Genomic DNA, 72,089 nt, shown 5'->3' with positions numbered 1-72,089 from the left:
TCTGTGGGTCCTACACTAATTCCAACGTGGAGACAGATTAAATAGTGCTAGTGCTAAATAAGCTAAAGTGTATTTTAATAATCTGCTGTAAGAGCATTGTGAATATATAATGCAATATCAATGTGATAAACACAATTCAATTCAGTGTCTAGACTAAATAATTAAAGTGATAGTGCTCTGGTGTATATACTCACAATGCATATAATAGATCTGCTCTATGAAAATTATAATAAAAGTGACATTACTATCCAAAAACCTCCTCAAATAAATACCTTCTTGTAGTCACCTCCAAAGGGGCCTCTGAAGTATTCCTGCTCGGCTAGTACTCTGATTGACGTATGTTGACATCAGCATTTCACATCCTCCCTGGTTGCTATGGTGACGGGATGCCTAGCACGGTTGCCATGGTTTCCCAGACGCTGCTGATTGAAATTCCACTGCAAGGAAGGTGGCGCTGTGTGGAGAGAGGCAGAGATAGGAAGTGACATCACCTCCCCCTCTCTCTACTCTCTGATTCCGCAGGGGAGCAGCTCTGAACTCTATCAGGCAGCAAGTTCAGCTCCAGCCTTTAATCAGCCAACAGATCAGGTAAGTGAGGGATGGAGGGGACACAAGTAGGAGAGCAAGGAGAGACATAGATAGGGGTTAATATACTGAGACAGAGACAGATAGGGGTTAATATACTGAGACAGAGACAGATAGGGGTTAATATACTGAGACAGATAGGGGTTAATATACTGAGACAGAGAGACAGATAGGGGTTAATATACTGAGACAGAGAGACAGATAGGGGTTAATATACTGAGACAGAGAGACAGGGGTTAATATACTGAGACAGAGAGACGGATGGGGTTAATATACTGAGACAGAGAGACGGATGGGGTTAATATACTGAGACAGAGAGACAGATAGGGGTTAATATACTGAGACAGAGAGACAGGGGTTAATATACTGAGACAGAGAGACAGATAGGGGTTAATATACTGAGACAGAGAGACAGATAGAGGTTAATATACTGAGACAGAGAGACAGATAGGGGTTAATATACTGAGACAGAGAGACAGATAGGGGTTAATATACTGAGACAGAGAGACAGATAGGGGTTAATATACTGAGACAGAGAGACAGATAGGGGTTAATATACTGAGACAGAGAGACAGATAGGGGTTAATATACTGAGACAGAGAGACAGATAGGGGTTAATATACTGAGACAGAGAGACAGATAGGGGTTAATATACTGAGACAGAGAGACAGATAGGGGTTAATATACTGAGACAGAGAGACAGATAGGGGTTAATATACTGAGACAGAGAGACAGATAGGGGTTAATATACTGAGACAGAGAGACAGATAGGGGTTAATATACTGAGACAGAGAGACAGATAGGGGTTAATATACTGAGACAGAGAGACAGATAGGGGTTAATATACTGAGACAGAGAGACAGATAGGGGTTAATATACTGAGACAGAGAGACAGATAGGGGTTAATATACTGAGACAGAGAGACAGATAGGGGTTAATATACTGAGACAGAGAGACAGATAGGGGTTAATATACTGAGACAGAGAGACAGATAGGGGTTAATATACTGAGACAGAGAGACAGATAGGGGTTAATATACTGAGACAGAGAGACAGATAGGGGTTAATATACTGAGACAGAGCGACAGATAGGGGTTAATATACTGAGACAGAGAGACAGATATGGGTTAATATACTGAGACAGAGAGACAGATAGGGGTTAATATACTAAGACAGATGTGGGTAGGGTGCCCCTGTGTCCCGGATCGTCCGGGACAGTCCCGCATTTTATGGGTCTGTCCCGTGTCCCGGGCACTTTCATTCTGGGACAATTTAATGTCCCAGAATGAGCTGGGACCCGTGTTAGTAAAGAGGGGGCCTGTTGGCTTCCCCACTATGCCAACGCCGTAGGCCCCCATTTGCTGCCTCTCGGTGGAGATGTCCCTCCCTCCCTCTCTCGCTCCCCTCCCAGCGCTTCGAGGAAGTGAGGTCACACGCGATGATGTCACTTCCTCCCCGCGCTCTTTGAAGACAGCAGCGCAGGAGAAAAGAGAGAGAAGCTCCCAGGACCAGGTAAGTGCATACAGACAATCATTCTTCTGGCCTTATCCCCAGTGCTACTGTATTGTTTACCAAAATTCCAAATAAGTCGTTCCTCTTCTGTTACCATAAGTTAATGACCTGTATACCTACAACCCACTCATTTGTCTGATCCTCCAGTTTTCTAATTCATTTCTCATCTGATTAACTCAACTTTTGGTCGCCTGACACTGGACATGCTCACTCTATGCATGGAGACATCCAATGTCACCCAAAACCCCATAGGGTTTGAACCTCTTCAGCCCAGCGGGAGGGGGGCCGTGAGGGTGCCTAATGACCATATTGTGCCAGGTAAACAAGTTTGTTTTCTTGGCACTATAGTACTCCTTTAATTTCTAGGAAATTCTTAAGTTATCTTTTTGATAGTTATCCAGGATTCTAATATTTCACTTAATACTACTTTGTTGTTTTAGATAAGAAATTAACATTTTTTTCTTTTTGCATTCCATATAATTGAAGATAAATGATTATGATCCAACATAATTCATTCTTTTATTTATGTTTTTGGATTTGTAGTTGGTATATATGGGTCATTATACTGGCTTGATATATCTTTTTTTTTTTCATATTTGGAAATTCTATAGCTCTTTTGTTCTTATTCATTGATAGAATCTTTGTGCTAATCCTATGTTGCTTTGCTTTCCATATGAAATTTGTTAGGCTAGATTGTAACATAAGCCAATAATTTGGAAGATATATAACCATCTAAGGAGAATGATACTGATAACAAGGTTGATGCGACCCGACCATGATAGTTCCACCTTCCTCCATTCTTTAAGTGAAGGGTTTGTTGATTTTAGCATCTCTAGAAAGTTTATTTCAATTACCGTACCGTAGTCTATTTAGATTTTTGGGGGTGATTTTAACACCTAAATATGAAAAGCTATGTTTAATCCAATCAAAATTATAGAGACTTTTGAGCAGATTGTGTTGATCTTTTTTTTTATATTTGTAGGAAGAATCATATATTTTTCTATATTAATTTTGTAGTTAGAGACTTTACTGTATTCACGAAATTTTTCAATAAGATTTGGTAATGATTCCTCTGGATTCCTCTAAGCTAAAGATGTTTTGGTGACTATAGTGCCCCTTTAAGATCAAAATACCCACACTGGAAAATTCAGCTGGAAAGAAATGTATGCTTCCAGTTCAGCTTCTCTGGCCTTATATTTGAAATTTACTTTAATTCCCTCTTTAGTAAATAACTCTGTTAGTGTCTCTGAATTGAGAGATAGTAGCCTAATTAGTGTCAACAGCAATTTGCCAAATTCTGCTAACTCCCACACATTTTACACATACATAATGTTTTATGTGTTGTTGTACCTGTTTGTCACTGTTTATCTGTCTCTGTTATAACAACTATGTTCACATCTGTTTGCAGCAAACATCACACTGGATAGGACACAACTGACTGAAGGTAAGGACTATTATTAACCATTATTCATATTAATAAAGGTGAAATCCCTCTAAAATAGTTTTGTTTGCTCCATTTTATAACCAGCCTCTAATTGTGCTGCCATTATAAGATTTTAAAAAATGTGACAATTTTCAAGGAAAGTCAATGTATTTAAAGCGGCACTGTCATGCCGAACTTACCTTTCCTCAATCTCTTCCTCTTCTCCCCCTCTCTCGGGATCTGTTATTCTTTTCTTCCTGTCAAAGTTCCTTGCAGTGATATTTACTTTCAGGGGACACATGACGTTTGGCTGTGATATCCGGGGAATGCATGGCAAGGTTTACAACACCTGGTACGGTAAAGAGAAACTCATAAACTCTAACATTGTCAAACCTTATTTAACTTTTTTGTGTCACAGGGTGGAAGATTGGAAGTAGAATGATTGGTGTTCTTGCTAAGTGTCTGCCTGCACTCACCAATCTGTAAGCTGTCACGTGAAGAATACCCCCAATCAGGGCCGGACTGGCCTACCGGGATACCGGGAAATTTCCCGGTGGGCCTCGGCACCTGGGGCTGGGCTGACAGCCCCATTCAAAACTGAACAGGCTCCTGTAATCCCGGCCGGCTACGTGTGAGCTGTGCGGACAGGACCCCATGAAAGCAGGGGGAGCCAGGCGGCCGGCACAGCTCACACATGGCCGGACGGAATAATAATAATAATCGGGGCGGGGCTTAGCGTGCGGCGGGGGGGGGGGCTGGTTAATGCAGCATGGGAAGCAGGAAGGAGTCCCTGCTTCTCCAACAACCAGTCTCCAGGAGCTCCAAGGGATGTGGAGGTAAGAAGCAGGTCAGTGTGTCTGTAAGTGACTGTCTGTGTGTGTATGTATGACTGTCTGCCTGTGTGTGTGTGTGACTGTCTGCCTCTATGTGTATGTATGACTGTGTGTGACTGTCTGCCTCTGTGTGTATGTATGAATGTCTGCCTGTGTGTGTGTATGACTATCTGCCTGTGTGAGTGTGTGGCTATCTGCCTGTGTGTGTGAGGCTTTTGGGGTGTGTGTGGCTGTCTGCTTGTCCCTGTGTGTGTGTGGGTGCCTGCCTCTGTGTGTGTGGATGTCTTTGTGTGTGTGCGCATCTGCTAGTGAGTGAGCTTCTGTGTATGTGTGTGCGCATCTGCTAGTGAGTGAGTGAGCTTCTGTGTATGTGTGTGCGCATCTGCTAGGGAGTGAGCTTCTGTGTGTATGCACCTGCTAGTGAGTTTTTGTGTGTGCCGGCTAGTGAGTGAGCTTGTATGTGTGTCAGTGAGCTTGTCTGTTGGGATTGTGTGTGTGTTAGTGAGCTTGTCTGTAGGGAGCATGGGTATGTCTGCTCCTATCTGTGGTGAGCATGTGTATGCAGTGAGCTTGTCTGTAGTAAGCTTGTGTGTGTACCAGTAACCTTGTCTGTGTGTGTCATTTAGATTGTCTGTCAATGAGCTTATTTGTGTGCATCAGTAAGATTGGCTGTGTCTGCATGTGAGTATGCCTTACTGTATAATTTACAGTTGCAAGAAAAAGTATGTGAACCCTTTGGAATGATATGGATTTCTGCACAAATTGGTCATAAAATGTGATCTGATCATCATCTAAGTCACAACAAGAGACAATCACAGTCTGCTTAAACTAATAACACACAAGGAATTACATGTTGCCATGTTTTTATTGAACACACCATGTAAACATTCACAGTGCATGTAGAAAAAGTATGTGAACCCTTGGCTTTAATAACTGGTTGACTTTGGCAGCAATAACTTAAACCAAACGTTTTCTGTAGTTGCAGATCAGACGTGCACAACGGTCAGGAGTAAGTCTTGACCATTCTTCTTTACAGAACTGTTTCAGTTCAGCAATATTCTTGGGATGTCTGGTGTGAATCGCTTTCTTGAGGTCATGTCACAGCATCTCAATCGGGTTGAGGTCAGGACTCTGACTGGACCACTTCAGAAGGCGTATTTTCTTCTGTTTAAGCCATTCGGTTGTTGATTTACTTCTATGATTTGGGTCATTGTACTTTTGCAACACCCATCTTCTGTTGAGCTTCAGCTGGTAGACAGATGGCCTTAAGTTCTCCTGCAAAATGTCTTGATAAACTTGGGAATTAATTTTTCCTTCGATGATAGCAATCCGTCCAGGCCCTGACGCAGCAAAGGAGCCCCAAACCATGATACCCCCACCACCATACTTCACAGTTAGGATGAGGTTTTGATGTTGGTGTCTTTTTCGCCACACATAGTGTTGTGTGTTTCTTCCAAACAACTGAATTTTGGTTTCATCTGTCCACAGAATATTTTGCCAGTACTGCTGTGGAACATCCAGGTGCTCTTGTGCAAACTGTAAATGTGCAGCAATGTTTTGTTTGGACATCAGTGACTTCCTCTGTGGTATCCTCCCATGAAATCCATTCTTGTTTAGTGTTTTACGTATTGTAGATTCGCTAACAGGGATGTTGGCATTTGCTAGTGACTTTTGTAAGTCTTTAGCTGACACTCTAGGATTCTACTTCACCTCATTGAGCAGTCTGCGCTGTGCTCTTGCAGTCATCTTTACAGGACGGCCACTCCTAGGGAGAGTAGCAGCAGTGCTGAACTTTCTCCATTTATAGACAATTTGTCTTACCGTGGACTGATGAACAGCAAGGCATTTGGAGATACTTTTATAACCCTTTCCAGCTTTTTCAAGTCAACAATTCTTAATCGTAGGTCTTCTGAGAGCTCTTTTGCGCAGGGCATCATTCACATCAGGCAATGCTTCTAGTGAAAAGCAAACCCAGAACTGGTGTGTGTTTTTTATAGGGCAGGGCAGCTGTGACCAATCCCATCTCATTGATTGGACTCCAGTTGGCTGACATCTCACTCCAATTAGCTCTTGGAGATGTAATTTGTCTAGGGGATCACATACTTTTTCCACCTGCACTGTGAATGTTTACATGGTGTGTTCAATAAAAACATGGCAACATTTCATTCTTTGTGTGTTATTAGTTTAAGCAGACTGTGATTGTCTATTGTTGTGACTTAGATGATGATCAGATCACATTTTATGACCAATTTGTGCAGAAATCCATATCATTCCAAAGGGTTCACATACTTTTTCTTGCAACTGTAATTACCCTAAAAGGACTAATATTTTGAATTGAAAAATAAATATTCCAATAATATATATATATATACCGGTGTGTGTATATAGATATGTGTGTGCACAATGACTTATGGGGCTGCCATAGATTTTTTTTTTTCCAGGGCTGCTTCGTGTCCCCAGTCCGGCCCTGCCCCCAATCCCTTCTTTCTCCAGTCACTTCTAAACAGCGAACGTAGGAAACGTATCCCCTGTGTGCAGATTACTTTATACTGTTATGTGTTGTCCTCCTTTTTTTTTTTTTATTGAAATAAAGGTGAAGATGATATGGCTTGATATCATTTTCAATAATAAAACAATTCTCCTAGGTCTGTATTTCTCTTTGCTAGTTTTTGTTTTTGTTTTTTGTAATGTTTCTGATTTGCACACAGTTTGAAATATTCCACGTTAACCCCTTAAGGACAGATGACGGATATATTCCGTCATGATTCCCTTTTATTTCAGAAGTTGTGTCCTTAAGGGGTTAAAGGCATGGCTGAACGTGACTGATGGTTAAAATCAAGTTATGCAGGTATTGGTTATATTTAAAAAGGTTAATGGGAAATGGAAAATGAATTCATATCCTGCTTGTGTCTTTAGACAGATTTCAGGATAGTAAGCTCATTCATTTAACCCCTTAAGGACGGCTGGCGTACTATGCCGTCCTTGGGGACCCGGCTCTAATCGCCGACGGGCGGCGTAGTACGTCCCCACTATACAAGGGACTTGCCTGTTCGGTGGGTATCCCCCGCCGGCGATCCACTGATGACAAGCCCATGCTTTGAATATACTCTATTGACTACAACCCTCTGTTGCCTGTCACTCAGCCACTGCCTTACCCATTCAACAATATTGGAATCCAAAGATTGCAGTTTATTGATAAGCCTTCTATGTGCAAGTGTCAAAAGCCTTACTGAAATCTAGGTAAGCAATGTCTACTGCAAGACCCTGATCTATTATTTTAGTTACCCAATCAAATAAATCAATAAGATTAGTTTGGCATGGTCTCCTTGAAGTAAACCCATGTTGTCTCTAATCTTGAAATCCATGTGTTTTTAGATGTTCAACAATCTGATCCTTTAACATGGTTTCCATAACTTTCCCCACTACTGAAGTAAGGCTTACTGGCCTATAGTTGCCCGACTCCTCCCTACTACCTTTCTTGTGAATGGGCACAACATTCGCAAACTTCCAATCTTCTAGGACTACTTCTGTTAACAATGATTGGTTAAATAAATCTGTTAATGGTTTTGCTAGTACACCACTAAGCTTTTTTAATAACTTTGGGTGTATTCCATCAGGTCCCATTGACTTATTTGTCTTTACTTTTGGCAGTTGAAATAGAACCTCTTCCTCTGTAAACTCACATGTAACATATGACTCATTTGTCCTTTCCCTAAATGAGGCCCATTTCCTTCATTTTCATCTGTAAATACTGAACAAAAATATTCATTGAGGCAGTCAGCTAGACCTTTATCCTCTTCTACATACCTTCCTTCTTTTGTTTTAAATCTAACTAAACCTTGTTTTACTTTCCTTTTATCATGTATGTATCTAAAAAAAGTTTTGTCCCTTTTTTTTTTTTTAATTAATTTTTTTTACTGACTCTGCTATTTTCTCTTCTGTGTGTGATTTGGAAGCTCTTATAACTATGTTTAATTATGTTTTAAAGGGACACTATAGTCACCTGAACAACTTTAGCTTAATGAAGCAGTTTTGGTGTATAGAACATGCCCCTGCAGCCTCACTGCTCAATCCTCTGCCATTTAGGAGTTAAATCCCTTTGTTTATGAACCCTAGTCACACCTCCCTGCATGTGACTTGCACAGCCTTCCATAAACACTTCCTGTAAAGAGAGCCCTATTTAGGCTTTCTTTATTGCAAGTTCTGTTTAATTAAGATTTTCTTAGCCCCTGCTATGTTAATAGCTTGCTAGACCCTGCAAGATCCTCCTGTATGTGATTTAAAGTTCACTTTAGAGATTGAGATACAATTATTTAAGGTAAATTACATCTGTTTGAAAGTGAAACCAGTTTTCTTTTCATGCAGGCTCTGTCAATCATAGCCAGGGGAGGTGTGGCTAGGGCTGCATAAACAGAAACAAAGTGATTTAACTCCTAAATGACAGTGAATTGAGCAGTGAAATTGCAGGGGAATGAACTATACACTAAAACTGCTTTATTTAGCTAAAGTAATTTAGGTGACTATAGTGTTCCTTTAAAGAAAACTAGATCAGTTTGGGAAAAAAGAACAGATCCTGAGCGAGGAAGAGAAGAGGAGCGATTGGGGAATGGCATGACAGTGCAGCTTTAAGAGTTATTATAGTCCCAACCAATGTGTTGTTACGTCTCGGTTGTTTTTATAATTCAGTATGGACTTGCAGACTCCAGCAGTGTAAATCCTTGTGCCAAGATTTCCTCCTTTGTGTGTAAGCTACTGATTATAATAAATAGAATGTGAAGACTTCAGTATGAAAGTGATACACGGGTGCAACCGTTTTTGTGGTGATTAATGAAACTATTTATTTAGTAAAACCTTTTTAAATCATTAAAAACCTTCATTGACATGTCTTGCTCTTTACACTAGGAAAGTTATCTTGGAAGGAACTCCACTGCCTCAACAATCCTTTCATAAGCTGATCAAGGACGATTTGCCGTAAGTAACTCATTAATCTGAACTCCCAGCGGAAATGGAAAGGACATTGTATTAGTAAGTTTGCCTTATATATTGTAAATATTCATGGGTTAATTCGCTATACAGGAATATTAGAGAAATGATAAGAAAATTGCAAATGTTAACTAGAATATCAAAAAGAGCTGAATAGTTGGAGAATTTTCCAGTTTTCCCTTGTGCCCCTCTCCCCACTACTCTTCTATGGGAACCACTGGATTGGACAACAGTCATCTTTTCTAGGGCGGAGTGTCTGGTCCCAAGAGACTGACCAGGCATTGGATTAAAGGTAAGTTTTAGAGCCTACATGCAGGGCCGGTGCAATGATTTCTGACATCCTAGACAAAGATCCATTTTGCCGCCCTCTCATGTCACTTACTCGTTGACACACACACACACACTCGCTGGCTGACAGACACACACACACACTCGCTGGCTGACAGACACACACACACACTCGCTGGCTGACAGACACACACACACTCGCTGGCTGACAGACACACACACACTCGCTGGCTGACAGACACACACACACACTCGCTGGCTGACAGACACACACACACACTCGCTGGCTGACAGACACACACACACTCGCTGGCTGACACACACACACACACTCGCTGGCTGACAGACACACACACACACACTCGCTGGCTGACTGACTGAGACACACACTCGCTCACTGACTGACTGAGACACACACTCTCTGACATACATACTCTCACTCACTGCCTCTCTGTGAGAGGCGGCCGGAGAGTCTGGTGAGTAACCGTCTGTTCCACCCTCTGCCAGCCCAGCCACCCCATCACCCTCTGCCATCCACCCTCTGCCAGTCCTATCACCCTCTGCTATCCACCCTCTGCCACCCCATCACCCTCTGCCATCCACTTTCTGCCATCCCTATCACCATCTGTATTAACAAAAGAAAGATAGGCACACCCGATTAATAGCCATTAACGGTGGACTAAGAAAACTAATACACAAAAAGGGTGCTCACTCCAAAAGCTCCATTTCCAAAGAGCTACTAATATAATCATTTAATAATGAAAGGAGGAGCACAACCAATAAAAATTCAAAAAGCTTAATGAGAAGAGGGCGAAGCATGCTCCCTTGATAAAGGCTGATAGTGCCGAAACATTGCGGGCTATTTCACCCTCTTCTCATGTTCCTTGATAGGGTCTGTGTTTGTTATGTATTTTTTGGTTCACTATCTTATACAGGTATCATAACCTTGCTCTGTTGCATCAGTGGTTACACCACGTATTGTTGATTTATTTAGATCAGAATTTTCTTCTTTTTGATCTTTTTTTCTTTGGTCCTAGTCATTGCTTACATATTGGGTAGATATGTTTAAGTATATTGACACTCTATGATGTCCTTGTTGATACTTGTTATATGTGTGCCTGTACAATAAAGTTTTTTGCATTTTTATTGGTTGTGCTCCTCTTTTCATTATTATATCCCTATCACCCTCTGCCAGTCCAGCCACCTCCATCACTCTCTGCCAGTCCAGCCACCTCCATCACTCTCTTCCAGTCCTATCACCCTCTGTCAGCCAAGCCAAGCAGCAATTGCCTAGAACACCTGCCTTGCAAAGACTTCTCATCGAGCTGCATTGGGAAGTCTGTGATTGGACAGACACAGAAAGTCTGGCGGGGTTAGAAGGGGGGGGGAGGGGGATGGAGCTTGCAAAGGATGCTGACAAGAGGTCTGCAGGTTTAGCAAACTGTTTTCATTTTTTTTTTCAACTTGTATTTTATTTATATATTTTTTTTTTGGCGTGAGAACAACATAGAGAACGACAAAGGATCTACAGCTGATTTTTGATATACCGCAAGCAAAAATGCTTAATTAAACATATGCATTTTTGCATATGGGCTATATCTACAAAACAGCGATTTTTATTTATTTTGTATTTGGGCAGGGGAGTGTCCCTTTAATTTATTTATATATCTTGTGAATCTGTTGTACAATGCAGCTGAAATTGTTGGCGCCTTTAAAATAATATTGTGGGGGGGCAAAAAGAAAATGTGATAAATGAATGTGGTTTTCATTTAACATTACATTTATTTCATTCTAATGCAGCGTTTTCCAATTGGTGTTCCGCGGAACCCTAGGGTTCTGCGAGAACAAAACTGGGGTACTGCCATGATTCGCCACATCAAAGATGGCCACCGCTCCCTGCTGTCCCAGGACAGTCAGAAACAATTTTTTATTGTTTTTTGTAAAAGTGTATGGGGTACAGAAAAGAAATGGGAAAATTGAATTTATAAAGCAGGTATTACTTTGTCGACATAATTGACCGGTTTTCGGTACATTCATAACATCGTCATTCGTTTTGTAGTACGTCAATAAGTTAAACACATAATATAGAGCGCAGTACAATAAACAAAATGGTAACCCATAGTATAATGTGCCTTTAGGGCAACATAAAATATGAAACAGGCTCTGGTACATATTAGAACTCGCCTTTTACAATTGTTATTGATACACAGGTTACAACAACTTTGATGACGTCAAAGCGTGTATTAAGTGGCATCGTAGTTGTTCAACAGCACTTTACAACTTTAGACAGTAACAAAAAATCGATATTGCATTCTATTGTTCAATTTGGGTAATTGTACACATATTCATATATTATGTAGGCATACATTACATACACATATGTTAAATAGATTTATTCCCACGTCTCAGGAGTTGGCTTCTCCCACCCCATGTACTCTTTATTATGCTATTACATCTTATGTAACATATGGGGTATGTTGTGCTGTGGATCTGTAGAATTGTGCTGTGTGTGTGTGTGAAGGTTGGTGGTGACTGTGTGGCTAAACAGTACCTGCTTGTCTGTATTGAAACCTATAACATATGATGTTGGGGAAAGAAACTATTTACAATGTGGGTAGCTCTCATGTGCGACACCGCCTCCCATCCAGGAATATCGAATTTGTAGATGTATTACTAAACCTTCAAGCCATTTACCAAACACTACCAAACACGTATATAGTACAGGAGGGACCCCGTCTGGGATTGATTGGAAATCAATGGCCATTTTTATAAAAAGAGGATATCTACTAAACTGATATAGTGCTCTGACTATTTTATTTTTTTGTTTTTAAAGGGCACTTTGTCAGGGTATTTATATCGGCAGACATTTTGTGCTATGATAGAAATTAAAAGTGTATATTCTGAAGTCACTCTGAACAGACCAGACTCCATCTTGTTATTTTCAAGTTAACAAAGAGACACGAAATTTCTATCCCTTCTGTAACTAACCACTTGCCAGAGCTAAAGGAATGTATAGTATAAACAAACCAAGTGATAAGAGACTGTCTAAAATGCTAATGGAATAGAATAATTCTAAAACCCAGACATTTGTGACAGAGAAGATTAAATAATTAAATTTTACTTTCTATATCTAACAAGATCCCATTGTATTGAAGGGGTCAGAAATAGTTTACGAACGGTCATATTAGAAATTACAGTAGGAATTGCAGACACATAGTCTGAAGAAAATTCAAGAAAACGGTTTGATCTGACAGAAAACTTAAATTATGAATAACCATAAAGATAAGGAAAATGACGTCAAAATAGCCACCAGGAAAAGTTAACTCTTTCCTGGATAGGTATGTTTAGTGGGACGAGACTGCCCTCTATAGACCAAATACTAAAATTGTTATTTAGAAGATAATCACACCTCCAATGTTTCTATTGGTCTACCACCTAGTGACGAACAGAGAATCTGTTCCTTTAAAAGTTAAGACAAAAGGAAGAGAGAGGTAATCAAGAAAGTCGGAAGCAAGCAGTAAGTAGCAAGCAGAGTCAGAGCGAGAAAGAAACATTCCTTGACACTTAACTACCTGAGAACATCTGGTGAGAATTTCTACTTAACTGGTAATTATACTGGCTTCATTTAATTAATTTAAATTAATTGAAATTTTCTAATAGCATGATATATGACTAGATAAATCACGATCAGATTTCGATATTCAGACATCTTAGTTACTAAAGAATATATATGGTTATAGCATCCCAATCTGCAGATGGGATTAATAATAATTATATATATTAATGTGATTATTATCACATGATAGCATGTCGTGATATTTATCCAGGCGTATTGATTTATTTTAAAAGAAGATAGAGTATCTGTTTAGGCAAATTAAAATTCAGCTTGTAGAATTTGATAGATTTCTTTTATTGGATGGTTCCAGGAAGTGACTAATGAACTGTGTTAAATGTTATTTTATCTAAAATTACATAAGAATAGATCTTAATTACCTAGGAGGTCTAGCCAGCATTGAAAGGGTTATTCTAACTATCAGCTAAAGTTGTTACGACCTTACGCTGCACTCTGAGGAATTCTGTTTTCTGTGTGAAACTTTTTCTCTGTGAAGCCCATCATAAATCTTCTTTACAACTAATGTTGTAGATTCTAAGCTGTGTTAACCGTTGGAAAATATATTACCATTTGTATTGCATATTCATGTTATACTGAAAATTTAATTGATTATTGTCACGCATGTTATTCATTATTATTATTTAAAATGTCACAATAAATTGTATCTATTTTAATAACAAATTGTGATTTTATTTATATGAAATACATTTCACTTACACGATAACGATCTTTGGAATCTGAGAATTGAAATAGTGGGCACTGTTTACTATTATTATCCCATAAATATCCCCGCAACTTGTTTTTAATGTTATGTGAGTGCAGAGCCTTTCTATAATGAGTTACCGTATATACTCGAGTATAAGCCGACCCGAATATAAGCCGAGACCCCTAATTTTACCCCAAAAAACTGGGAAAACTTATTGACTCGAGTATAAGACTAGGGTGGGAAATGCAGCAGCTACTGGTAAATCTCTAAATAAAATTAGATCCTAAAAAAATTATATTCATTAAATATTTATTTGCAGTGTGTGTATGAATGCAGTGTGTGTATGAATGCAGTGTGTGTGTATGAATGCAGTGTGTGTGTGTGTGTGTGTATGAGTGCAGTGTGTGTGTGTGTATGAGTGCAGTGTGTGTGTGTATGAGTGCAGTGTGTGTGTGTTTGAGTGCAGTGTGTGTGTATGAGTGCAGTGTGTGTGTGTATGAGTGCAGTGTGTGTGTGTGTATGAGTGCAGTGTGTGTGTGTGTATGAGTGCAGTGTGTGTGTATGAGTGCAGTGTGCATGAGTGCAGTGTGCTTGTGTGTGTGATGCAGTGTGTGTATGAATGCAGTGTGTGTGTATGAGTGCAGTGTGCTTGTGTGTGTGATGCTGTGTGCAGAGCCTTGGTGGGGGTGGCCATTTTTATTATTTTTTTTATTATTTTAATACTAATTGTTTTTTTTTTTTGTTATATAAATTTTTTTTAATTATTATTTTTTTTATTATTGTTTTAATATTTTTTCATTATTATTATTAATAATATTTGTATTATTATTTTCGTCCCCCCTCCCTGCTTGCTAGCTGGCCAGGGAGGGGGGCTCCTTCCCTGGTGGTCTAGTGGCATTGGCAGTTCAGTGGGGGGAGAGGGGGGCTGGCAGAGCTGTAACTTACCTTTCTTGCAGCTCCTGTCAGCTCTCTCCTCCTCCGCGCCGTCCGTGCAGCTCCCTCTGTCAGCTCACACTGTAAGTCTCGCGAGAGCCGGCTCTCGCGAGACTTACACTGGGAGCTGACAGAGGTGCTGAACGGACGGCGCGGAGGAGGAGGAAGCTGACAGGAGCTGCAAGAAAGGTAAGTTACAGCTCTGCCAGCCCCCCTCTCCCCCCAGTCTGTATTATGGCAATGCAAATTGCCATAATACAGACTATGACTCGAGTATAAGCCGAGTTCCGGTTTTTCAGCACAAAAAATGTGCTGAAAAACTCTGCTTATACTCGAGTATATACGGTATATAGTATTTTAACTATATTTTATTTTGACTGTAGCAACAGATATCTATATAATTTTATATAGCCAAAGCGGTAAAGCATATTTAGCTAGCTATATAGAAAGATGGATAAGTGGATTTTTAGGAACTTGTATCTTCAAGTACTCGAGAACTAAGACACTAAAGCATCCTATCATAGTGGATGATCCATTATATTTAGGATTTATCAGATACCGTCACAATCCAGTTCAGGTGCAGACAGGACACACATTGCATTGGTGGGGAAAACATATATCATAGTGTTCTGTTATAAAGAGTGGTCGAAAGAACTAGAATTGGGGCAATCATCATGAAACCACTGGAACCAGCAGGCATATTCTAATGGTTATTCCTCCCTTTTTACATTTTTGTACCACTGTTTAGAACAGACACTTTGATAACTCTCTCACATGTAGGGTTGCCACTTGACTGGTACTTTACTAGCACAGCCGGTATTTAGGTTGTATGTGTAACGGATCAACTGGCACCCCGACTGGGTACCTCCGTTGAAGGATGCTCCTAGCGCTTACAGAGGGCTCCAAGCGCTCCGCAGACACCGCAGCCACCGCAGACCCCACGAACCGCCACAGCTTAGTTGGGGTCTTGCCGTCTCCTACCCACCCTGGACCTACGACAAGGCTCCAGGTTCCAGTGGGTGAACCTCTCCTCCCAAGAGAGTGAAGCAGGAACAGGCTCTTTAAAAGAGCCTAGAAGTGATTATCCAAGGGAGCATGCAGAGCATAGCAATCCCTTGTAGTGATATAGCAATTCCCTTAATAAGAGACAGGACTCTAGATTGAGGGTGAAGAAGAACTCTGATGTTTAATGGCAGGTACTCTGCTTTTATGCAGTGCTCCCCTGCAAGGGAGACACCCACAGCAATTAGGCATTAACCAATCAAATATCGGTTGCATCCCACATATTCCCTCCCCTCTGCTTGGGAGATAATTGAGTTTCTTACTGTATAAACAGAAAAAAGTGGCCAGATAATAATATTTACAAGAGGACAGACAAGGGGGTAACCCTAATTGAATTAGCAGAGAAGAGGAAGGAGACGTCTGTCACTCAACAAGGTAGGTATATCTATACAAATCAAGGTAGGAGAGAAGTCGAAAAATAATAATACTTTAATAATAACACAAAAACATAGTGTAAAAACTAGAGCACAAACAGAAGGATAATCACTCCACCCTATCCATAACTACTAGTCTAGTCCAATATGACAGACCGAAGTGGTTGGAAGGGAGGAGAAGGGTATCAGGGGAAGGGGAGGGGGAGTGGGTAAGAGGAGACTAGGCTAAATAAAGTGTAGGGTGCCTAGAAAAAAGTAAAGCTAATTCCAATTCCTACAGTGTAATAATAGCAATATCGTAGATGACCAGTCAGGATCACTAATAATTGAAAATAAGATCTGTTGACTGGATCATTAGGCGTAATGTGACACTATAGTTGTTGTCCACTAGGGGTCACTAGAGAAATAAATCCTAGACCTATTGGTTTACTTCATTCACAAAATAATATCAAGTGTCAATGTGTAAACAGATAGAAACATTACAGTATCGGAAGATTGAACAAAGTGTAACATATCTGTCAGTATTGCAATTAGATAGTACTGACAGGGCACTACAACTGGTTAAAACCGTTGCGTGCTTGGTTACTCCTGTGCTGGAAGGGTGTTAAGTGCATATACGATCGTGCGGTATTAACACCTGGCAAGGACAGTTATTTATTAGGTCTACTGCGTGGTCTCTTACTCACCGTGCTTGATAAGATTATATGTATCAGATTGTACAATATAATCACAGTATCTAGTTTGCAACGGTAGTATACTCGATACGTGATGTTATCTGTTACTCCTGTGTGACATACAATTTAAGCGTACGATCTATCAGTGCGCTAACAGTGCTTAAATTAGCAAGTATAGCTCATATGACACAATAAATAGATTTAGAAAGACATAGAATAGGAATAGTGCCTTCATGGGCACTGGTTATAGTAAAGAGAGTATGCCAATAGAGCCGCACAATAGTAAATAGGTAAAAGATATTGCATATACTGTGGAATAGTTTAGATGAATCAGTACCCAGATCGGTATTATAGTTACTGACCAAGTCTCAACTGGAAGCAATTTAAGCTATATGGAACGCAAGGCCTTAATAAACTTACAACAACTAACAGAGGTTATTATCAAACCAGCCGACAAGGGGGGCAATATAGTTCTTATGAACAGGTCTGAATATGTCACCATGTGCATGGCACATCTGAGTGACTCTACTCACTATAAAACCCTTCCCTCTGACCCCACGAGTCTGTTTATAGGTGAACTAGAGACACTCCTAAATTACGCTTTGGTCAAACAGGTTATTAATCAAGACAAATTCCGGTACTTGTTAACGCACAAAAATCCTACCATCGCAACATTTTATTGTCTGCCAAAGTTACACAATGGCATTCGTCCCCCTCCTGGCAGACCCATTGTATCTGGGAATAACTGCCTTACCGAAGCCCTCAGTAAATTTATTGAGAAAATTCTTCATCCTATGGTGCTTAAACTACCATCCTACTTACAAGACACCAAATCCACACTTCGAAAACTACAGGACATGACAGTTCCACCTTATACCCAGCTGGCAAGTCTGGACGTGGTCGCATTGTACACAAACATTCCACATGAGGCAGGCCTACGAGCATGCAGATTCTTTTTGGATAACGCTGCATATAGCGAGCCCCAAATCACATTCATTCTAGCCACCCTGGAGTTTATTCTCAAACATAATTATTTTGTTTTCAATAGCCAGTATTATCTACAGATCTCCGGGACCGCCATACTTACGCCAACTTATTTTTGGGGTGGTGGGAACAGTGCATTGTTTTGACATCCCGTTTTAACCACTTTCATCAATACATTATAAGCTGGCACAGATATATAGATGATCTGTTACTCATGTGGTCAGGTTCTGTTCCTGCTTTTGAAGAATTTGTGAAGGCTCTCAATGACAACAACATCAATCTGAAACTAACTCATGTTATTGATGAGCATGAATTAGTTTTTTTAGATCTTAAGATTTTGCTACAACAAGACGGGACTATCCAAACAGAACTATTTAGGAAAGCCACCTCGACTAATAGTCTGTTACACTGGGATAGTCACCATCCATATAAATTAAAAGCTTCCATTCCTTATGGACAGTATCTACGAGCATGGCGCAACTGCTCGGTTGACCAAACCTTTTACGATGAATGCAAAATATTAAGATCGCGCTTTAAGGAACTTGGTTACCCGAACCGAGTTTTAAAAAGGGCATTCCAGCGGGTATGTGATGTGGATAGGAACTTAAGTCTTCATTCCACCAAGCCCAAAGTGGAACAAAAGGCCCCACGCTGTATCGCGACTTTCGATCAGGGCTGGGCACCTATGTCCAAGATTCTTAGAAAGAACTGGCCCATATTATTACATAACCCTGAATTATCCAACATGCTACCTGACTACCCTTCTGTAACAGCACGCAGACCTCGCAATTTACAAGATCAATTGGTTCGCAGCCATTTATCATCTCCCTCACCAGCCACGAATTGGGAACCTACAAATGCGGCCATTGCAAGGCCTGCCAATTCATATTACCTTCAAAATCAACTACGTCTACACAAACCCATATCACCATGAACTACAGCACCACTAGGGTTATTTATCTAATCACATGCAACTGTGGAATCCAATACATTGGAAAAACGTTTCAGCAGTTCAGACGCAGAATTTTACAACACGTGGCGTCCATCCCCAGTGGCAAGACACATCCAGAACTTCCATGCTGGCAAATCCGAATTTCTGAAATTTCAAGCAATTGAAAAACTCTTTCCCAATCCTAGAAAGGGCAACTTTAATAAAGTTCTACTGCAAAAAGAATCGCAATGGATTTTTTTATTTAAGACCTTGGCTCTTCTCGGTCTAAATGAGGAAATCAATTTTACACCATTCATAAATTAAGTAGCTTTCAACATCGGGCTTAAGTCCACTATCATTAATGATGACGATCATTTTTTAGTTATTGCCTTAATGTCCATGTTTTCAGTTATCAGAATATGTATTACATCATCCTCAAGATTGGCACCAGTATACTATTTTTTCTAGTATGCAGTCTTTACTATAGCATGAGCCTAGCATGCCTATCTATACATTTTATATCTATGGGCTCATTATCTTGCTAGACCTTATACATCTAGTCTGCAGACTGGCTAGTGTACTACTAGCATTCACTACATAGTGTTACATATGCCCTATTTGGGTACTGCTAGAAACCCTTAATTATGGAACTTTTCCTCCACTAAGGGATCTATAGAAGTTTGATATATCCGTTTTGAGCACTCCTGGCCACCGTACCAGCTCATCAAGCCCCCTCCCCCCTGTGCTCCGAGACAACCAATGAGAACTAAGGGCGGGCTTTTTAAACTTTACTTGCCTGGGGAGCAAGTTCCCCCTGACGAGCCTCTAATCCAGGCGAAACGCGCGTCGGGTTTACACCGACATCATCTTGACATCGTCGTCTACTTTCCGTCATTCCCCACTTAGACTCTATTCCTCCAAGTATCTGACGATCTGGTCTCAGCAGTTGCCTTACTAAAGTTTATCTTGGCTGTTTAACAGCCCTATAGGCAGATAATAGACCGAGTGTGTTAGCTGAGGATACTACCTACCGATCATACTTAATAATCCTTTCAGAACTTAAAGTTTGGGAATCTAACATATCGACCAAGTTAAATTGGAAAGTAACTATCATACCGGTACTGATTCATCTAAACTATTCCACAGTATATGAATTGGAAAGTAATTATCATACCGATCTGGGTACTGATTCATCTAAACTATTCCACAGTATATGCAATATCTTTTACCTATTTACTATTGTGCCGCTCTATTGGCATACTCTCTTTACTATAACCAGTGCCCATGAAGGCACTATTCCTATTCTATGTCTTTCTAAATCTATTTATTGTGTCATATGAGCTATACTTGCTAATTTAAGCACTGTTAGCGCACTGATAGATCGTACGCTTAAATTGTATGTCACACAGGAGTAACAGATAACATCACGTATCGAGTATACTACCGTTGCAAACTAGATACTGTGATTATATTGTACAATCTGATACATATAATCTTATCAAGCACGGTGAGTAAGAGACCACGCAGTAGACCTAATAAATAACTGTCCTTGCCAGGTGTTAATATCGCACGATCGTATATGCACTTAACACCCTTCCAGCACAGGAGTAACCAAGCACGCAACGGTTTTAACCAGTTGTAGTGCCCTGTCAGTACTAGCTAATTGCAATACTGACAGATATGTTACACTTTGTTTAACCTTCCGATACTGTAATGTTTCTATCTGATTACACATTGACACTTGATACAATTTTGCGAATGAAGTAAACCAAACTCCAGCACAGGAGTAACCAAGCACGCAACGGTTTTATTCAGTTGTAGTGCTCTGTCAGTACCAGCAAATTGCAATACTGACAGATATGTTACACTTTGTTCAATCTTCCGATACTGTAATGTTTCTATCTGTTTACACATTGACACTTGATATTATTTTGTGAATGAAGTAAACCAATAGGTCTAGGATTTATTTCTCTAGTGACCCCTAATGGCCAACAACTATAGTGTCACATTACGCCTAATGATCCAGTCAACAGATCTTATTTTCAATTATTAGTGATCCTGACTGGTCATCTACGATATTGCTATTATTACACTGTAGGAATTGGAATTAGCTTTACTTTTTTCTAGGCACCCTACACTTTATTTAGCCTAGTCTCCTCTTACCCACTCCCCCTCCCCTTCCCCTGATACCCTTCTCCTCCCTTCCAACCACTTCGGTCTGTCATATTGGACTAGACTAGTAGTTATGGATAGGGTGGAGTGATTATTCTTCTGTTTGTGCTCTAGTTTTTACACTATGTTTTTGTGTTATTAATAAAGTATTATTATTTTTCGACTACTCTCCTACCTTGGTTTGTATAGATATACCTACCTTGTTGAGTGACAGACGTCTCCTTCCTCTTCTCTGAGTTTCTTACTGTATCTACTCAATTATCTCCAAGCTAAAACTTATACATTTTTATACATTTTATAACTTTAAAACTATACATTCATCTTCACATATTAAAAATCAGCATACTTGAAATATGAACATACTCAAAAATCATGCAAATCCTTCCATTAGTTCAAAAGTTAGTCGCAAGTCCTTTGTGACCGACCGCAGGCACATTTTCATGCCCAAAACAGTTCCATGGATTTGGGCTGTGTGGTCGGTCTATTTTACAACGAGAAAATGACTAAGTCCCATTCGAACGAGCGTTCGCATCTTCGAACGGGACTTAATCTCCAGCCGCGGTGTCGAAGTAGGTATGGGTCACCTGACCGCGTAAGTATAAGTTAAAATGGCCGCCGCCACGTGTTCGTTTGTCGAATGGCGGCCTTGTCGACGACTTCGGCACTTCGACTGCATTCGAAGTGCCAGTTTAAAAGTTGTAACACTACTCCAAAGTATTTAAAGGGCCAGGAACAGCATACAAAAATCCATTATGCCCAAATATAGTTTGTAAAGCGCAATACATCCCAGGGCCATAGTCGCAGGGCAGGAGGCTGGCAAACCGGCCCCTCCAAAAACCAGTGGCAAGGTTACTTTCGCCACAGTATGGCCGGTGCCGATTTGCAAAAATGCCAGCAATGCAAAGGCCGCTATTTTTTTTCTGTGCTGTGCTCTGTTCTCAGGTGATGTGGATCCAGTGGGGTAGCAGCAAGAGAAGTGCACCCTGTCCATCCAGGTATCCATACTAGGTACCAGTGTTTATTTTACTGTAAATGCATGTAATACTTTATTGCCGATTTGCAGTACATCCTGAGGGGAAAACGTATTCACATAGGATCCTCCTGCTGTCCTGCCTGACAACTTTTTCTCCATCTCCCTGTTGTGCTACCTGGCTCCTCCTTCCCCATCCTTCTGCTTTCCTGCCTGGCTCCTCCTTACCCATTCTCTTGCTTTCCTGCCTGGCTCCTCCTTTCCCATCTTCCTGCTGTCCTGCCTGGCTCCTCCTTTTCCATCCTCCTGCTGTCCTGCCTGGCTCCTTTTTCCTCATCCTCCTGCTGTCTCTTTTTTCGCCATCCTCCTGCTGTCTTGCCTGAATCCTTTTTCCCCATCCTCCTGCTGTCCTGCCTGGCTCCTTTTTCCCCATCCTCCTGCTGTCTTGCCTGAATCCTTTTTCCCCATCCTCCTGCTGTCTTGCCTGGCTCCTCCTTTCTCATTCTCCTGCTGTCCTGCCTGGCTCCTCCTTTCCCCATTATCCTGCTGTCCTGCCTGGCTCCTCCTTCCCCATTATCCTGCTGTCCTGCATGTCTCATCCTTCCCCATACTCCTGCTATCATGTCTAGCTCCCAGTGGAGTCTCTAGGATTCATTTTTATGGGGGGCACATGGTGGTCCAGGGACAAAAGTAGGGGGGCACATTTAACCCCGCCCTTGCCGCAGTGTAACCCCGCCCCTGCCGCATGTTAAGCCCCACCCCCGACACAATGTGTTGTTGTTTTTTTAATAATCCCTGGTGGAGGATTTATTATTTTCCACCAGGGATTATTAAAAAAACAAACACATTTCCCTTGATACAGTGCCATAGTTGGCACTGTATCCATATACACACACAGACTGCGGAGTCCATACACACACAAAAGCTTCCTCACTAGCAGGCAGACACACACACAGACTGCTGAGTCCATACACAGACACACAGACTGCTGAGTCCATACACAGACACACAGACTGCTGAGTCCATACACAGACACACAGACTGCTGGGTCCATAAACTGACACACAGACTGCTGAGTCCATACACAGACACACATACTGCTGAGTCCATACACAGACAGACTGCTGAGTCCATACACACACACACACAAACACAGACTGCTGAGTCCATACACACACACACACACACACACACAAACACAGACTGCTGAGTCCACACATACACACACACATACACACACACAAACACAGACTGCTGAGTCCATACACACACACACACACACACACTGCTGAGTCCATACACACACACACACACACACTGCTGAGTCCATACACACACACACACACACAGACTGCTGAGTACATACACACACACACACACAAACAGACTGCTGAGTCCATACACACACACACACACAGACTGCTGAGTCCATACATACACACACACACACACACAAACACATTCTGCTGAGTCCATACATATACACACACACACACACACACAAACACATACTGCTGAGTACATACACACAGACTGCGGAGTCCATCCACAGACACACACACACACACACACACACACAGACAGACTGCGGTGTCCATCCACAGACACACACAGACACAGATTGCTGAGTCCACACACACAAACACACAACCTTTCTCACTAGCAGACAGACAGACACACACACACACACACACACAGCAGCAAGGGGTGTTGCTGAACTGCGGGGGTGGGGCTTATGTGCAGTAGGCGGGGCTTGGTTTGAGGGCGGAGCTTTCAGTGCCCCAGCATCTTTCCACAGACAATACCCAGCACTGCATTCCCTCGGACTGTAATAGACTGTTACAGTCCGAGGGAATAGAATTTAAACACATGGCCAGCAAGTTGCCCTTTTGGGGGGGCACAGCATGATGTAGGGATGCCCCACCCTAGCGACGCCACTGCTAGCTCCACCTTTCAGTCCTCCTTGAATCCTCTAGAGGAGGAATTAGAAAATGGACAAAAGGTGAAGTTCATATGGAGAAATTTATGGTGTGGGGCAAAATATGGAGCAAGTTAAAGGCGTGTGTGTGTGTGGAGGGGATATGAGAAAAGGGGCAGAGGTTGGTGGGATATGAAGAAAGTGGAAGGCGTGTGTCTAATGAAAAGTCAGCTAATACGATTAAAATACTGTTGAATGTCTGATTATATAAGAGAAGTTGGGGGACGGGGGACTGAGAAAGGAGACACAAAGTTTGGAGAATATAGAAAAAGGTGAAGGTTTGAGGGCAGATTATGAGAAAAGGGACAAAAGGTGTGGGGTGAATATGGAGGAGGTTTTGGGCAGAATGGGGAAAAAATGGAGGATAACACAATAAACGGGTGGTACGATACACAAAACGAGTTAAGACTAAAGATGGGATAAGAAACACAAAAGTGGTGTTAAGAGACACACAGGTGAAGATAGATAGATTTTTTTTTTCTAAAAGAGACTATCTAATGCACAGCTTACCAAACTTTGTGGTGCAACACATTAGTGTGTCGGCCACACAATTTGAGTGTGTCGCATAGAGGTGTCCGACAGGAAGGGGAGCACATTGCACAACGTTACCCTCCTGCTATCACTTCGTGTAGCATTGTCGAGCTTCTGTTTCTCCTACCTGGTCTGACAGGAATCGCTCACTGAGAGCACAGAACTGCGTGTCGGAAAAGGATGCGTGTCTGAAAAGTGTGCCACCAACGTAAAAAGTTTGGAAAGCTCTGCTCTAATACTGAGATGGCCTCTGTTAATGTGCCCTGGAGAGGGGTCTCTCTATTATTATTATTATTGCTGGCATTTATAAAGTGCTGTGGGAGGTTTTGTGAGTGCAACCTGGTGCTGTGATGTGGAAAGTGCTGTGGGTGCAATATGATGATGTGGGAGCAATCTGGTGCTCTAGATGATGTTGTGCATGTTGCCTATTGCTGTGGCCAAATGCAGATTCTACACTGTTATGTATAATTCAGTTATAGTGAATTAAAAGTATCACAAAAAAATAGCTCAACTGGAAAAACTGGAAAATTACCGCCATTTGATTGGTAGTATGGGCGGGGAGAGGGAATTTTCACACGCCCAGTCTTGCCTCCTGATCCACCCACCAGTCCGTATTGGACGCTGACAAGGGGAGGGGTCTCCCTCCGTCCCTTTATAAGGAGTCTTCCTCTCAATTACCGGCTTGCTCTTGACAAAGGTGTATGTAAACGCCGAAACGCGCCTCGAGCTGTACCATGCCGATGCATATTATTTGCTAGAACTATTTCTTTTTTCTTTATTTTTATCTTTAACTGGGTTGCCATGATGCCTGTACTTATGTGTACCTAACGAAGTTAGTGGACTGTGCTCCTCTGTTCTACTTATGAGGGATAGCTTGAGGATGCCTCGAAGCAGCAGGTAGCTTTGCCATTTTTAAGTTCAGTTAGTGAGCTGGCTAGGGCATACTAGGGTGCAGTATCTCTAGGCTATTTCATTCAGGGCGTTTTACCCCTATATGGGTTTCACTGGTGCAATTTGGTATGTACTAGGGGGGAAGTCCGTCCTCTTTTTCCAATTTCGTTCACTTCTATGGATCAACTGAGTTCTGCACCCAGCTACTAGCAGCCACTTCAGTATACCGGCTGTTTACCACTTATACTTAGTAAGGTCCACTAGCTACCGCCTCTGCGACTGATTTAAATTAGTAGACCAGTACCCATAGGAACCTATCCAGTGACTTCTACCTCCTTTACAGTTACTGGGATTTTTGTGTTTGGCTATTGGGTTGGGTCCTCACTATCTTTAGAGGTGTTTCCAACAGTACCATCAGGTGTCTGGGGTTAACGTGACGTTACTTGGGGATCTATTAAGGCCCATATAGTATGAGCTACGTTTAGCCCCTAATTACCTGTGTTTTGTCTTCATGCCATTAGTTACCGGGTATTTTAACTAGGTGAAGTTTTCACTTTTCTCATGATTGCTACACGTTGTTTTTTGGAGTTCATTTGGGTATCTAGCAATTTTGCCTTTACTTTAATTGAATTTATATATATTTTTTTGATTGTCAATAAAGGTCCCCACCATTTTTTTAGCTATACTTACATTTGGAGGTATCTGTGGATTGGAGTAGATCCCACCTCCTCTTTTGGAGTTGGCGGTCTACCCCATCTTTTTGTATGTTTTGCTAAATATTTGACCTCTTCGAATTAGTACTTGGTGGCAAAACCCTTGTTGGCAGTCACAGAGGCCAGACATTTCTTGTAGTTGGTCACCAGGTTTGTACACATCTCAGGAGGGATTTTGTCGCACTCCTCTTTGCAGATTCTCTCTAATTCATTAAGGTTTCGAGGCTGACATTTCGCAACTCGAACCTTCGGCTCCCTCCACAGATTTTCTATGGGATTAACGTCTGGAGACTGAACCACTCCTTTGTTGCCTTGGCTTTGTGTTTTTGCGGTCTTGCATGGAGCACCAGACAGAGGAAGACTGACAGTAATTTTGTGTTTCCTCCATTTGCAAATAATCGCACCACCAAGCTGCTTAGCGATGGTCTTGTAGCCCATTCCAGCCATGTGTAGGTGCACAATCTTGTCCCTGACATCCTTGGACTGCTCTTTGGTCTTGGCCATGGTGGAGAGTTTGGAATCTGATTGATTGATTCTGTGGACAGGTGTCTTTTATACGGGTAACAAGCTGAGATTAGGAGCACTCCCTTTAAGAGAGTGCTCCTAATCTCAGCTCTTTACCTGTATAAAAGACACCTGGGAGCCAGAAATCTTGCTGATTGATAGGGGATCAAATACTTAATTCACTCATTGACATGCAAATCAATTTATAACTTTTGTTGACATGCGTTTTTCTGCAATTTTGTTTTGTTCTGTTCTGTCTCTCACTGTTAAAATACACATACCATTAGAATTAAAGACTGATCATTTCTTTGTCAGTGGACAAACGTTCAAAATCAACATAGGATTAAATACTTTTTTCCCTCACTGTGTGTGTGTATGTGTATATGTGTGCGTGTGTGTATATATATATACCGTTAATTTCCACTGGGGAATGCATTTTATTTATATTTTTAGGTATTTAGGGCATTTCCTCCTATACGGAGTATTGAAAGGCAGAGATAGCTACAGATGGTCTGATTGTTCGCTGTGACATCACTGTGACATCATCCTTGCTGAGCACAGTTCAGTCACTACACACTGCTTAAACAGTAGTCACTGCTTAGCTGCTGTGGTGATCACGTGGCTAAAGATGGCAAATAGTAGAACAATTTTTTCCTGTTTTCCATGTGTATGCTGTGATGTAAGTAAAAGACTTGATTTTCTGTATAAGATTCCAGTTCTACATATAATTAACTGAGTTTTATTATGTTAACCAAATCCCCAGTGTAGTCCAGGATGGGGGATAAAGAGAATACAGATTGCACATGTTATCTGATTAGTAATGGTGAACACTGGGGAGGTTACACTCAGGTCTATCATTTTATTCTTTCTTCAATATTTAACCCTTTCATGGCTCCAGTTTTAATGTCCAAAGCACAGTGACAGCATATGGTTACTGTATCGGTTTTTGTGGTATGAATTCCTTGACCCTTATTCATTTCAGTTAGTGGTATGTCAAGTGAAAGTACTATAGAGTATTGTTATTAGGATGCTTATACACACATATATCCTGTATATGTATATAATAAATATATCCGGACTGAAAGACAGCACTGAGACACTAATACTAGCAGCACAGGAACAGGCAATCGGCACCAGATCAATAGAAGCAGAGTCTACCACACCAGACAGGACCAGAGATTCCTCGCAGACAATCCAGCACATAGTAACCACGCTGAGAGCCACAAATAACTTGTGATCCTGTTCGTCTGGCAAAGAGACTTTTTCTGATTCTTTTAATTTCTGCCTTTTCAGGTCAGCGGAACACAAGTAATCGATGTTATCGAGCAAGGAGCAGGGGCACACCCAGGTACATTAAAACACTTTGTGTGTGTGTGTGTGTGTTGTAAATATATAAATATATATTGGATACATATCACATATCCCATTAAAGTAACCAAACTACCCATCATTAACCTGCTTACACCATTTTTATATCCACTTTGTGACTTACTGTAGACTAGATGCTGCTATCATGACTGGCTTCAGCTATCGTGGTTTTACTTTTCGATGTCTGTCTTTCATTAACCTCGATTGAGTGATACTGTCTGCTGCCATTTGTAATTCTTATTTTGTCTTATTATTAATTTGCAGATGGTCCCCAGATTCCAGTTGCTTCTGATAGTGATTCATTCTCCTCACCAGATGAGGACAAGTTAGCCACTTTTGAGAAACAACTCGAAGATGAGTACAAAGTTAAGAGCGAAGCAGAAAAGCTGATAAAGGCGTATTCTACCGACCGCTCCAAAGTATGTTTGGCATATTTTATTTTATCTTAAAGATAAACTATATCTTTATTTATTTGCATTTTAGAAAACTCCTTCCACTTTCTGCAATGTGTGACTTTTTCCCACTCGTGATGGGATCCTAGCTAATTTTAGTTGATAGCAGGCTGGGGATCCAGAAGCTAATGGACTCTTTCTGCTCCTGGATCGGACTGAAATTAAAATACATCATTTTGTGGAGTTCGCCTACGGCTCTCTCTCAGCTGAATAGTACAAGGCTCTTCCTTCCACTTTTTTAAGTACAAAGATATACACAACTCTCGTTTTCTTTAGTTATTTTGATTTGATGTATTTACAAGACATATTGGGGGGTGGATAGATGGTGAAAGAGAAATAAGAAACAAAACCGTGGGTGAGAAAAAAAACGTGGAAAGACATGATAGCAAAGGATATAAAGGATGTACAAGGAATAGGCAGCCATAAGTAAATACCATAAGAGTGAATGAAAGTAAAATACAGGATAAATTGAAACGTCCCAGAGAGCACATTCTGTCTAATTAGAAGGGGCTGGCATTTCAGATAAGGTAGGGATCAAGGTAAAGATTGGTAAACGAGTATTCCCTAACATCCTCTCCATCTACCATGATGTTGTCTTAAAATAGTTTGTTAATAGCGGAGGGGTACAATATGTTGATGTATAGTTTCCACATTTGCAAAATCCTTTTTGTTAGCTTTCCTTTTGCCGTTATTGTAAATAGTGTGTCCGTTCTGAAAATGTGAAGTAATTTGGTGGTAAAGAGGGAAATATATTAAATCTCTAGGTGAAGACCAACAATAGAGGAGAAATGCAAGGAACATTACAGTGTTAGAAATACAAACCTGTATCCCTAATGCTGAGGTGCCCCTGTCCCTAGTCAAATACAAGAAACCAAGAGGGAGGCACTCATCTAAACATGCATACTTATAAGGGTGCTGCTGGGGCCAATTCATACAACATACAAGATCCAGCGCACTCACTAAACAATAATTTAAGTATTAACATGTAGCCGTTTTATTTAAAATCACCTTACCTAGTCAAAAATAATGGGGGATTAGTTACATTATATGATCATACGTTGCATAAGCCTGCCACAACTCCAATGTTTTTGCCTAGTTGAGGTGGATTAATCTCATAAGAGCATACATTAGGTTGCTAGATTAGGACCAGCCAAGAATGGGGTACATTGACGTTGTGGCAGGCTTATGCAATGTATGATCATATACTGTAACTAAATTCCCATTATTTTTGCCCAGGTTAGGTGTTTTTAAATAAAGCGACTACATTATATGAGCCTTGAGATTGCTATTTGGTGAATGGATGAGTGCGCTGGATCTTAGTCAAATACATGTCATCGTCCCCCTCCCCTCATGTGCAATACAAAATAATAGTAAAGTTTTGCTTACCTTTTCCACCTCTCTACATCCCGCAACATCAGTGAGGAAACGTGGCATCATTCTTGATGGTCCAATCCAATGTTCCTCCTGGGTTGCATTGGAGATCTGATGCTTTTCTATGAGCTTCCGCGACACATGACTGTTTTTTACTTGTTGCTGTGGAAGCACCTCTAATCATTGTCAGTATGACAGCCTTTAAAGGTGAACTTAACCTAGCAATAACTTCTAAAAAAACCTGCACTGTTTTACATTGCAGGATTAAAAGGGAAAGGAACTCTGCACCCAGGCCATTTCACTGAGATTAAGCGCCTTGGTGACTTCATTGTCTCTTCAAAAGGGTTTTAAGGGACAGTGAAAATTAAACTTAGCTCATGTATACATGGTGGTGTGGGGTAATAAACCTAAACGTCCAGTCTTTGTTTATCTTAATTATCCATTTGATTTTTCTGCTTACAGGATCAGAAACATCTCAGTGATGCTCAGAAAATACTCCATGACAGCAAAAGAAAAATAGAAATTTTGCGCATGTTGATTCTCCAACATAAAGGTAAAGGTTCAGTGATGTCATATGTTCTGTGTATTGTGAATGTGGTTTGTGTTCTGCTCTCTTATAGAAAGCTAGGTTTATGGGGAAACATACAGCTCTTGGAAGTGTCAGACAAAGGGAATTCAGCTATGATTCAAATGTTATTTCTTGTATTATTTGCAAATAATGGAATCTCCCAAGAATATTGCACTAACGCGTTTCGACCGTTATGGTCTTTATCAAAGTGCTGTAGTGTGAAACAAATTTAGCGTTTAAATACATTAAAAAAGGCGCGCATTGTGATTTCTTCGCCTGTTTTTATATATTCCGTGATATGACATATTCTTATATATATGTAATCCTTTTCAATAATTTTTACTGTGTTAAAATTAGTAAAATATTTTATTCCAATAAGCTTCCCCACCAAAGTTCCGAATAGCAGTACAAAGCATGGATAAATATGTATAAAATGGATGTTCTTTACACTGTTTATTTACATTATGGACATGGTACAAAAGATATTTGAGAAAAACTAATTGATGCTGACCGGAACCGGAGTTTCGCTGGAACGCAAAGGGAACATGACCGCTGACCCGGAAATGCCGTGTGACACGCAACGTGACCGGAAGCCGGAAATTAAATGACGAGGAGTAACAGCCGGAAACCGGAAGTAAACCGGCGAATAAATCACAATGCGCGCCTTTTTTAATGTATTTAAACGCTAAATTTGTTTCACACTACAGCACTTTGATAAAGACTATAACGGTCGAAACGCGTTAGTGCAATATTCTTGGGAGATTCCATTATATGCTATGCTATGAAAATAAAGTTTGTTCCTGTACTTCCTGACTTGGTTTTCATCAATTGACACAAGGGGATTCTGACAGAGATCAACTTAACCTGCCTTTCCAGCATTGCGGTCTCCAGGAAATTATAAAAAGGCGCTTATAGTCTGAGCCGCTATTTAAGGCTCAGCACCACGTGAGTGGTCAATTTTATATTTATTTCATTTCATTCATTTTATACAGGCTATACTATGTCCTTTATTTTATATTTTTAGGACATCCAAGACATATGGTAATATTGCCTGTTTAATATATTTTATCTATTTTATATTTGGTGTATAATTACTTGCTCTCACTATACTATTTACGATATTGCTTTATACACTTTCTGTGTGATTTGGAGTGACTCACACTTGGTGATTTGAGCACCTTTTACCAATATCCCTCCTTTTTTACTGTGTTTTATTATAACAGGCTATTTACCCAAGATTATTTTGACACTTTTAACGTAGCGATTTCATCGCCAATCTCTGCTAAATATTGGAGTAAAAGTGTTTTTTTTCTCTATTTTGGCATATACACCAATAACAACGGTTTTGTAATGTGTATTTCGTAAAGCTAGTGTGTGCTATTGTGTTCAGCTACATCTGCTGAGTATAACGATACCCCCATTGTATGCCTTTGGCACTATTCTGTGAATCTACAATGCCATATAAGAGACAAGGCTATTTCAGTTTCTATCATTAGAATTTTCATATAATGATTTGACGGGCCTATGTCTCATTTTGGAGTATTATAGCAGTTTGCAAAATGTAAATGTAATATGGACTGACAGTGAGAAATAAATATACCCAATGGGATGAAATTACAGTAGGGCTGCGTCACATACAAGGGAGCGACTTATTAAATGAAACCGAAAAGATATAACTGGTATGTGAGCGCTCCAATTAATTATGCAGATCTACATAAAAATCAAGATGAAAATATCAATAAACTTAAAAATGACCAATCTCGCCGAGATCACCACAATGACCACCATAAACCACAATTGAATGTACTGGGTGAGTCTTATCTGAATCAGAATACTCTACACATATATATAAGAGTATAACAAAATATCATTTATTGTATAATAAACCAATCATAAAAAATGAAACAACATCTCAAAACGTCCAGTATCAGATGTAAACGTGATGAATAGTAAGGGGCCCCTTATTCATATTCTTGTCGACAAAGGACTGATGTGAAAAATCAGAGATGTGCACATTAGCATAAAAACTATATGTGAACTAAAAAAGTTCAAGCAATAGGCTCCAGTCCAGTCCGTGAAAAAATATATAAGTGGATAAACGGATAGTGCCCAGACGACCAAGCCGTCTTACGGAGAGGGAGCTCAAACACCAGCCAAACACCCTGGTCAAGACTAAGAGGGAAGCGATAGGGATGGCCCCAAAGGTGAAAAATCACATCCAGATATGGAAAACTATGGGGATATCACTTCAGCAACTTACCCTATCCGTCCGACCATCGGGTGAAAAACTGGGAGCACATAAACTCCAAACCGTGAGGGCTGCAGGAAAAAGGCCGTTCTCGCCAGGTCGCTTGCCGAAAATCAATGGCGGGTCGTAAAGGACGAATCGGCTGGGAAGTTCAAATCCGTCGGCGGTGTGGTGAAGTAGCAGACAGCACGTCTACGCGTTTCGTCCTAGCTGGAGGACTTTTTCAAGACCCCTTGAAAAAGTCCTCCAGCTAGGACGAAACGCGTAGACCCCTTGAAAAAGTCCTCCAGCTAGGACGAAACGCGTAGACGTGCTGTCTGCTACTTCACCACACCGCCGACGGATTTGAACTTCCCAGCCGATTCGTCCTTTACGACCCGCCATTGATTTTCGGCAAGCGACCTGGCGAGAACGGCCTTTTTCCTGCAGCCCTCACGGTTTGGAGTTTATGTGCTCCCAGTTTTTCACCCGATGGTCGGACGGATAGGGTAAGTTGCTGAAGTGATATCCCCATAGTTTTCCATATCTGGATGTGATTTTTCACCTTTGGGGCCATCCCTATCGCTTCCCTCTTAGTCTTGACCAGGGTGTTTGGCTGGTGTTTGAGCTCCCTCTCCGTAAGACAGCTTGGTCGTCTGGGCACTATCCGTTTATCCACTTATATATTTTTTCACGGACTGGACTGGAGCCTATTGCTTGAACTTTTTTAGTTCACATATAGTTTTTATGCTAATGTGCACATCTCTGATTTTTCACATCAGTCCTTTGTCGACAAGAATATGAATAAGGGGCCCCTTACTATTCATCACGTTTACATCTGATACTGGACGTTTTGAGATGTTGTTTCATTTTTTATGATTGGTTTATTATACAATAAATGATATTTTGTTATACTCTTATATATATGTGTAGAGTATTCTGATTCAGATAAGACTCACCCAGTACATTCAATTGTGGTTTATGGTGGTCATTGTGGTGATCTCGGCGAGATTGGTCATTTTTAAGTTTATTGATATTTTCATCTTGATTTTTATGTAGATCTGCATAATTAATTGGAGCGCTCACATACCAGTTATATCTATTATAGCAGTTTGACTGTTTAAATAACCCCACAAAGGGCTTTCATTTGATAAAGCAGATACCCCAGGGTATTTTATATGGCGTATATTGTGCCCTAACTTGTCACCATTTTTTTACGAATTTATGCCAATGTTTGTGGTGAAAGGAAAAAAAATATTTCTTACACTTGATATGTGTCACTGTCATAATATCCCCAAAAGTATGCTCAGTTACATCTTCTGAGTAAACCAATATGCCCAATGTATGACCTAGACACTATTTTGTGATGTTACAGTGCTGTAAACGAGACGTGACAAGTTCAGGTTTTTAAGTGTGAATTTTCATGGTGTTTTGATGTGTCCGTGTCCCACTTTGGAGCTCTTTAGCAGGCAAGCTAGCCTAACACCGAATTCACCAATTCCCCACTATTTTCCGCCCACCCCAGCTAGCTAAATATATAATTTTAAAATATTTTAATGAATTAATAGAATAAATATAACCCCTGAGGATTCAAAAAAATAAAAATTAACCCTCAGGGTTTAAAAAAATAAAAAGCTGATGACTGTAAAATGTAGTCCCTGCCAATTGGCAACTGTAGTCAGTGATCAATTGGCATGAAAGGGGTTAATTATATTAAAGCAGGTGAAAGGGGGTGGGATTTAACTTAAAAACTTTTATTTACAGGGAGAAGCAGATCATCACTGATCCGTCTCCATGCACTTCACACTGGCCGCGGAAGAGTCAGAGGCTGTCAGAGCGATCACAGCTGCAGGGACAGTGCGATCGGGGGCTCCCAGTCTGCGTTGAATACCGAGACAGACCAGAGGAGCGTTAACCCCGCGATTGCGGTGATCCAGGGTTAACTTTAATAAATGACAGAACTTTTCCATCAAGGTTCCTTTAGGCAATGACAAGCTTGATGGGAAATTTCTGTCTGTGGTCGGAAAGCGGTTAAAATGTTTTGTGTTTGAAACAGTGCACTGAGACATATAGAAATATGTAGAGAAACCTTATAGAAATTACCCGTTTAATACTGTGACACCTGAAACTACCATGTCGATTTCCTTTTTACCATTAATATAATAAAATTTAATAATTTGTGTCCTAGAAACACCTACAATAAGTCCATTGGAGAAACGCATTGAGGAGTTGAGCCACCGATTTGCGATCGAGCGTGCCGTGGCTGAAGGAGCCAAACATGCCACCCAGAAATTGGATGGAAAGCCGCTTGTTGAGGTCAGTTACAAAGTGTATTCTCTTAACCATTTCATCCCCAGAATGAATAATGGGCCTCCAATGTCTGTCAAGGGGTTGGAAGTTGCAGTTTATTGGCATTAGCCAAGTAGCCATGGTATAGTATTATGACTTATAAAGCGCCAACAGAATCTGCTTCATGAATAATTTATATTCTCTCTTCTGAGACCTTAATTGTTTGAAGTCTTTATTGGACCATTTGTTCTGTATTTTATTCTGTCTCTATGGTGCTTTATTTACAATTCTCCCAATTGTTTAATTCCCATTTAGTTTTATTAAAAGCCAATAGCATAATATCAATCTATGGAAATCTATGCTAACTAGTTTTTTCTTTTCCATTCAGCATTTAAGTTAAATACGGGTTTTTTTCAATAAACTGATTTGTAGGAAATAAAAATCTGAATTACCAAACTGAAACAAACCTAGATAAGCTCTGACTAAAGCCGAGATGGAATTTCTCCAGATCACTATTTTTAGTTTAAATATTTGCAGTTCAGATTTCAGACTTTAGTGATTAATCCGGAGTTTTATACATTGAACATGATGTGGAATTATAACACCCTTTATAAATACAGTGAAAGTATGAGCCACACTTGTAGGACTTGTGTGTCTAACCTTGAACATCAGCTCATGTTAGACAGCAGCTTCCAGATATTTTTGCCAGCAGATAATGTCTGTCGTTCTGTTGATCCTTTATCTTTTTTTTTCACTTTTTAACAGGCACAATCAATACTACAGGCGTCAAATGAAAAGCTGGACCTCCTTAAATATTCCTTGCAGGAACGAGTGAAAGAACTTCCTGATGGCCACCATAGGAAGAGTATAACCACCGAGGAACTGTCCCTTGGTTCAGTCAAATCCAAGTCCATAGCACTAACCGGTAAGTTGTTTTGTCTCTGAAAGATCTGGGAATAAACGAAACAAGAATATTTAACATTGAAATATCCGAGCATGTTTCCATCTGTGTGAAGTCTGACTGGAGGAAACTCACAGTTAGCCTACTGATATTCCAGCAGGATTTATTCTATGTGACGTGTATGCAAGTTTAAATGTGACCGGTGACATTTTAAATGATAACAATATGTAACTCTTAGCATCATTCTTCCAAATGTACTGAGCTAGCTTTCTGCATAACTTTTTATTGAGTGAATTAATAGCATAAACTAAGTAAACAAGTTAAGCATTACACTTTGAGGAATATTTTACTAATGGGAAATTAGATAAATGACTTTACTTACTGTCTAAGACACAGTTTATAATCATCTGAATATGTGAAAATGACATGTTACTGAGAATTTGCACTTTTTTGGTATTCTCATGAATTCAGTTTTACTTTTTTTTTTTTATTATCTTAGAGTCCCACTAAGTGTAAAGGTTAATCCAGACGTGGACTCCTTGTTCACTTTGCATAGAGGGGTTCCAACTTGTATAGCGTGGACTTGTTGCATTTTGGTTCTGAATTACTCCTGTGAGTGTTTAGAAATATCTAATAATGCAAATAGTATACGTTTCCTCTCTAATGGCACCAGTGAGATAAACCTTGTCTGACTACCAAGCAGGGACTAACTGAAGTTACTGAGTTTTTATCTGTTTGTAAGTTCAGTTTTGGTTGATTTATATTCTGATAAAGATGTAAAAGCTGCCTAATCATTTCATATTCTGTGTGTGCTACTTAGACCAAACACAAAGTTTTCTTTAACATCAATGTGAAAGTGTAATAGCCATTGTTACAATATTTATTCTGATTGTTTGACAGGTACTCTGAAAGTGCGAGTAAAGGGCTGTCACGGTATTCTGGAGAATGTACCTGGCAGACTAAAGGACCCGTCAGATGTTCTCCCTGGCAGGAGTCCACGTCGAGGAAGATTCTTATTAATGAACCGGATCAGAAGAAACAACCGTGGCAGCAATCAGAACATCCAGGAGACTTTTGACTTTTCTAGTACAGTGATTTTTATCTTATTAATCCCGTTATGTGTACAGTGACGCTCAATAACAGTGCTCAATATCTGGGGTATCGAACCTTTCCCTGCTACAATTGTTAAACTACATATCCCACCATTTACTGACAGAATTTATAATCATAGTCCAGTAACATTTGACTGGTCATGGTTAGACAAGGTCTGTATAGGAATCTTGGATCCTTTAACTCTGCAATGTTCCTGTTTGGGGAGAATGGAGGCGAAATACAAATATTATTATCTAATAGGATTCTCCGTCCTTCACAAAGACCCTGCCAATCAATCACAATACTGAAAGTGTTGTCAAGGAGATCAGTTTTACAAAACATATTTCCAGATATCCCTCCACAATTGCCTTTTTCCACCAAATTATTTTACAAATTCTGAATGAAGTGACTCTAAACTTTAAAAGTGAAGGAAACATTTACCAAAGATTCTTCAAGCTGGGAATCCTATCTGTCAACTTTATATCCTCCTCTAAACAAGTTACAAGTTGCCTTTTGAAACATCCTCCTGGTCCATGGGGAGAATACTGGCTCACAACACCCCTTACATTATCGTCTTATCTAATCAGTAGACGAGATCTCGACTACTTTACTCATTGATGATTTCATTGTTTCTTTGGGATTGCGGCTTTACCATTCTGAGACTTGAACACAGCTCACAGCCTGACTTTCAATTTTATGCTCTGGACTTTCCTGATTATTTGTTAATGCAATGTTTTGGGTTAGTTTTCTCATCCATTTAATTGCCATTAAATATTATTATTACATGTATCTAACAATGACATTGTGATATATAACAGTACATTATTATGTAATCCTGTACATTCATAATAAATGCTAATAGTATTAAACAAATACAATAATACACAAACGTTACTGTATAGTAGAAAACATGGAATAGTGTGACAAAAAATATATAAATAAGATAGGCCCACCTCTCAGATCACCAGTAAAATCCTTGACATAATGTCATACCCAGGGGTGTATAACACAGGAGGGTCTATGTAGCAAACCTCATAGGAAACTGTAGCACTTCAATATATGTGGAGTATAAACTGCAAGAAAACCTCCTTAATTCAGTGTGCCAAAACAAGGCTGCGAGATGGTACCTCCTTAATCCAGTGTGCCAAAACAAGGCTGCAGCATGGTACCTCCTTAATCTAGTGTGCCAAAACAAGGCTGCAGGATGATACTTCCTTAATCTAGTGGGCCAAAACAAGGCTGCAGGATGGTACCTCCTTAATCCAGTGTGCCAAAACAAGGCTGCAGCATGGTACCTCCTTAATCTAGTGGGCCAAAACAAGGCTGCAGGATGGTACCTCCTTAATCCAGTGTGCCAAAACAAGGCTGCAGGATGGTACCTCCTTAATCCAGTGTGCCAAAACAAGGCTGCAGGATGGGACCTCCTTAATCCAGTGTGCCAAAACAAGGCTGCAGCATGGTACCTCCTTAATCTAGTGTGCCAAAACAAGGCTGCAGGATGGGACCTCCTTAATCCAGTGTGCCAAAACAAGGCTGCAGGATGGTACCTCCTTAATCTAGTGTGCCAAAACAAGGCTGCAGGATGGGACCTCCTTAATCCAGTGTGCCAAAACAAGGCTGCAGGATGGGACCTCCTTAATCCAGTGTGCCAAAACAAGGCTGCAGGATGGTACCTCCTTAATCTAGTGTGCCAAAACAAGGCTGCAGGATGGTACCTCCTTAATCTAGTGTGCCAAAACAAGGCTGCAGCATGTTACCTCCTTAATCTAGTGTGCCAAAACAAGGCTGCAGGATGGGACCTCCTTAATCTAGTGTGCCAAAACAAGGCTGCAGGATGGGACCTCCTTAATCTAGTGTGCCAAAACAAGGCTGCAGGATGATACCTCCGTAATCCAGTGTGCCAAAACAAGGCTGCAGGATGGGACCTCCTTAATCTAGTGTGCCAAAACAAGGCTGCAGGATGGTACCTCCTTAATCTAGTGTGCCAAAAACAAGGCTGCAGGATGATACCTCCTTAATCCAGTGTGCCAAAACAAGGCTGCAGGATGGTACCTCCTTAATCTAGTGTGCCAAAACAAGGCTGCAGGATGGTACCTCCTTAATCCAGTGTGCCAAAACAAGGCTGCAGGATGATACTTCCTTAATCCAGTGTGCCAAAACAAGGCTGCAGGATGATACTTCCTTAATCTAGTGTGCCAAAACAAGGCTGCAGGATGGTACCTCCTTAATCTAGTGTGCCAAAACAAGGCTGCAGGGTGTTACCTCCTTAATCCAGTGTGCCAAAACAAGGCTGCAGCATGGGACCTCCTTAATCCAGTGTGCCAAAACAAGGCTGCATGATGGTACCTCCTTAATCCAGTGTGCCAAAACAAGGCTGCAGGATGGTTCCTCCTTAATCCAGTGTGCCAAAACAAGGCTGCAGGATGGTACCTCCTTAATCCAGTGTGCCAAAACAAGGCTGCAGCATGGTACCTCCTTAATCTAGTGTGCCAAAACAAGGCTGCAGGATGGTACCTCCTTAATCCAGTGTGCCAAAACAAGGCTGCAGCATGGGACCTCCTTAATCCAGTGTGCCAAAACAAGGCTGCATGATGGTACCTCCTTAATCCAGTGTGCCAAAACAAGGCTGCAGGATGGTTCCTCCTTAATCCAGTGTGCCAAAACAAGGCTGCAGGATGGTACCTCCTTAATCCAGTGTGCCAAAACAAGGCTGCAGCATGGTACCTCCTTAATCCAGTGTGCCAAAACAAGGCTGCATGATGGTACCTCCTTAATCCAGTGTGCCAAAACAAGGCTGCAGGATGATACCTCCTTAATCCAGTGTGCCAAAACAAGGCTGCAGCATGGTACCTCCTTAATCCAGTGTGCCAAAACAAGTCTGCATGATGGTACCTCCTTAATATAGTGTGCCAAAACAAGGCTGCAGGATGGTACCTCCTTAATCCAGTGTGCCAAAACAAGGCTGCAGCATGGTACCTCCTTAATCTAGTGTGCCAAAACAAGGCTGCAGCATGGTACCTCCTTAATCCAGTGTGCCAAAACAAGGCTGCAGCATGGTACCTCCTTAATCCAGTGTGCCAAACCAAGACTGCAGCATGGGACCTCTTCCATTGTGCCAAACCGAGGCTGCAGTGGGAAACCTCCTAGTCCCACATTGTTGTCATGCTGTAGGTTTCCACGTGTTAGCGTAGTGAGACTATTCAGAATCAGGGAAATCCATTAGATATCTCAGTCTTGAGATTTACAAAAAAAATGGCGCTGCTCCAAAGTAAAAAACCAAGTAGACCGTTTTAGTCAGCCAACAATCTGTACAGGTGTTGCAATGTATAGCAAAGTAGTTTTAAAAAGAAAAAGAAGCTTTTTACTGCTACTTTGCCGTACTATTCTACATTGCAACACCTGTTCAGATCGTTTGATGGCCATTGTTCCATAATAAGACATTTTTAACATTACTCTATACAGCAGCTCACAAACTACATTTTAAGTTGGTAGACGGGCCTTATGCCCTACAATGGCCTTATTTATCGTAAACTCACTTACCTGATTCTATTGGATTGGTTACACAAATTATTTATTGAAGACACCTCTGTAAAACAATTCTTCCAAATCTGTGGCCAATATGTATTTACAATAAACATCGCTATCCAAATGAAAATCAAAACCACAATATCGATCTATATCCTGTTCAAAATTTGTAGCAGGTCAACACCAAACTACTCTACCCACATATAAACTTGGACTCACTCATCGTACAAACTCCATTCTTTACATTATTTGTTAGACAAAAAAGACCGACAGCAGGAACATCATTTTCAACATGTTTTTAGTGAATTGGTTCTAGTGTTATTTCACATATATCTCTTTGCTTATATTCAGACTGTATTACCTGGCTGACTATAAAGTTGTCTAGTTTTTTATTTTCTTTTGCTTTTTTTTACAGAATACAGGAGATTAGACTCCTTTGATGAAAGCAAACCTCTAGAGCTTTGTGTAAAGCTAATAGATGAACCTTTATATTGTCTGTGTATTGACCAAAGCTACGTAGAAATGTTCTTTAAATTAAAATACTCTTAGCCTTTTAAGTTGAGTTCCTGAAATTTCCTTACAGGTGAAGTCCGTACTCAGCTGAAGATCGATCATATTCCAGTGGGTTCAACAAGTTGGAAAACTGTTTCTAACCCATCCTGGAATAAGACATTTAAACTGGATTTAGATAAGGTACATATGGCATGCGTGTATTATTATTTTTTTAGCTTGAATTCATTTTTGGCCCCAGGTAGAATTAATACGTTATAAATCTTCAAATCCTGTAAAGAGTTGTCTAATTGAACTCCTTTTTCTAAACCTTTTAGGCAGTGTCGTACACACAACCCATGGGGCCCCGGTGCGAAAACTGATCCGTGGGCCCCCCCGCGCGCTTACTCTGTGCGGGCTGGGTCCGCAACACATGGCGGCGGGCACCGGGTCGCAGGGCTGCGACCTGTGTGACCGCGGTATGTACGCAAGTGCATGCATAAACACATACACTTAAAGGACCACTACAGACACCCAGATCACATCAGCTCAATGAAGTGGTCTGGGTGCCAGGTCTCTAGTTTTAAAACTGCAGCTGAAAACATAGCCGTTTCAGAGAAACGGCTATGTTTCACTGAGGGTTAATCCAGCCTCTAGCGGCTGTCTCATTGACAGCCGCTAGAGGATTTTCTGCGATTCTCACTGTGAGAATCACAGTGAGAAGACGCTGAACGTCCATAGAAAAGCATTGAATAATGCTTTCCTATGGGCGGTTTGAATGCGAGCGTGGCTCTTGCCACGCATGCGCATTCGGAGCTGAGAGGCGGATCGGGGCGGAGAGATTCCCAGCGCCAAGGGAGTCCGGCGCTGGAGAAAGGTAAGTGCTTAAGACACACACACTCTCATGAACAGACGCACACATTTACTGACAGACACACACTCAGTGACAGACATACATACACACTCACTAACAGATGCACACAAACATACTCAGTAACAGACACACACACTAACACACTCTAACACACACACACACTCTAAGACTAACACACTAACACACACACTAACACACACAATCTAACACTAACACACACTAACACTCACAAACACACACTAACACTCACAAACACACACTAACATACACTCACACACTAACATACACTCACACACTAACATACACTCACACACTAACACACTCACACACTATAACACACTCACACTATAACACACTCTAACACACTCACACACACTAACATACACTCACACACACACTAACACTCACAAACACACACTAACATACAAACACACACTAACATACAAACACACACTAACATACAAACACACTAACATACACTCACACACACTCACAAACATACACTCACAAACACACACTCACAAACACACACTAACATACACTCACACACACTAACACACTCACTCACACACACTCACACACACTCACACACACTCAGACACACTAACATACACTCACACACACTAACATACACTCACACTCACAAACATACACTCACACTCACAAACATACACTCACACTCACAAACACACACTCACACTCACAAACACACACTAACATACGCTCACTAACATACACTCACACACACTAACACACTCACTAACACACACTAACATACACTCACACACACTCACACACACTAACATACACTCACACACACTAACATACACTCACACTCACAAACATACACTCACACTCACAAACACACACTCACACTCACAAACACACACTCACACTCACAAACACACACTCACACTCACACTCACAAACACACACTAACATACACTCACTAACATACACTCACACACACTAACACACTCACTAACACACACTAACATACACTCACACACACTAACATACACTCACACACACTAACATACACTCACACACACTAACATACACTCACACTCACAAACACACACACTCACTAACACTAACATACACTAACACTCACAAACACCTTTTTTTTAAATCCCTCCAGCCTCCTTACCTGTGGGAGAGCTGAGGGGATTCCCTGGGGTCCAGTGGTGCTGCTGGGCTCCTGGGGGCCGGTCACCCGGCGGGCAGTCAGGCTGGCCGGTCCTGCAGGCGCGCGAGGGAGCACTGTCTCCTGAGTGCTTCCTCTTCAGCTCCCTCGCGCGCCGCACTGATACCGGAGCCGGAAGATGACGTCATCTTCCGGCTCCGGTATCAGTGCGGTGCGCGAGGGAGCTGAAGAGGAAGCACCTAGGAGACAGTGCTCCCTCGCGCGCCTGCAGGACCGGCCAGCCGGGTGACAGCAGGGCCAGCCTCGGGGGGCCCTGAGGTGGCCGGCTCTTGGGCCCCCCAGGAGAAGAGGCTGGCCCAGTGACATACATACCGGGGTCGCAGGGCGGCCGGGCCCCCTGGTGGGCCGGGCCCGGTCGCAGCCGCGACCCCTGCGACCCCGGTATGTACGCCACTGCTTTTAGGACCTTAATGTGTCAGACAGTTAAAATGTAGAGTTGTTTAACATTGGGTTAGTTTATCTTTCTCTAGATATTGTTAAAGGATTTTTTAACCCCTTAAGGACACATGACGTGTGAGACACGTCATGATTCCCTTTTATTCCAGAAGTTGGTCCTTAAGGGGTTAAACAATCTGTGATATATTGCATATTTTAGAAAACATTTGCCACCTTGACTTTTTATAACTTTTTAGTTAAAGGCATTCTGTCAAGCATTAACTAACCACGTTGTTTAATTGCTTATTTTCCCCAATAAACAAGCTTGCCATGTGGATAGAAAATTTATAGGTGCAAACTGATTTTATGTTTACATACCCACCACTTCTGGGTCTGCTTAATGCTCTGTACACCTGACCTGGAATGAACTGCGATTAATCTCTCAAAGTGAGCAAGTCCTGCTGTGTCAAGCACACACATGGAAGACTAGTAGTGTGGCTAGTAATAGGGCAAAGAATATAACACTTTAAACAAATTTATATCTATTCATTTACTAACCTCAATATATTGAAAAATAATTTTGTTTTGTTTTTTTTTATGTGAAAATGGTAAAATGTGGTTTAAATGTGTGGAAATGGTTCCTTACGAAAACATGATTGGCCCAAAACTTTTTTTGTTTAAATAACTATTGTTCATTTAATTTTTACATAGTCTCGGGAGCTAGAAATATCCTTATATTGGCATGATCAGAGATCACTGTGTGCCACAAAGACTCTGAAGTTGGAAGAATTCCTGTTGAACCCCAAACAGGAACTGTGTCTACAACTGGAACCACAGGGCACCCTTTTCATCAAGGTGAGAACCAATCTCTGGCCACGATAAATTTATAGTTATATTTTAATGTAATAATACAGAAAACAAAAGAATGATTACGTTACACAACTTTACAATTAAAAGATAGTGGATTTTCACACTTAGTGAATAAGTGTATAAATATAAATCAAACTGTACTGAAGTGTAAACTGAAATGCACAACTTAGGTAACAATAGGTGATTTGAAAGCATTCCTTAAGTCAGCAATAGTAGTAACTTGGATTTTTAGCTTAAAGGGACTCTGTTTTCAATTCATGCAATTTGCCATTTATTGAATAAACCTTTGTATATACGTCATATTACCTACATTACCACTTATAGCATCTTTAGCAATCTTTGACTTTTTTAGATAAAGGACACTATATTAAGTTATAGACTGTCTAAATAAAGGGCTTCACTTATTGTGATTAGCTGTAGAAGAACAGATTTGAAGCTGTTTACTTTTCCATTTGTGTGTCTGTTTTTATGTTGGTTTGGCAAAATAAGATATTATCATTTACTTCCTGCAGTTAACTCTTTCACCTTGTTTTGGAATAGGTGACGTTTTCCAGTCCTTTCACCCAGAAAAGGCCAAAGCTTCAAACAATTAAGAAATTAATCTCCTCAAAACAAGGTAAGTGTATGTTTAACATGCCTCGTATTAAATAGCAAACTGCCCATGGGCCTTTAAAGGCATCTATCAGGCAGAAATGATTATTGATTGGTTACTGACAAGCGGCGAACCCTTGTACCCCAGTACTAGCCCCCAGTGTGATAGAACACATCAAGCTTGTCAAGCAGTGTGAATGCACTCAGTAACCAGTGTGGGGTTTCACATTTCATTATCTTACAGGTAGAGAAACTGATACATATACATCCATTCTAACAACCATACTGCAGGATGTACATCTTATAACATATACAGTATACACAGATTAAATTACTTATACCTACCTGAAGATCATCATTTTCACTGGATGCCATTCCCATTAACGACATTGGTATTATTGGTTATTGTAATATTATAAACCATAACTCACAATTAATACATTCAAATAAAGTTCTAGGCTTGGAGATTGTGTTCCTTCTTTTTTTTCTTATGCTTTTACTTTAGAGTTTTTGGATTATGATGTAAGCAATTAATCCATTATAGATCTCTGTGTATCATATACAATACTCAAGTTATGTTCTGTGCTACTTTTATAGAGGAGACCACCGAACCAGCTCCACTGGAGGATGCAGCTATTGATGCTCATTCGCTGCCAGAATCGGATACTGAGAGCGTGGATTCATCGGCGCCGGCTGTGGATACTGAAACGGAAAAGACCATCCAGCCAGCTCCAGAAGAAGATGTTGTTACTGACAATCCTATATTGCCAGTAGCCACTGAGAGCATGCGTCCATTAACACCTGATGCTGATACCATTACAGAAGAGACCTTCCAACCACCTCCAGTGGAAGCTACAACTATTGACAATGTACCAGTAGTGGACACTGAGAATGTGGATTCAACACTACCAGCTATCAACACCATTAGTACAGAAACTATCCAACCACCTCCAGTGGAAGCTAGAATTTTTGACAATGCTCCACTGCCAGTAGCAGTAGAGGACTCTGTGAGCATGGAACCATTACCACCAGCTATTGTAAGCTTGCTAGAAATGACAATCCAACCAGCTCTAGAAGTTGATTTAGTTACTGACCCTACTCCATTGCCAGTAAAGGACACGGACAGCGTGGAGCCATCGGTGCCAGCTGTTGATGAAATTACAGAAAAGACAATTCAACCAGCTCCAGAGGAGGATGCAGCTATTAATCCTCAATCACTACCAGTAGAGGACTCTGAGAGCATGAAGCCATTGCTGCCAGCTGACGATGAAGATACAGAAAAGACAATCCAACCACCTCCAGAGGAGGATGCAGCTATTAATCCTCAATCACTACCAGTAGAGGACTCTGAGAGCATGAAGCCATTGCTGCCAGCTGACGATGAAGATACAGAAAAGATAATCCAACCAGCTCCAGAGCAGGCTGTAGTAATTGACACGCCTCAAGTGTCAGCAGTGGACAATAAGAAAGTGGAATCATCACCACCTGGTGCTGCTACTGATATGGAAAAAAACATCCAAACATCAACAGAGAAAGATGCAGTTATTGATATTGATAACATTGCAGAAGAAACCACTGGACCACCAAAGGGTTTAGTTCGTGACGCTGTTCCATTGGCAGAAGCAGATGTGGAAAATCCATCATCATCAGCTGGGTATTGAGATATTCATCTTTCTCATCAATGCTGTTAACGTATACTGTGTGTTATAGGAGAATTTTGTTTTGGGTCTTTGTTTTTTCATGGGGGAGGGGACTGTATGTAATTTTAAATATATTTAAAACGTGTTCTTTTCTTTGCAGTATTCAGCAAGGAGCTCGGCTGAGCATTCAGGATTTTGATTGTCTCTGTGTGCTGGGAAGAGGAGCATTTGGAAAGGTGGGTTATGGTGTGAATTCCACTTTCAATATAAAAGGTGTCAAGATAAATGCTAGGTAACAATATATATATATATATATATATATATGTATTTTGCATTTCAGGTTCTGCTTGTTGAGTACAAGCGTACAAAGAGCAAATTTGCTTTAAAAGCCCCAAAAAAACAAGACATAACTGGAACTAAAAGAGTCCCAAGGTCAGTAAATGGAGGGTACTTATCATCCTAATTTTTTGATTATTTTTTTGGATGGTGATACTATTTGTCAGTTTTTATTTGTGTGCAAGAGTTGCCTTTAAAAAAGTGATTAATTGGGGGCAAGGCCTATGCCTCATGGTAGCTGGTTGCCATTTAAAATAAGAAAAACTACCACAACAAGAGGACTTAGTCTTAAAGTAGAGCGACAAAAGTTTAAAAATAAAATCAGAAAGTATTATTTTGTTGAGAGAGTAGTGGATGCATGGAATAGCCTTCCAACTGCGGTGGTAAAGGTTAACACAGTAAAGGAGTTTAAGCATACATGGGATAGGCATAATCCTATCCTAGCCATACGATAAGGCCAGGGACTAATAAAAGTATTTAGAAAATTGGGCTGACTAGATGGGCCGAATGGTTCTTATTGGTCACATTCCATGTTTCTATTTGCATCTTGACAGTGCTCCTCACAATACTCCTATTTTAAGCCTATTCTTGAGGCAATCTGCATTCACAATCAACACATTCGGTGCCCTACCAGCTGCTAACACTGAATGGTACGGTCCGGTTTTTAGAGGTGCCGATGCCTTTATCTCCGGCGGAGCCGATGAGGCTTAGTGAAGGCACCAGGCAGGAGAGGCGGCCAGTCTTCTGACCTGTGAAGCACAACTCTCTTGCAAAGACCTACTGTGTCCCCCCTGGGCTGGTGGGGGTTATCCCGGTCCCCACTGCGCTACCTGTCACCTGTCTGGAATCGTACAGCAGTGTATTGGAACACAACTCTGAATGCAGGATGGTGGAGGTACTCTCCCATCAGGGGCATGCTGTAAATATGACAGAGTAGCCCTGGAGTGACCCCGTTGAGCACTCTATGATAATATTGGAAGCTATCTTTAACGACTTCTGGCCTAAGCTAACAGCCCGAGAAAAACTGTCCCGGCTGAATTCCCGATCTCGAGATCAGAGGCGACAGACGCGAGATGGTGACAGGACCCTGTGGGCATTACTCAACCGCAAGCAACTGCTCCTCGTTTCCACGATACTCCTGGGCTGAAGGTCAATAAGGGCTTACTCACCTTGCATCAACCACACCAGCAATCAGCGATAAACCATACCACTCTTCTGCTGTCCCTTAGATGGGAAGGACTTCAACTTTGTCATTTCTCAAGCCCGTGGATCAGGGATCCAGGCCTACACAAAGGCCTGGGGCTATGGAGTTGCCTTGCCTCACCGTTCTATTACAGCTATTCTTTATATCCAGAGACTGGGAATTGGCTAAACATGGGACTCACTACAGCATATAGCCATTACACCTCCTGTATGAGCTTTGCTGGGATTCCTGAAGGACTCCAACTCCCATTCTGCCTTCAGCTGTTCAGTCAAAAAATGTTATCATTGACTTTACTTTAGTCTTACATTTTTTTTGTATTTTTTTTTCGTATAATTTATGTTGCGTGGATGAGACACTCTGGTAGAGCTTTTAGATGCAGTAGTACTCCTCTGGGTAATGGCTTAGCATGTGATTTAGCATTCTTACCCTATGTTACTTCATCAGTTGTCACCGTGTCTGGACAAGCTACTCGTTAGCAAGCCTCTATCTTAATATATACCCAGACATGACTCTAGCTTGTTATTACTATATTCTAAAAATGTGCGTTTACTCTACATGCCATGCTGAAGCTTTATACAATTTCTTATTGCTAGGCTTGTAAATGTTGTCGTGGCACTACAAGTATGAATGTTGTTATTTGCACAGCAAAAAAAAAAAGTGATTAGTTGAATTATTCCATTTTTATTTCCAAGGCTTATATGTGAAAAGGAAATCCTACAGACTGTGAGCGAAGTACAGCATCCTTTCCTTGTTAACATGTTGGCAAGCTTCCAGACTCAGGGTCATTTTTGTTTTTTAATGGAGTATGCCGCTGGTGGGGACTTAATGACCGATATTAGGAACAACAACTTTCAGCCATTTTCCACAACCAGAGCTGTGTAAGTAACAATAGTTTTGGGATTATGGAAACGGATTGTCGCAGTTTGGTTGGTAAAGGGTGCTGACTGCAGCAGCAATCACTGTAAGTAGGAAATTAATACCCATATAAATACAAAGCAATGAGGAAAGATAACAAGTATGTTAGCTACACGAAAACAAGTGGGTAACACAAATGCAAAACAAGAGAAAAGGGAAATTGAGGAAACTGGAGGCCTCTGGGTCTCTGACCTTCTGGACACAGGATCTCCAGGAGCAGGACACAGGGAGCAACTCCAGAACAAATCCAATGAATTGACACAGAAAGGGCTGGGCTACACTAAATAGGGAGAACATCATCCTAAGGAAAGGCCTGCTGGGGACAGTCAGATCTCTTCAGTCTGAGGACAGCAGCCTGCAACAGCACCACAGAAAGGTGTTGGCAGTATGAGGTACTGCACCAAACTGCAGAGATCAGAAAACCAGCCAATATTCATGGACTCGTGACACCAAGCTAGACATCCTAACCAAATGTAATAAAGGGACACTATAGTCACCAGAACAACTGCAGATTATTGTATCTGTTCTGGTGAGTAGAATCATTCCCTTCAGGCTTTTTGCAGTAAACACGGTCTTTTCATGGAAAATGCAGTGTTTACATTACAGCCTAGTGATAACTTCACTGGCCACTCCTAAGATGGCAGCTGGAAGTGCTTCATGGGAAAGTGCTGTACAGTGTACAGTGCCTCTGCATGGAGACAATGAACTTTCCTCATAGAGATGCATTGATTCAATGCATCTCTATGAAGAGATGCTGATTGACCAGGGCTGTGATTGGCTTGTGCTGGCCCTGATCTGCCTCTTTGACAGTCTCAGCCAATCCTATGGGAAAACTATGTCAGCCAAGCAGGCAGATCAGGGTCAGAGGCAGCTGCAGACTTGAATACAAGTATGATGTTACTCTATTTAGAGAGACCATGGGGCTAGATGGTGGATTTAACACTATAGGGTCAGGAATACAGGGTTGTGTTCCTGACCCTATAGTGTTCCTTTAAGGTGGACTAGAAATTTGAAAACAAAATCAAAAACAGATTAAAGGACCACTCTAGGCACCCAGACCACTTCAGCTTAATGAAGTGGTCTGGGTGCCAGGTCCAGCTAGCTTTTACCCTTTTTTTTATAAACATAGCAGTTTCAGAGAAACTGCTATGTTTATTCTGAGGGTTAAGCCAGCCTCCAGAGCCTCTAGTGGCTGTCTCACTGACAGCCGCTAGAGGCGCTTGCGTGCTTCTCACTGTGAAAATCACAGTGAGAGCACGCAAGCGTCCATAGGAAAGCATTATGAATGCTTTCCTATGCGACCGGCTGAATGCGAGCGCGGCTCCTGCCGCGCATGCGCATTCAGCCGATGACGTCGCGAGGAAGAAGAGGAGGAGGAGTAGAGCTCCCCGCCCGGCGCTGGAGAAAGAGGTAAGTTTAACCCCTTCCTCCCCCCAGAGCCCGGCGGGAGTGGGTCCCTGAGGGTGGGGGCACCCTCAGGGCACTCTAGTGCCAGGAAAACGAGTATGTTTTCCTGGCACTAGAGTGGTCCTTTAAGCTGACTGTTAATACAGAAGATACAAGACATTGCAGGAAATATATCTGAGCACAGATTGACACATGATTGGTGGAATCAAAATTTTCAATGGTACAAAAACTTCATTTCCTTCCCTAAAATGAAACTAACTTATTCTCTTTTCTACAGGTTTTATGCGGCGTGTTGTGTGCTCGGCCTGGATTTCTTGCATCAAAACAATATTGTTCACAGGTAAGTGTACAGGAAAAAATAAAGTTGAACATACATAGTGAACAAAGAGCTGTGTGTTGCAGGCGCTTAGGTAGTGATTATGGTAAATTGCAAAACGCTACAACACTCTGGTGGGAGTCCCTTTCACCCACCACAAATTTGTATAGTAAAATAGAAAGGGAAAAACGCTAACAGCAGTTCACCTTAGGAGTGGATCATTCAATAAATTTGTTATACACCTACCCTTAGAAGGGTGACTTGATGCTGTCTTAACAAAATTGCGTGTAGTACGTCCTATTCAGGTAAAAGATTTTATATCTTCTGTATTTTTTATGTGTATATGTACCTGAATTGGACACACTTTTGTAAAGACAGCATCAAGTCACCCTTCTAAGGGTAGGTGTATAACAAATGTATACATACATAGTGTCCCCATAAATATTATCTGTGTTATTTTAATGTATTGTGATCAAAATGCTGTGTCTGTGGTTTGATTGATTAGTTATGTTATTATGTTAACTGTTTGTCTTATAATAGTTAAGTCTTTAAATCTAATCTTTAAAAAGGCTAAAAAAAAAACCCATGTAATTCAAGTGCCTCTAGTGATATTGAAAAAAATAAAAACTATTTTTCTGTATTTTAAATCCAGAGATCTCAAATTGGAAAACATTGTAATTGACATAGATGGATTTGCCAAAATTACAGACTTTGGTCTTAGTAAACAAGGTAAAAATTAGTTTATATTAAACAAAAGTCATTTCTCACAAAGTTGCAGAATTTTACTTTACCTTCAGATAACATCCAACTGCAAACCGAATTAAAAGTATGTATGAAACACAAACCGTTACTCACTAAAGTCCGATTGGCTTCGTACTTAATGGGGCAAACCCATCTGACTGAAATTTGTCAGAAATGCAGCGAAATTTTCCAAAATTCTTTCCCCTAGGCATTTATAGAAACCAGAATGAAAATAGTTAAAGCCTTGGCAACTGCAAGGGTTAATTATGTTGCAGTTGGTCAAAATATATAAATAAAAACCCTGTGGGGACCATTAAGATCCCCATATGACTATAAGGAAGTTTAAAACCTCCCCCTTCCCTTAACTGCCATAGGGACTGTTTAAAACTAGCGACTGGGCAGCCAATGTCCATAGTAAATAATTGGGAGCACATAGTCCCTTGTATCCCCACCTGTAGGCATTTGGTGGGGGGCTAAAAATCAATAATGCAGGTCGACAGTTGGTGGAAGGCTACTCATTTTATACTGGGAGAACCTAATGTCCCCACCACATTCATTAGTGCTGGGTAGGGGCTCTAAATATTTAAAGGAGCGCTAAAGGATCAGGAACACAAACATGTATTCCTGACCCTATAGTGTTAAAACCACCATCTAGCCCCCCTGGGCCCCTCATGCCTCCCTAAATATAGCACAATCTTACTTGTATTCAAGCCTGAAGCTGTAGCTGTGCATATGCTGTTTGTCTCAGACTAGCAAGCTGCCTGCTGGCATCATCAGAAGTTGTTGCCAGAGCCAATCACAATGCTTCACAATAGGATTGGTTGAGACTGTCAAGGAGGCAGATCTGGGGCAGAGCCAGCACAATTCAAACACAGCCCTGGCCAATCAGCATCTCCTCATTGAGATTAATTGAACCCATGCATTTCTATGAGGAAAGCTTAGTGTCTGCATGTAGAGGGAGAAGACACTGAATGTTTGGATGCATTTTAGGCAGCCATGACCTAGAAATGATCTCTAACAGCTATCGGAGGAGAGGTCAGTGAAGTTATCATTAGTCTGTAATGCAAACACTGCATTTTCTCTGAAAAGACAGTATTTACAGCAAAAAGCCTTAAGGTATTGATTCTATTCACCAGAACAAATTCAATAAGCTGTAGTTGTTCTGGTGACTATAGTGTCCCTTTAAACAATGGGGGTTGAACATGCCATTGTCCAACCCTCCCCCAAAATTGATTGTCACTATTGGGTCCCCAATCCCCTCTTTTACAATGAATTACACCTACCAACCCCTTTCATTATAATAAAATTGGGAGGGAGGCATTAAAACTAATATCTTTGAAAGAAAATAAATTATACTTCTCTTCTGAAGTCTTTTTTTCTTGTAAATCTTATCTTCAGCCCCAAAAAAGCTACTTTAGTATCCATCATCCTGCAATGTAACACTTACAAATCCCAATTGCAAAAACCTGCCCACAAAATTATAAACCTGACACAACTTAAATAAATCTTTCTTTGTCCTGCGAGGGCTAGTGCAATATGAAGCTTTAAAGTGGGAATTGCCTTTATAAAGGCTTTCCCACACATTGAATTCTCATTAGAGCACTCTGATTGGTTGGCTTGTCAGCCACAGATTCGTAAACACCATGTAAAACTTTATACAAAATTACAGAGAGAATCTGCAGCTGCAATGCACCAACTCCTTGCAGCAATATTCTAATATCACTTATAACATATACTGTATATCAGCAACATCTATCTGTATCATACAATAGAAACAGAGTGTTGGGAAAAGTGAAAATCTGGTGCTGCTATCACCTATGTGCACCACTCAACACATATACAAGTGAAACAAAGTGAAATATAAAATGGTGAGAGCACTCTAAAATATTTAAAATTACCAATACTTCATAGGGCTTATTCCTGTCTACTGGGAATCTGATGTTGTACCATCTGATGTTGTCTTAGTCTTTTGTTATAAGTTAAAGTCTCAGATCTGTCTTGTAGCGTTGGCCGGCAGCACAGGGCTCACCGCGGTACTGGAACTTGAATTTCAGGTTCCGGTTTCCGGCGGGACTGAAAGGAAGTGTCAACATCTATCAGTATATTTACCGATGCACATTTATCTTTTCTCTTTTTCTGAGGGATGGGATATGGAGAACAAGACAGAACATATTGTGGCACCCTGCATTACATGGCACCGGAAATGGTTTGCGGTAAACCATACACAACATCTATTGACTGGTGGAGTCTCGGTGCAGTTATTTATATAATGCTGTGTGGAATGGTAAGAATAGCTAATTTTTACCAATTAGTAGGATTCCTCGTTTATAAACCAAAAATACCTTGTGTGATGTCAAACAGTCCATTGATAATAGTGATAGCATTTCAAACTGTAGACTGGTAGGGGTTAAAGGGAAACCTGAGCACCATAACTACTACAGCTCATTATACTGTGTATCTAAATATCAGAACCCAATAACTCCCTCTTCACTTTATCCAAACTTATTTTAACCCTATAGAAAAAAAACAAAAACAGATGTATGGTACAAACAGGCGCTGTGTAGATGTAACGATAAGTGCTGCTAATCTCCACAGTGAAAACAATCAGTCAATTTTACAAATATATTCAGACATAAAAACTAAACTAAGTGGACAACGCACTTGTGTGATATCTATCTATGAAATAAACATTTAGCACAATAGTGAGCACTAGTGGTGTGTAAGGGTAAAAAAATAAGGAATATACCATGTATATGATATCCCAAATGTCTCTGTAAGGGGAAATACTCCAAATAGTGTAATACAGTTTGAACATAAAATAAATATAAAAAATAATGTTATTGTTGCATTACACTTAATGAGCCTATGTGCAACTGGCTCAGGTAATTCAACATATGTGGGATGGAAATATCCCTGGAGTCAACTGTCTTGCAGGTTCACCTGGTGTCTGGACGATCGTTGGGTGACTTTCTCAGCAAACACTCTTGCTTGTGCTCTTGCCCTGCTTCCCCGCTCTCCCTGACAGGGCTTGTACGAACACTGGCTCCAGTGCTTTGTTGACCTTCCTCCCCTCTCTGTGTCCCCCGACATGCCCATGTCCTTATTTATTTATCCGCACACACCACTAGAATGTTAACTATTGTGGTGAATGTTTTTTTTCTAGATTCATATCACACAAGTGTGCTGTCCACTTTGTTTAATTTTAACCCTATAATACTCTCTCAGTTTATTTATATTATATTTATTGGTTCTGCTTTGGCAAACCATTTACATTAGACATTACCCACCGTAGATCCCATGCCAACCCTGCACTTTTTCTAACTGTAGTTTTTCTATTAGTATCCCTTCTCAGGTAACAGAAGAGAGGTGAGGTATAATATTGTCTATTCAACGCCGCACTATCCGAGGTTCCTGACTGCAGAAGCACGATCAATATTAAGAAGTGTAAGTTGCCAACACATAGTGCTTTCTAATTTAGATAGATTGAGTTAGCTCGTTCTTGGACCCTCCAGGATTAAAGTTCCTGCTTCTAAGCAGTACTACTCTTATGGCTTATCATGCTATAATGATTCCATTGTGTGTGAATGTGGGCTCGGGCAGTTTGATTTGTAAGGCTCTGGAAACACAGCTGGTCCTGTGTGAATATTCGGTGTGTTAGATTGTAACAGAGAACAACAAGCAGTCACAAACACATGGATCTAGTTACAGAATAAAACCGGTTAGAATTCCATGTGGTGAATGAAATAATAAGCATGACTAATACCATCGATCAGGGCAGAGCTATGTCCGGGCACCAGAACACGATGCCATGGCGATATGGTGCCTTCTGTTCATTGAGCTCTGTACTAACGTATACAGCCTGAGCTCATAAAATAAGATTTTACAGAACCTGCAAGAAAATGCCTTTAATGCTCAGTTTTTTTCAGTTAAAATAACATTTTCCATTTTTCTAAATTTTCTTTTACAGCTTTTGCATAAAGATCCCAAAGTCCGTCTAGGAGCCAGCGAGAATGATGCCTGGGATCTGAAGAGCCACCCTTTTTTTAAAGTATGTCAAATAGAAAGACACATTCTAGCAGCTAAATAAATATTAGGTTTTAGTTGAGATTTTTAACCAAATATACAATATTTCTGGAGTTCATGTACCGTATTTAACGGCGTATAACACGCACTTTTTCTCCCTGAAAATAGGGGGAAAATTGTGGGTGCGTGTTATACGCCGATATCCCATAATTACTTACCTGTCTTGAAGCGTGGGCCGGTGTTCAGCGCGCACCGCGGTACTGGAACTTCAATTTCAGGTTCCGGATTCCGGCGGGACTGAAAGGAAGTGTGCACATTGTGTGCACACTTCCTTTCAGTCCCGCCGGAAACCGGTACCTGAAATTGAAGTTCCAGTACCGCGGTGTACGCTGTGAAGCCGGCCCACGCTTCAAGACAGGTAAGTAAATATGGGACAAGAGGGAAAGTGCACTAGGGGATACTATGCGAGGGGGGGGGGGGGGAGAATAATATGGAAAGGGGGGGGACACTATGGGATGAGGGGGGGAAGAATACTATGGAAAGGGGAGGGAACACTATGGGATGAGGGGGGGAACACTATGGGAGGGGGTGGAGAATACTATGGGAGGGGGGGAGAATACTATGGAAAGGGGGGGAACACTATGTGATGAGGGGGGAACACTATGGGAGGGGGGGGGAATACTATGGGAGGGGGGGGAGAATACTATGGGAGGGGGGGGAGCACTATGGGATGAAGGGGGGGAAATTTCCTGGAATTTCCTTCTGAAAATAAGGTGCGTGTTATACGCCGATAAATACGGTATTTTATATTTAATCATTCAGGGATCATAGGAAAATTATACCCAGCATCTCCTTGTCCCTATGGAAAAGCCACCCCTATTTTCATATCTATTATTCTATATTCTTAGTTTACTGATTGTATAAGAGTACACACTACTTATCTTCCTCATCCTTTTCCCTTAAACTTTTTGAATTTTTAACAGCAAATAGACTGGTTCGCATTATTGTTTAAGAGTGTCAGGCCGCCATGCGTACCATCCATCGAGGGACCAGACGACGTCCGCTACTTTAATAGAATGTACACATCATGCGCCCCCATTCTGACACCGCCAGGCGAGTCTGAGTCACTATCTGATGTAGAGCTGGAGCTATTCAAAGATTTTGACTGGGTTTCCGATAGGATTTAAAGCTGGAGATAGACATGGATGGACTTCGCTGGAATCATCATATTAGCATTGTTATTTATTCCAATAAAAGTATTATTATTTCCAATTGATTCAGTATCTAATTGTGGATAATGTGCATAATAGATGGCATGAAGATCAATTGATTAATAGAAATAAAGATAGAGGAAAAGTAAGAAAGAAAATAGAAAAGAGTCAGCAAATGTTAAAAGGGAACATGCCTTCCTGGAAAGGGTGTTTGTATGAGTCTCATACATTGCGAACAGTAATCAAAAATTGGATCAATTTCACTATACACTAATCAGCCACAACAATTAAACCACTGACTGGTGAAGTGAATAACATTGATTATATCATTAAAATGGCACCTTGTCAAGGGGTGGAAATTATTGGGCAGCAAGTGAACCGTCCGTTCTTGAATTGACTTGTTCCCCTCTCCATTCGGTTATCCATCTCCCCCCACCCCCTGTTTCCTGAATAATGACGAGAGTCTCTCTTTTTTACCCCCCGACCATCCCCTGGCTTGTTAACTTCAAAGAACTAATTAGTTCAAGTGCTTTCCCTTGGTGGCTGCGATTTGTTTAACTGAACACACGTGCTCTAGTGAATGGCCATTTTGTCTCCCTAACGCAGGCAGTGGTACATGGTTGTCGAGCGTCTGAAACCCCTTTTCGGAGACGCGTCCCCACACACTTTGTGTGTCTTTTTCCCCTTTCCCAGCCCTCTGTGCACCTCTAACCCCCTCCAAACCCTCTGTGTGCCCTTTGGTTTGTGGTTTTCTCCTCCAGATTTTGGGTTACTACCTGTAGGATTTTGTACCTTATAACTACACATCGGCTATATATTTTTCAGCATGTCATAGTTCCATTAGAGTGTAGTCGGGAGTCATATCCTTCAGGGTGTCTGGGTAACTTGGGGGTAAACGTGCATGCTGTGTGCACGATCCAGATTGAATTACACTTTTCATGCTTCCATTCACTGTATAATATTGAGCTCTCCTCTATAACACTACTATCGATATAGTGTTGCCACTGAGGCACAAGAGGTTAACACTAGTTGCAACATTTTGTGGTTCTCTGTGGATACAGGTAGACTTATATTAACTACCTCCTGTGTAGAGACAAATTTGCTCCTACTTTAAGACTTTTAGTGGACATGCCACTCTACTAATACCCTAGCAACTAATAAATGATTTTCCCTATATGATTTAGCACTGGAAATATGAGAGGGCATTGTCTTTAAGTTCTTGTTTCAATATGTTGTTCCTACATTTTTAATTGTTATTTGTTTTTTTTTGTAAACTTATATTAAACGTAAGCTCTTTAATTAAACAAGGCTATCCAACATCCTTTGGGAACAACTTTCTGTAATTATAATTAGGCTTAGGCCCTTTTAGTTGGATGGTCCATTATCAAGGGACCCATACCTTTTTCTTCTCTCTATTATGTACCTCTAACAATAATAATAATCATCATGACAAAAACTTTACGTTGTCCAGGAACACTGTTGCTTGGCCATTTGACAACGCAGTAGGTCAGATTTGGCTACCTGTGGCACACAAGGTTACCTACCCAAGTGGGCCAGATGGGAAGATCATAGGCTTTCAACGTCTGAGCAAAAGAGTTGTGCTACTGAATTCTCTCTCATACTACCCGAAATAGAAAATGTTATTTGTCATATTGTGTTTTTAACAAGGCTGGGTAGTAGGAGAACGACGAGGCACGCAGTGAGGCAACGAACCTCATACCTCATACGCATTCGGTATTCCAGATGTTTTGGAATACACCTCCCATAATGCTGGCAAAGATGTAATTTACAGCATCTGGACTGCCTAAGGTTACCTACCTCTGATCACAGTACACAATGTTGATATCGCCATGCAAACAGGAGAAACTTATCACATGACAGGTGCCACTTCAATAATCCACCCTGGACGCGAGCCTCAAACATGGGCTTCTTCATTCCTCTTTATGTACTTCGTGCCCCATAGGAGAACATGCTTGTCAAAGTTGTGACATACACACAAATATAATGGTTAGAGTAAAATGGCATAACAGACACAGTGCATGCAGACTTGCGTGCCACATATTTACAGCAGACAGACACAAAGATTGTGAGAGACACACCGTATTAAATATAAGAATTGGGAGTACTATACATACATAATGCACAAAGACACGGAGATTACAGAATTCAGTGACAGACGGATTTGGTTGCAGATGTGGGACAGTCCCTCTGGCTGGGGTGCAGTTTCTCATCCACCCCTGCTTGATCCCCACAACTAACGCACAGCACCCTAATAGACTGCCTCCTACATCTAACGCACAGCCCCCTAATACAAAGCCCACCATGTACTGCACAGACCCCCCCAATATACAGCACAGACCCCCCAAATATACAGCACAGACACCCCCAATATACAGCACAGACACCCCCAATATACAGCACATACCCCCCAATATACAGCACAGACCACCCAATATACAGCACAGACCACCCCCATACTGCACACCCCCCCCATAATTTTAGAATTAGAAGACCACCTCACACTGCACAGACCACCCCACACTGCACAAACCCTGCCATACCGCACAACCCCTCCATACTACAAAAACCCCCACAATACTGCACAACCCCCCCATACTGCACAGACCACCCCATACTGCACAGACCCCCCCCATACAGCACAAACCCTCCCCATACTACACAGACCACCCCAATACTGCATAGACCCCCCCATACTGCACAGACCCCCCCATACTACACAGACCACCTCACACTGCACAACCCCCCCCCCCCCCCCCATACTGCACAGACCCCCCTCCCCCGGATGGCTGAGTGTTGGGAGCGAGACTGACCTGATAGATGTCAGGATGCACTTGAGGATCGGACACAGCGCATGCGCACTAAGGGGTAGGAGATTTCTCAGAAGCACAAATGGCCATCAGATATCTATACCCCTAAGTGCGCACGCGCGGTGTCCGCAGGCAAGCCACAGCTGATTTTGTGCGCGCGTGCGCAGTATGGGGTATAGAGATTTGACAGTGAAAGGGACCATCAGACCTCCCTACCCCCATACTGCGCACGTGCGGTGTCTGTGCGCGAGGCTGTCCTTGCTGGGTAGGCGCGTCTGCAGTGTGGGGCAGGGAGATTGGATAAATGCTCGTCTCTCCCTGGACGCTGGTGCGCACGTGCGGTGTATCCCGCTCTGTGTGCATGACGGGAGTACTTAGCCGGCGTGCACACTGGCCCGTTACATCCCCTACCGCACACCCCCTCTTGTTGGTCCAGGCACAGTGTGTCCCGGTGGACGACTGCTTGGTTTTTCACATGCGCAATGGGCGGCCTCTTCTCCCCGTACTGTGGCTGAAAATTTCACCTACCTGACCTTCTACGCCTCCTCCTCCTCCTCCAGCTGGGAAACGTCACTTCCGGTATAGAATTCTGACAAGTTATAGTGAAATGATAGAACACCGGTCTATTTTCCATGTTAAAGTCAGTTCAAACAGACGAACGCCAACCATTCGAATTGTCGAATGAACTGTTGAATGGTGTTCGAATTGTCGAACGGCATTCAAATTGTCGAATGCATTGAAGTCTGGAGAAGGTAAAACTTCAGCTGAATTAAAATGGTCGCCGCCACATGTTCGTTTGTCGAATGGCGGCCTAAAAACTGAAACGGGGGTGTTAGTTAATGAAGACCAGGAAAAGGCAGCAATTTCAATTAACCGTTTAATAATCAGAGATTAGAGTTGAAACCTATTATTCACTTATACAAAGTGTAATACCACAGGGTATTTTTACAGGACTGTGTATATTTATACTTCTTAAGCATCTGGAGTCCGATTTAGGTATTGTTGCTTTGTCTCTTTCAGTTCTAATTGCTTGTGGTACCCTGCAGTGAGCAACTTGTTTTTTTTGGTGTTTGTGGCTTTCCCAAGTGTTTTCGTAAATATATTTTTATTGTATATTTTTCATCATTACTTCGAAAAGCAGTGTGGACTCGCAGGTCCCATATGAGTGTTGCGATTTCGTTCAATTAGGAGGATTATTGAGTATCTTAATACAGTGTGGTGACACACAGGTCACATATGAGAGCATATATCTGAAATATAGTGGACTCGCAGGTCCTAATAGAGGTTTATCTTCTCATGAGGAGATTAGGTCTTCTCAGGTGGGGTACACTGTTGTGTTTTTTGTTTAGGATTATCTCGTTGTAATATGCTTTCGCAGTATGGATCGTGTGGGTTACGTAGGTCCTATGTTGGGTTTGCATATAAAGGTATTAGTGATGTGTATGAAATATCCATATGGGCACATATGTCGGTGGTTCCTAAGGGCTCCGAGGTTCCGATCCCTTAATTTGTGCTCCTTTGTAAACTGCATTCTGCGCAGTGTATTTTTGGGTAAACAGTAATTGATATGTAGGTGTAGCTCTCGTGACAAGGTTGTCTTGTAGTCGTGGGTGGTTGGAGCGAGTGGCGTTTGTTTTCAGTGTGTGATGGGCTCCCAGGTCCATCCCAGTTATGTTGTTCTCCCTCCTCTCCTTCATGTGTCTTATGTCCTAGCTTTGTGTAATTCAGTCAGCTGAGTTGTTTGTATGTGCGATGTGGGGTTCTGTACCAGAATGTCAATAGCTTATAGTTCATTTCTTGGTATTTTGAACTAATCGTAGATTTGTGATGAAGGATGAGATTTTTTTCCATTGTGCGTCGGTGAAGACTTGGTCGGTGATGTTTTCCCATTTTTCTTTATTTTCTTCGTGTTGCCTGCTGACCATCCGTGATTAGGTATTGGTAGAGCGTCGCCGTTGGTTTCTGGATTGGTGTTTTTTTGTCGCAGATGTCCTCAAACCACGTGAGGGTTCTGTGCACCTCTTGTTTGTTCAGTAGTGTGTGATAGAAATGTGTCAGCTGGGAGTATCTGAATCTGCGCATGGGCGTTGGTGGGCCTTCCATCAGTTGTTCCAGGGGGGTCAGTCCAGTGGTGGTTAGCGAGTGGGATGAAGTCCGCCCCTTGTAGAAAGTCCCAGGCCTTGATCGGTAGTCCTCCTCCTAGTGTTTGGTTGTGCGTTAGCGTGGTCATCGGGCTGGGTGTTGGGGAGATGGTCGCCGTATTCCTCATTGTTGACCATCATGTTCGGAGGGTTTGGCTCGCCGGGGAGGGTGCGCTGGGATAGTTGTTTCGTGGCGTTTTCTTATTCCATAGGGATGCGAAAATGGATCGGCCGCATGATTCCTTGTCCAAGGTAACCCACTGTTTGTATCTTGGGTTAGTGTGCCACTCCAGTATCCGTTGTAGGGCTGTCGCTTGGTGGTACTTGCGTAAGTCTGGGAGTGCCAGCCCGCCTTGTCTCCTGGTCTTGCATAGTATTTCATATCTTAGTCGTGGTCTGCATCCTCTCCAGACGTAGGTCAGGAATGCGGTTTTTAGTGTTGCGAAGAAGGTCATCGGAAATGCCACTGGGATGGTATGGAACAAATATAGGTCTGGTATATTCATTTTGATGACCGCTATGCGGCCGAACCACGATATGTGTGGGTAATTCCATGTTCGGAGATCATGTTGGATGCGCGTGAGGAGTGGAAGGAAGTTTTTCTGGTAGGTGGTGTTGGGGTGCGCCATCACCCATATCCCCAGGTATCTCATTTGGGTTTGGCACCACCGGAACGGGAAGGTCAAGGCTATATCTCTGTGTTCCCCCGTCGGGTCCGTGATGTTGAGCAGTTCGCATTTGCTTAGGTTAAGTTTGAGGCCCGAGAGGTGCCCGTATTTTTCAAGTTCGTCCATTAGGCAAGGTAAGGTGAGTCTTGGGCGTGTAATGAAGAATAACATGTCGTCAGCGTACGCTGCAACCTTGTGGGTGGCGGTTTTCCCAGTGTAGCCTGAGATATTAATATTTCGTCGGATTGCCTCCAACAGGGGTTCCAATGTTAGTGCGAACAATAGCGGGGATAGGGGGCAGCCCTGCCTCGTACCGTTTCGAATTGGGAAGGACTCCGTCAGGGCTCCGTTGACGCGTACCGCCGCCGTCGGGGTGCTGTAGATCGCTCCGATCCATTTCTGTATGTTGACGTTAAACCCCAAGAGACGTATCACCGTTTTCAAGAATGTCCAGTCTACTCGGTCGAATGCCTTTTCGGCGTCCGTGGATAGAAGGAGTGGGGATCTGTTTTGTCTCGCTAAATGTTGTATAGCGAGGACTCTCGGGGTGCTGTCTCGAGCCTCTCGCTCCGGTATGAACCCTGTTTGATCGGGGTGCACTAGTGTAGGCATCAGGTTGTTAAGTCGGGTGGCTAATATTTTGGTGAAGAGTTTTGTGAAGGCAGCAATTTTAAATAACTATTTCTCCTCCGTATATATTAAGGGAGAACCCATGGCAATAGATGTGCAAATGATTGCTACTAAAAACTTGCAGAATAATTGTAATTGGTTAACTCAAGACAAGGTGGGAGGTAGAGGGGCACTAGAGGGTCCTCCAGTGCCAGGAAAACAGATATGTTTTCCTGGCACTGGAGAATCCCTTTAACTATAAACCTTATAAGTTAAGTTTTATAATCACTATATGTTACAGTGAAAAGGCTTCACCTCGATATTACTTACTAATTGCATCTCCTGGGAGACACCTGCTGGTAGTTTTTGTCTTGGTTTTTTTCACTTTTTCTTTAGCATTGTTTCTTTTTACTACCTACCAATTAAAGGGCCACTATAGTGCCAGGAAAACATACTCGTTTTCCTGGCACTGTAGTGCTCTGAGGATGCCCCTGCCGCGTTGGATGGAGAGCAAGGGGTTAAATCTTACCTTTTTTCCCAGCGCCAGGGTCCCTCGGCGCGGGGAACTCTACTCCTCCTTTCCCCGTCATCGGCTGAATGCGCATTCTTAATGCTTTCCTATGGACGCTGGCGTCTTCTTATATAGTTACATAGCTGAAAAGAGACTTGTGTCCATCAAGTTCAGCCTTCCTCACATTTGTTTTTTGCTGTTTGTGACGAAGTGCCCTTCGCCACTTTGTCCTGGAGAGGCCTGCTTGCCTGCCTCCTCCCCTGCGACTATGGTCCTGGACTATATTGCACTGTAAACCCTGTATTCAGGCATATGGGCTTGTATTAGACTGTCTTTTTCCCTTTATCTATGCTGTAGGTTTGGACTACTAATATAACCTAACAGCCAGGAGATTTAGGCGAATATATTGCATAAGAATCACATTACTGGAGAATACAGCCGTTCGCATGATTTCATGCGAATTCTTTGTGCTCTGAATAGGTGGCCGCCATTTCGGGACTTTTCCACGTGTTCGCGGCCATCTTGCGTGCGAACAGCGGTGTTTGCCTGTGAACGCATGGAACTGAAATCGGAAGCGCAAACAGGCGAATACCGCTAAGACCTCCAGACATCCAGAATTACGCACGGAAACTACCGAACGACCGGCCGTTCGGTAGTTATACTTAACTTAGTATGGGGATTCTAGCGACCACAAAGATGCGAATGGATGGCAAGAATTTCGTCTATTTTACCGTGCGAACGGAGACCGACCGCAAGGCCAAAACTCATGGAACTATTTTCGGCTAGTTGGTCTGTGCGGTCGGTCAAAACTTTGGAGCCCTGTATCTCCCGAACCATCCATCCGAATGGGCTGATTTTTGGACAGACTGTTCCCCTGAACAAGGGCTATTTGGGGATACCAGATTTAAAGCTGTACCCCCTGTTTTTGGGGTACATCCAGAACTTGGGTAAAATAATGTATGTTTTAATTGGGTTATGTGTTTATCTGAGGGGAGGAGACGTGGGGGTGTTACCATGCATGTGATTGGTCAATTTCATCCTCCCCCTGGGAGTGTCCTGTATGTACCTGATCCTAATAAAAAGCAGGCTGGGTGTTCCAGTCCTCAGACCTCTTCTGACCCTCAATACGTAGCCGTGTCTCGTTATTGGAGGGAACTGCTATATCACACTGGGGATTGCTATGCTCTGCATATTCCCCTGAGCTCTTAATCACTTAGCTCTTTTAAGAGCTTGTTCCAGATACGCTCTCCTGGAGGAGAGGTCTTCCCCACACGGTCCTGGAGGACAGAAGCCGATCCAGGGTGGAAGGAAGACGGCGCGGCTCCAGTTAAGCTACGGTGGTTGTGGAGTCTGCGGTGGTTGTGGTGTCGTCTGCAGTGCTTGGAGTCCTCTGAGAGCGCTAGGAGCATCCATCAACGGAGGTACCCAGTCGGGGTGCCAGGTGATCCGTTACATTGGTGGCAGCGGTGGGATGGCGTCCTAGTGCGAGGAGAAGCAGCTCAGAGACACTGGTAACGTTTGGAGTTACAATTGAGGGCAACGCTAGCCATTGGGCAGCGCCCCTGGCTACAACAGGATGGCTTCCCTAGGGCGAGGAACAGCATCCTGGGAACACCCAGCAAAACTGGACTATTGGTATAGTCACGTACAGTTTGACGCTATGCTGAAGCGGCGGTTGGATATCTACGGGCCCCTTCTAACCGAGGAAATGGTACCAAGAATAAGGAGAGAACTGGCGGAGTATCTGCAGATGGAAGCAGAATATCGGGCAGTGAGGGCAAAGTATTCCGTCCCTGCGCCCCAACAACAGCGTGAGTTACAGGGGGCCGAAGGGGTCGTCCTTTCCCCCCAGCAGCCGTGTGTCCTACAGAGAGCAGAGACAGTTGGTCCCTCTCTACAGCAACAGGACCATGGTAAGGGAGTGGAGACAGGCGGTCTCCCTCTCCAGCGGCAGTGTGTACCCCAGGGGGCCGAAGGTGCCGTCCTTCCCCCCCAGCAGCAGTATGTCCTACAGAGAGCAGAGACAGTTGGTCCCTCTCTACAGCAACAGGACCATGGTAAGGGAGCGGAGACAGGCGGTCTCCCTCTCCAGCGGCAGTGTGTACCCCAGGGGGCCGAAGGTGCCGTCCTTCCCCCCCAGCAGCAGTGTGTCCTACAGAGAGCAGAGACAGTTGGTCCCTCTCTACAGCAACAGGACCATGGTAAGGGAGTGGAGACAGGCGGTCTCCCTCTCCAGCGGCAGCCTGTGTTTCCAGGAAAGGAGCACAGCACCCCCTCTCCCCAGCGGCAGCTTCCCCCAACAAGGGGAGACACCAATCCTCCAGACGGCGCAGATGGGACCGTGGTCTCTGTGCCTGACCTACAGGGATGCTGGACAGCCTTTCCAGATCCCCAACTACCCTCACCGGGACACCCAGAGGAGGGGGTAAGTACAAATTCCCCTCCCCAGCTAACTCCTAGCGTGGCACCAGGGTTAACGGAGGCGATGCTAACCCCTCCTGACGTCCATGTTCCCTTGACTACTGAGCCGGACTATGGTCTCAGTACCCCAGCGGAAGAGCTGGCAGCTGGACAGAGCGCAGTCGGCCTCTGCCCTACCTTTGTCCATGGTCCAGAGCCTGATGTCCTGCAGGCTACCCCAGCGGAAGAGCTGGCAGCTGGACAGAGCGCAGTCGGCCTCTGCCCTACCTTTGTCCCTGATCCAGAGCCTGATGTCCTGCAGGCTACCCCAGCGGAAGAGCTGGCATCTGGGCAGAGTGCCGTTGGCCTCTGCCCTTCAAGTACCCTCGGCATGTGGCCTCATTACCACAGCCAAATACCCAGGTGCAGTAACTGTGTGTTGTGGGTAGGCTGTTCCTGTACTTTGATGTTGTGGGGGGGCTACTCGGACATCTGTTTATTGTGGGTTGGTGGATCGACTAACGGAGGCACTGACCGACAGAAGGTCAGGTGCCTGGTTAGTCTTCCCCCCAAAGGGGAGATGTGTGACGAAGTGCCCTTCGCCACTTTGTCCTGGAGAGGCCTGCTTGCCTGCCTCCTCCCCTGCGACTATGGTCCTGGACTATATTGCACTGTAAACCCTGTATTCAGGAATATGGGCTTGTATTAGACTGTCTTTTTCCCTTTATCTATGCTGTAGGTTTGGACTACTAATATAACCTAACAGCCAGGAGATTTAGGCGAATATATTGCATAAGAATCACATTACTGGAGAATACAGCCGTTCGCATGATTTCATGCGAATTCTTTGTGCTCTGAATAGGTGGCCGCCATTTCGGGACTTTTCCACGTGTTCGCGGCCATCTTGCGTGCGAACAGCGGTGTTTGCCTGTGAACGCATGGAACTGAAATCGGAAGCGCAAACAGGCGAATACCGCTAAGACCTCCAGACATCCAGAATTACGCACGGAAACTACCGAACGACCGGCCGTTCGGTAGTTATACTTAACTTAGTATGGGGATTCTAGCGACCACAAAGATGCGAATGGATGGCAAGAATTTCGTCTATTTTACCGTGCGAACGGAGACCGACCGCAAGGCCAAAACTCATGGAACTATTTTCGGCTAGTTGGTCTGTGCGGTCGGTCAAAACTTTGGAGCCCTGTATCTCCCGAACCATCCATCCGAATGGGCTGATTTTTGGACAGACTGTTCCCCTGAACAAGGGCTATTTGGGGATACCAGATTTAAAGCTGTACCCCCTGTTTTTGGGGTACATCCAGAACTTGGGTAAAATAATGTATGTTTTAATTGGGTTATGTGTTTATCTGAGGGGAGGAGACGTGGGGGTGTTACCATGCATGTGATTGGTCAATTTCATCCTCCCCCTGGGAGTGTCCTGTATGTACCTGATCCTAATAAAAAGCAGGCTGGGTGTTCCAGTCCTCAGACCTCTTCTGACCCTCAATACGTAGCCGTGTCTCGTTATTGGAGGGAACTGCTATATCACACTGGGGATTGCTATGCTCTGCATATTCCCCTGAGCTCTTAATCACTTAGCTCTTTTAAGAGCTTGTTCCAGATACGCTCTCCTGGAGGAGAGGTCTTCCCCACACGGTCCTGGAGGACAGAAGCCGATCCAGGGTGGAAGGAAGACGGCGCGGCTCCAGTTAAGCTACGGTGGTTGTGGAGTCTGCGGTGGTTGTGGTGTCGTCTGCAGTGCTTGGAGTCCTCTGAGAGCGCTAGGAGCATCCATCAACGGAGGTACCCAGTCGGGGTGCCAGGTGATCCGTTACATTGGTGGCAGCAGTGGGATGGCGTCCTAGTGCGAGGAGAAGCAGCTCAGAGACACTGGTAACGTTTGGAGTTACAATTGAGGGCAACGCTAGCCATTGGGCAGCGCCCCTGGCTACAACAGGATGGCTTCCCTAGGGCGAGGAACAGCATCCTGGGAACACCCAGCAAAACTGGACTATTGGTATAGTCACGTACAGTTTGACGCTATGCTGAAGCGGCGGTTGGATATCTACGGGCCCCTTCTAACCGAGGAAATGGTACCAAGAATAAGGAGAGAACTGGCGGAGTATCTGCAGATGGAAGCAGAATATCGGGCAGTGAGGGCAAAGTATTCCGTCCCTGCGCCCCAACAACAGCGTGAGTTACAGGGGGCCGAAGGGGTCGTCCTTTCCCCCCAGCAGCCGTGTGTCCTACAGAGAGCAGAGACAGTTGGTCCCTCTCTACAGCAACAGGACCATGGTAAGGGAGTGGAGACAGGCGGTCTCCCTCTCCAGCGGCAGTGTGTACCCCAGGGGGCCGAAGGTGCCGTCCTTCCCCCCCAGCAGCAGTATGTCCTACAGAGAGCAGAGACAGTTGGTCCCTCTCTACAGCAACAGGACCATGGTAAGGGAGCGGAGACAGGCGGTCTCCCTCTCCAGCGGCAGTGTGTACCCCAGGGGGCCGAAGGTGCCGTCCTTCCCCCCCAGCAGCAGTGTGTCCTACAGAGAGCAGAGACAGTTGGTCCCTCTCTACAGCAACAGGACCATGGTAAGGGAGTGGAGACAGGCGGTCTCCCTCTCCAGCGGCAGCCTGTGTTTCCAGGAAAGGAGCACAGCACCCCCTCTCCCCAGCGGCAGCTTCCCCCAACAAGGGGAGACACCAATCCTCCAGACGGCGCAGATGGGACCGTGGTCTCTGTGCCTGACCTACAGGGATGCTGGACAGCCTTTCCAGATCCCCAACTACCCTCACCGGGACACCCAGAGGAGGGGGTAAGTACAAATTCCCCTCCCCAGCTAACTCCTAGCGTGGCACCAGGGTTAACGGAGGCGATGCTAACCCCTCCTGACGTCCATGTTCCCTTGACTACTGAGCCGGACTATGGTCTCAGTACCCCAGCGGAAGAGCTGGCAGCTGGACAGAGCGCAGTCGGCCTCTGCCCTACCTTTGTCCATGGTCCAGAGCCTGATGTCCTGCAGGCTACCCCAGCGGAAGAGCTGGCAGCTGGACAGAGCGCAGTCGGCCTCTGCCCTACCTTTGTCCCTGATCCAGAGCCTGATGTCCTGCAGGCTACCCCAGCGGAAGAGCTGGCATCTGGGCAGAGTGCCGTTGGCCTCTGCCCTTCAAGTACCCTCGGCATGTGGCCTCATTACCACAGCCAAATACCCAGGTGCAGTAACTGTGTGTTGTGGGTAGGCTGTTCCTGTACTTTGATGTTGTGGGGGGGCTACTCGGACATCTGTTTATTGTGGGTTGGTGGATCGACTAACGGAGGCACTGACCGACAGAAGGTCAGGTGCCTGGTTAGTCTTCCCCCCAAAGGGGAGATGTGTGACGAAGTGCCCTTCGCCACTTTGTCCTGGAGAGGCCTGCTTGCCTGCCTCCTCCCCTGCGACTATGGTCCTGGACTATATTGCACTGTAAACCCTGTATTCAGGCATATGGGCTTGTATTAGACTGTCTTTTTCCCTTTATCTATGCTGTAGGTTTGGACTACTAATATAACCTAACAGCCAGGAGATTTAGGCGAATATATTGCATAAGAATCACATTACTGGAGAATACAGCCGTTCGCATGATTTCATGCGAATTCTTTGTGCTCTGAATAGGTGGCCGCCATTTCGGGACTTTTCCACGTGTTCGCGGCCATCTTGCGTGCGAACAGCGGTGTTTGCCTGTGAACGCATGGAACTGAAATCGGAAGCGCAAACAGGCGAATACCGCTAAGACCTCCAGACATCCAGAATTACGCACGGAAACTACCGAACGACCGGCCGTTCGGTAGTTATACTTAACTTAGTATGGGGATTCTAGCGACCACAAAGATGCGAATGGATGGCAAGAATTTCGTCTATTTTACCGTGCGAACGGAGACCGACCGCAAGGCCAAAACTCATGGAACTATTTTCGGCTAGTTGGTCTGTGCGGTCGGTCAAAACTTTGGAGCCCTGTATCTCCCGAACCATCCATCCGAATGGGCTGATTTTTGGACAGACTGTTCCCCTGAACAAGGGCTATTTGGGGATACCAGATTTAAAGCTGTACCCCCTGTTTTTGGGGTACATCCAGAACTTGGGTAAAATAATGTATGTTTTAATTGGGTTATGTGTTTATCTGAGGGGAGGAGACGTGGGGGTGTTACCATGCATGTGATTGGTCAATTTCATCCTCCCCCTGGGAGTGTCCTGTATGTACCTGATCCTAATAAAAAGCAGGCTGGGTGTTCCAGTCCTCAGACCTCTTCTGACCCTCAATACGTAGCCGTGTCTCGTTATTGGAGGGAACTGCTATATCACACTGGGGATTGCTATGCTCTGCATATTCCCCTGAGCTCTTAATCACTTAGCTCTTTTAAGAGCTTGTTCCAGATACGCTCTCCTGGAGGAGAGGTCTTCCCCACACGGTCCTGGAGGACAGAAGCCGATCCAGGGTGGAAGGAAGACGGCGCGGCTCCAGTTAAGCTACGGTGGTTGTGGAGTCTGCGGTGGTTGTGGTGTCGTCTGCAGTGCTTGGAGTCCTCTGAGAGCGCTAGGAGCATCCATCAACGGAGGTACCCAGTCGGGGTGCCAGGTGATCCGTTACACTGTTGATCCAAAAGAAGTAAAAAAAAAAACAGTTTGAAGCACAATTTTGCAACAAGTTAGGAAAAAAATTCCTTCTTGACCCCAGAATGGCAATCAGATTTATCCTTGGATCAAGCAGTTATTACCCTACATTTAAAGATGATATCATTGAATATTCTGTTTTTGCAAGTATGCATCTAGTAGTTGTTTGAATATCTGTATGGACTCTGATAAAACCACTTCTTCAGGCAGATAATTCCACATCCTTATTGTTCTTACAGTGAAAAAATCTTTCCTTTGCCTTAGACGAAATAGTATTTTTTCCAGTCTAAACGCATGACCTCGTGTCCTATGTAAAGTCCGGTTTGTGAATAGATTTCCACACAATGGTTTGTATTGGCCCCAAATATATTTGTATATTGTTATCATATCCCCTCTCAGGCGACGTTTTTCTAAACGAAATAGGTTTAAATTTGTTAACCTTTCTTCATAGCTGATATGTTCCATTCCTTTTATTAATTTTGTAGCCCGCCTCTGCACTTTTTCTAGTGCCATAATATCCTTCTTTAGAACAGGTGCCCAAAATTGCACAGCATATTCAATATGTGGTCTTACCAGTGATTTATAAAGAGGCAAAATTATATTCTTGCCCCGAGAATGAATGCCCTTTTTCATGCATGACAATACCTTACTGGCCTTGGCCACTGCTGATTAACATTGCACATTGTTGCATAGTTTGTCGTCTATAACAATTCACAAGTCCTTTTCGTGTTCTCCCTAATTCGCTTCCATTAAGGGTATACGTTGCTTGTGTATTCTTTACGCCGAAGTGCATAACTTTGCATTTTTCAACATTAAATTTCATCTGCCATTTGAGTGCCCAGTCCCCCAGTCTATCTAAATCCCTCTGCAGCAAAGTAATATCTTGCTCACATTGTATTATTTTACAGAGTTTTGTGTCATCTGCAAACACCGAAACATGACTTTCAACGCTGTCTTGAAGATCATTTATAAACATGTTAAATAGAAGGGGTCCCAGAACAGACCCCTGAAGGACACCACTTGCCACCTCTGTCCAGCTTGAAAATTTACCATTAATGACAACTCTTTGTACTGTGTTTTTAAGCCAATGTTCTACCCAAGAACAAGCATTTTCATCTAGACCGATTTCCTTGAGTTTGAACACTAATCTATTATGTGGAACTGTATCAAATGCCTTGGCAAAATCCAAATAGATCATATCCACTGCAACACCCTGATCTATACTTCTACTTACTTCTGAGTAGAACGCAATCAAGTTAGTTTGACATGACCTGTGCTTCATAAAACCGTGCTGATTTTTGATGATAAACATGTTCTTCTCAAGGAATTCTTGAATATTATCCCTTAATAACCTTTCAAATATTTTCCCAGCCACAGAAGTTAAGCTCACATGTCTATAATTTCCAGGCAAGGATTTTGAACACTTTTTGAATATAGGAACCACATCTGCCTTCCTCCAATCCTCCGGAACACTTCCTGAAAGAAAAGAATCTTGAAAGATTAAAAACAGAGGTTCACTTATTTCTACACTTAGTTCCTTAAGTACCCGTGGATGGATACCGTCAGGCCCTGGAGCTTTGTTTATATTAACTTTCTTTAGTTGCTGCAGCACCTTGTCTTGAGTTAACCAATTACAATTAT

The 72,089-nt window shown here is 42.6% G+C and overlaps 1 protein-coding gene across 1 annotated transcript; it reads left to right on the top strand.

Moving 5' to 3' along the window:
- The first annotated feature begins 23,957 nt into the window (after nucleotides 1–23,957).
- On the top strand, nucleotides 23,958–56,627 carry LOC134582601 (serine/threonine-protein kinase N2-like). Its single transcript, XM_063439268.1, has 20 exons — nucleotides 23,958–24,044; nucleotides 24,691–24,759; nucleotides 27,953–28,007; nucleotides 28,292–28,446; nucleotides 30,313–30,403; nucleotides 34,834–34,961; nucleotides 35,700–35,859; nucleotides 36,736–36,921; nucleotides 40,868–40,945; nucleotides 41,036–41,145; nucleotides 44,109–44,252; nucleotides 44,808–44,883; nucleotides 45,456–46,512; nucleotides 46,659–46,790; nucleotides 48,731–48,916; nucleotides 50,638–50,700; nucleotides 51,329–51,405; nucleotides 53,559–53,701; nucleotides 55,385–55,465; nucleotides 56,424–56,627. The coding sequence occupies exons 1-20, from the start codon at nucleotides 23,958–23,960 to the stop codon at nucleotides 56,625–56,627; spliced, it is 3,282 nt and encodes a 1,093-aa protein (XP_063295338.1).
- Nucleotides 56,628–72,089: the final 15,462 nt, after the last annotated feature.

Source organism: Pelobates fuscus, chromosome 13 (genome assembly GCF_036172605.1).
Source record: "Pelobates fuscus isolate aPelFus1 chromosome 13, aPelFus1.pri, whole genome shotgun sequence".
Taxonomy (NCBI): domain Eukaryota; kingdom Metazoa; phylum Chordata; class Amphibia; order Anura; family Pelobatidae; genus Pelobates; species Pelobates fuscus.
Note: the sequence above shows the minus strand (reverse complement) of the source record. Positions and strands in the feature narration are given on the sequence as shown.

Coding starts and splice junctions, on each gene's coding strand:
- LOC134582601 (XM_063439268.1), top strand. CDS start 23,958: ATGCCCCACCCTAGCGACGCCACTGCTAGCTCCACCTTTCAGTCCTCC. Junction 46,513..46,658: donor AATCCATCATCATCAGCTGG/GTATTGAGATAT, acceptor TTTTCTTTGCAG/TATTCAGCAAGGAGCTCGGC. Junction 55,466..56,423: donor AGAGCCACCCTTTTTTTAAA/GTATGTCAAATA, acceptor AATTTTTAACAG/CAAATAGACTGGTTCGCATT.